The 72,089-nt window shown below is 38.8% G+C and overlaps 1 protein-coding gene across 1 annotated transcript; it reads left to right on the plus strand.

The window, feature by feature from the left end:
* The first annotated feature begins 463 nt into the window (after positions 1 to 463).
* On the plus strand, positions 464 to 42,706 carry LOC100370847 (vesicular inhibitory amino acid transporter). Its single transcript, XM_002733825.4, has 4 exons — positions 464 to 594; positions 30,644 to 31,008; positions 38,584 to 38,738; positions 41,256 to 42,706. The coding sequence occupies exons 2-4, from the start codon at positions 30,783 to 30,785 to the stop codon at positions 42,330 to 42,332; spliced, it is 1,458 nt and encodes a 485-aa protein (XP_002733871.2). The 5' UTR covers positions 464 to 594; positions 30,644 to 30,782; the 3' UTR covers positions 42,333 to 42,706.
* Positions 42,707 to 72,089: the final 29,383 nt, after the last annotated feature.

The following is a 72,089-nucleotide window of genomic DNA, read 5'->3' on the forward strand; positions in this document are numbered from 1 at the left end:
GCTTATATCAATTTAGCATTATCCAAGCGACGTCAGTGAGCCGACATGTGGTTTCACGCGGCTTGCCGGTTTGAAATCAATTAAATAATCGCAGACAGACTACAGTACATTTTCTACATTCATGTTGTTGCAATATATTGGGAGTTATTTTCAATTTGCTGGAAATATCAGCCAAATGTTTGATTCGGTTATACATAATAAGTTCAATGATAAACCTTGTTAGCGGTTGTCAGTTCTAGACAGGCTTCAGGTCATGATTGTCTGTAACAAGATCACAAAAAATAAATACAATTATGTTCGGACATGAACTAGGCAGTTGTTGGTTGGGTGAGGGACATTCACGTTTTTTTACGATTGAAAATAAATTACGCATCTCGCGTGCAGAAACCGATTGAGCGTGGGTCACGTGAGTGGCGATGACTGCAACTGCGTCAACTCTAGCATGATCTGCGCATAGTGTGTGCAGAAAGAGTGACGAACACTTGAAGACTGTCAGCGACTATCTTTCCCAGTGTTCTGGTAACACTCATACTACTGCTGACAACATTGCTACAAACAACGTTAGTACAACCAAGTCGCGGGACAATATAATCAGTAAGTCAATTTAATTCTTTCTGTAGGTTTCCAGCTTCAAATTTGTTTTCGAATAGCTCGAATTGGCCTAAAATATGAATGTTTTCATTTTTAAAATGTTTATAGACTCGATTATTGTATGCAAACTTGCGTCAACGTGAAGGGAATCTCTCATACCGATAACAGCCTGAAATTCTTTCGAACAGTTTAGTCATACATTCACCGTGATGCTTCGTGGCACTTATGAACGGCGTTTTCTAGTTAGTATGGATTCTACTATTTTGAGACATGACGGCTCTAATTGAACACTAAGTATAAGAAAACCCGACAATACGAAAAGTGACAATAATCAAGTTTGATTTAATTTCTGGATTTGACATATTCTGATCACCACGGGACTGATCTCTCAACGTCATTGATAAGTTCATTGCATTCGTACTTAAGCCTGAATTGTAAGTCGTATGTCAAATTACCATCAAAATTCAATGATAAATCCGTTTAAGACCCCCTGGCTTAGAAAAATCAACCGACTGGTTCGTTACATTGCATTTAACCGGTAAACGGTTTATCGACTTCGTGATCAAATTTGCGCTGATTCATAGCATCGCCAAAAGTTTGTGTCATATTCTTAAATTCAATTTCGAGTGAGATATAACCAGTAACATCACTACAAGGTATAGTTACTAATAAATCCGCGTGACTTCCAATGAGTCAGGCACGGACTAGTAATTATTGGGTTGCTTCAGGACACCAGTTGATCATGAATTTCTCAAACATGTCAAATGTAATATAATGATTACAGATCACATAAACATAACGACTGTTTTTTTTTAAATCATTATTCGCAAAGTGCAATGTCAGCAATAATTTATCATCGTAACCCCTAGCAGACCTCACTTAGACTTCACTGCATATTCGGCTCTAAAAGGCAGGCTTTCTGACAGACACGACCGGCGTCAATGTTCAGGCTATACCTCAAATTGTTGTAAATGACAGCTACTTCATATGACGAGACAGGAACTAAACTCCCCGTATCCACTTTCAGTCGTGTCATTGCTTGGCGTTTCATTTTACTAAGTACTTAAATCTATTTTAAAATGCTCAAAACATAGTAAAACAAAAGTTGCAAAGAAGCGTATCTAGAGTAGCCGCCTTTATTTACCGTGTCCGCGTGAATACTGATTATATGTTTTAATAGTCGTGGCAGCATCATTATTAGCCGGTTTTGTTTGCATATTATCTTATCAATATTCAAGTACTTTCCAACCGGAAAAAAGAAAAGAAAATTAACATGATGAGGTCATTCCACACATTGTAACCGTACATCAAATAGCAAAGTGGTACACGTGCACATCTCATGTGTATATACATAACTAGAACACTGAGTTCAGTCTACGATAATTAAAACAGTTTCAGCGACGAGGTAGTCTTGTGAAATGTTGTGGTTCCATCGAATACACGTATGTAATTCCTATCTTTGTCAACTATTAATGTTACTCTCAAGTAAGCGGTCAACATAACGTCGACTCAGATCATATAGGTCGTCTTTAACTCGAAAGGTCACTGTATTAACCGAATATCAATCGACATTGGAAATGCAGCCCTACCTTATTTTGTTAGTTAGGCTTTTTTTGCTGAACTGTAATATTGAATATGTTTTAAAGAGACAGTTTACGTATTATTGATTCTGTATACATGACTCATACTATAGTATGAAATAACTACAACGAGCTCGTTACCATGGATACTGTGTGAATTAATATGCATAGACAAACATCCTCATGAAACGGATTTAGTAACAACAAACATGCGCGGGTTTAACCTTTCGATCGCTACACGCGGCAGTTACGCTCACTCGACTCGCATAAGTTCACATAGTCACGACGTTCCATTCTTTCTTACAAAAAAACAACAAAGCATTGCAATGCATATATACATCTCCTAGCCGATGGAAAATTTGACAACGACATCTCCTTTACTGTATGTGAAAATCTGTTGGAAATGGATTGTTTATGTGTAAACATTTCAATGGAATGCATTTGGAAGATAATTGTTTTCGCGTGTCGACCTTGTACAGGTTCATTAGGGGATGCAATTCGAATATTGTCTTGTGTACGCTGTGAGGGTGACACAGTTCATTAAATTGATATTGGCAAAATTTGAAAAATTCATGTTATTTTATGTAAATGTGTCGTCGTACTTGGGCAACTAATAAGTAGGCTTCTTGTTTTTATTGTTCTAAAGATCATCAATAGAACCTAACGACACACTCGTCTTGTGAACCCATTTCCCTATTATTAACACACTCTTTAAATACGGACAATCATTTGGGAATGATATGGTTGGAGAGTCACCCCAACTCCACGATAATCATACTCACTTCTGTCAAAGTGACAACCTCGTAAGCGAGAATGCAGTTCTATTACCCTCATAACGGCGCGCGTCGCACATGATTGAATTTGGTGTAATGGTACCTGATGTTTTCTCACATATAGAAGTCGTAACGTTGACATGTAAAGACAGTTACCTAACAAACATATATGAACACCCACCTGCCGCTGAATCGCCGCCGGGGAAGTTCCATTCCTCGTTATATTGTAGAATGCCCTTCGAAGCCTCCCCCCAACTGGTCTTGGCTGGAAATGAACACCATATCTTGGTAAAGGGATTTTAACGAGGATTGACTTAATCCACTAGATTCCATAGCTGTGCCCAATATTGCCAAGCTAATTGAAGAATTGACTCAAACGTAAAGCATTTGCTGGGATGCAGAGACACTGTTCACAAGCAAGCAGTCTTAAATTTAAATGAACACACACATGTATAATATCTGTAAAAATGTATAATATCGTAAGAGAAAATTATTACCAAACTTTAACCCCCTCCAAAAAAGTTGGATTTATCACCGCCATTCTTAAAACAGCCTCGAATTGATGACCAGGGCTTTTAACCGACATACTTCATTTCAACGGTAGATTTATGTAGCACTAACAAGGAGCTATCAAGTCCTTTTATCTGGGGATATACGGACCTGGTCATCGCATGCGGTCTACAGCATACATAACTGAATCATTCTGAGATGAGACGATAAATCATCCAGAAAATGGCCATCCGGACCAAGAGGAAATTACCTTACGTCCTTTAACCGCCGGCCGTCCTACAAATAATAATGTATTCACTGTCATAATTATTGTGTAATTTTTAGTGATTCAGTTTTGCATTTTAAACCAACCCAACCGATTAATTAATATTTCTTAGATTCTCCATTAAAGTTAAGCCAACAATGGCCCTCTAATGTATTCGCATTCAACACGTTAGATATTTCGTGTTCATGCGATGCATTCGCTTAACGATATGTTACAAGTTGACATTACCGATTAATTTGCGTTCTTGGCAAATCTATTTTGTCCGCTTAATCAGCATTCGCGGCAGGTTTTGCCGTTATACGGAAAACATCGCAATATTTGGCAGCGTTCGTAATGCTATACGACAGACGAATGTTTATAAGGTGCTTTGTGAAGGTCAACGAGTTTGCCGGCGTTACGGGCTACTGCCTTTCCACTAAATTGCGTGGCGAATTACAACGTAACACGCATGTTCATGAATGATTATGAGCTGTGACGTCATTCTAAAGTCGATTACCCGTGGTTACTGGAAGTTATATAAGCTGTTGCGGCGTAAATATGCATCGTCTATGTTTCAGTGATGTTCTCAAGTTATCTGATTGCTCGTGGCATAACGGCAATGTCGGATATACTTAGATTCGCCAGGGAGCGATACTTAAATGAATTTACAGCCGAAATAGCATCATGTCTAGCGTCCCCTAGGTTTTGCGATCAATCAAATAATTCACCTTACTCGTGTACGTAATCAATACCTTCGGATGGGAAGCATGTGGAAATAAAGCCAAAAAGTAGAAAAAATGAAAAGGTCAGCGCATCGCCAGTCTAACGCTGCATAGTCAGACGTTTGTGAAATAACACCACGTACATGGCGTGGTGTACTGAGTAATGTGTCAATTGCATGTCGTCATTATTATTACGCGTCAAACATCGTAATAGTGACTTGTTTATATAACGTAGACTTTATCTGGGATATTCGTCTTCCTAATGGCACTACTTTCATTCATACTGACGCATCTTGCATAACTTAATGATTTTAAAGTACGTTACATCTTTCTACCACAGGACTTAACACGCAATTTAAAGGTTGTCTTCCCTACTATGTAGTGGGTATACGAATCGGGGACGCCATGTCAACATCATATGGTGGCGTATTATGTTTTTAACATCTACCATTAATTAGCAGATTAAACAAGTTTTATGAACTGTCAGCAAGACCAACAACGATACTTACGCACACTATATCTGAAAACGCTCAAATTCATCGTGAAAAATATCAAAATCGGATTTGTATTTCATTTAACGCGCGTGACAAGACGCATCTGTCGAGCTTGTGTTTTATAAAGAAACGTGTCCGCGTCTTGTATTCTCCCTGTGTAGGTTGGCTTTAATGATGTCATAAATAGTTGATTGAAGAATCACATGTCATCAGCTGTGTTATCAATTGTTAACAACGAATAATCAATGATGAGATATTTATATCCATTTGAAAGAGGTTTACACACCTCAGACGCAAAATGGGCGCCGAGATCTCGTTAAGAGCGAGAGTCACGTGACTTGTCTCAAATAGTGTTCTATTCCGCCTCGTCATCGCATCCACTGTGTCCTATGACCCATTCAACTATGGTATTTGGAATATAGGTAAAGCAGGATTATCAGCGGAGCATAAAAACAAACAAAACAAAGTCTCGTGGCTTTCTCAACGAGATCTCGGCGGCCATTTACGCGCAGGTTTCGTTCACATGAGCGTCGCTTTATTATATGAGCCATTACATGTACTCATTGATTCATACGATGTCAAAGGAATGTGTCATAGGATCATATAAAATAACAGATTGTCTATTAGTAATAAGAATGAGACAGAGGTATGTCAGACGTTTGCTTTCATATCGTAGGATTGTCTGAAGCACTGCGTTGCGTGCTTTCTAGACAATGAGTCAAACTGACGAATAGTTTTTTTTTGTAATCCCTAATCCTAATGCTTTTTAATCCACCCAAATCCCCTCACATCGTCATACAATGAACGGAAACCACTGTGAAAGAAGCACATTGCAACATTTAACCATCTCTTTGTAAAGTGAATACTCGTCTTGTAAACCGTAAAACGTCGTTCCGGCTGCGACCGCTGTTTATTGACGTGTCGAAAAGACGTGCGGAGCTCGAAATGATGGACTTGATATGAATGCGGCGGAAATTAGTATAGCTCACCCAAGTACGCATGAATGATTACCTACAATGGGGAAAGGGCTTGAACATTTCACAGACACTGCTAAAATCCCCAAATACCATGTTCCACTTGAGATACTCCTTCCTCCTAACAGTACGCTTTGATTGAATAAAATGAGTTAGGCATTCGATGGAGTTAAAAGTCTCCTTAACATGCCACTGTGTAGGTATCTAAAATGCTCTCGTAAAAAAAGATTTTGTTTAAAAAATCAATATACTTGAAAGTAAAATTTCGTTATTTATCGAAGTTTGAAAGCGTCATATGACTGCCGACATCGAAAGATTGTCAGAACCAGATTGAGCATATCCCTCAATGGAAAGTGCCAATCATTAACAGTTTTATTTTCATTAGCTGTTTTTTTATTTCGTTTATTTTCGTCGTGGCTGCGTAAGAGAGGCTTTGATAGGCTGAAAGCCATGAATAATTTATGAAATAACCAATCAATGAACTCGTACTGAACCCGACGATGTTGATAGTCGAAATAAATGTTTGGCTGAAAGTTTGATCGCGAATTCCAAGCCATATAATATCATATAGCGGACGCCACCTACCCAACTGTAAATGATCTGACAAGAATGAGTTATTTCAAACGTTTCTTAGCGACAAAAGTATCATTGAGGAAAGTGAGTCGAAATTAGCCTTTTTTCCCTACAGATTAGTCCAATCAACATGATAAGATAGCAAAGAGAGCCAACCACAGCGTGAATTCCATGGCAACAGCGCGTGAACCGATCCTTGGTTTGTCTGCTGCCCTGAATAACGGCGTTGTGAAATAAGACGGAAACGTGTTCGATGCAATGGTTGCGGCACGGCATGACTCGCAAATTGGGATATTGGCATTCTTAATGCTGAGGGCCTTTTTTGTATTTATTGTACGCTAGTTGTCCCCGAATACTTGTATTGTTGAGAGTCGTCGGCATCTTTTTAAAAATTGTTTTCGTGTCGGCGTCTTTTGCATTCGCTTCAAATACTGTTATTTCTATTTTTGGGACTCGTGGAATCAGCTGTATCTTGTACGCCGGAGAGAAGAATGTAAATGTTGTATCACGTATGGAGTAAACGTATTACTATTGGTTGGCAGCGTTGACCCGATATCTTCCCGTCTCAACCCTCAAATTCCGTCTCTGAGTGGGCGTCTCCATTTTACAAAAAAAACTTCTTATCCTAGATCTGGTGCTTCTGTTTGATTCAACAATGATATATGTATTTACGAAGGCGTATAATGCATTATAACCATGGTAATTTGTCTCGGTTATGTTGGATAGTATAACATATGAGTGTGCTAATTACCATGATACTATTGTATCGATGTTTTAAGTGATTATTGATGATTACAGTTATTGTAATGGGTTGTTCTCTATCGGATTTTGTAACATTAAGCGGGTGTTTTACGTATTAAATTCGATGGCGGATGTGTATAAAAGCAAATTGTTATTTATAACTTTCATCTTGAGTTGCTCTATAACAATTATTTAGAGTGCCACGTACCGTGGTTTAATAAATAAATGATACGAATTCTGCATGATAGAAAACTTACGTGCATCAGATTCACAATATCATATCAACTACGATACAACTATTTATTAATACACTTGACATTGGCAGCACTCGTAAAACCAGCACATTAAATAGTACATACTTGTTGTGTTAACTTGGTGTCATTGGCAGTATCTCTGTACTATCTGTTACAATTCGTGATATATATATTACCTTATATGGTAGTATCACATAATATTTTCTTCTGCACAAAAATCATTGAATTTATTACAAATAAAGAAAATACTAATACTGCTTCATTTTAAACGTTAAGTAACTCAATCGGCTGATATATATATACATATATACATATTGCTTTGAATTGAACACGGCAACACACAGGAAACTGCACTTTGTTTTCTACCAAACGAAAATGAATGAGTTGTGATTGATGTGACACAGTGTAGACATTTGTCTATTTGTGTATAAGTCGGTACAATATTCACATAAATATAGCAATTCAGTTCTAGTTAACAGTTTGTAAATGTACCAACAAACATCAGTTTATTGAATATAGCAAGATGACCATTTTGGCTTGCTTCAATAACTTTATATAATGCATATATCAGCAGACTTGCGATAAAATGAGATTCACAATATTATTGTCATCAAACCTTTTACAATATACTGATTTACGTCCCATGAGAATATTTTTTTTTATTAATTTAAATTATATATTCCTTTCTTTGGGTTGACTTCAAACCAGTCATCTGCGCATTTTGTTATGAAAGTAGAACATATCACTGGCAAATATTATATACTAAAATCACATTTAGATAGTACACTTCCCCTTAGGTATCGTCACATTAAACAAATCCACTGTGACCGTGCTTCCACGTAAGTTATTTATAATAACAATTCCTTGTACTTTTTTCATAATGATTGCCAAAAATAGCGGTGGCCGGCCAGACAGTTTGTCACGCTATTTCATTCGTCTGCCCAGACCTACTGCTTAAGTCAGAATTAACTTCACCCACCTCTTCATGAAACACATCCAATATTACAATAATCTGACGTAAGATTTATCGGTAAATGTCGATTCTTTATATTCAGATCTAAATATTATCTTTTCTAGTTTCTATTACTAAGACAAATAACATAGTGACAAGGAGGGATTTCCTTGCCAATTTAAAATATCCAGTGCCATACCCAATAATCATAACTGTCCTTTCTATATTACAATATAATGCTTTGATCCATATATTGAACAGTTTGGGACAAATATAAAGGATCTTAAGCTCTTAAGTCCATGCCTAATAAAATTGCCGGAGTATTATAATTTAATGTATAGTGGCAAATTTCATCCCTCACTGGCAACCGAATATAATTTGCAAAAGAGCGTATTGATTGTCTTCCGACAATAATTAAGGTATTTCTTTCACAATCTGTTTGCCAGTAACTTTGGGGCCATCTTTGTGTCTTCATTCATTATGGCAATTGCTATACAGTTTTTTAATAGCCACTGATCTCGTTTTGTGGTTTCCCAATCATAATAACCGTAGTTGTGTGCTTGAAAACTCGCCTCGTATCAAACCTAAGTTTAGCGAGCCCAATACAATCCACGACCAACCAAGGGCTATATAATATTCTTTTAGTTAGGCAATAGTTTTCCGGGTTTGTTTTATCTGTGAGATTATTTATCTAAGACATTGACGATTATATTAGCTGACATTGGTCTCTCACATACTTGGGTTTCGATTTGAGTTAAATGGGATAGGTGTGTTGTACAAATATTGGCACATTGGTATCTAGCGACTAATAAATTCTTCTGAAATAATTCGATGGTCGCCAGTAACTGTACTATCCTATTGTCCAGGTTTGAAGATGCTCATAGTCTATTCTATAACATACGCATCTGTTAACCTAAGACATTGAGGCAGTCCATTATGAATTGTTATACATATATACACCATATTGAACCAATTAAATTTAACCAGATATTTATTACTAGAGAAAGTGACAAACTGAATCCTGTAATTATTAGAATTGTGAATTTGGATACGGAATGATTTGTACTTTGTGCATAAACATGAAACCAAAAGACACGTGAACAAAATGGTCTTCATCAGAAGATACCTGAAAAAGCATGGAACTGTCCGACGATACCCAAAGAAATACGGACTTCATCAATGATATCTGCTTAACATGGGCTATATCAGAAGCTATCTAAATAAACTCCATCAGAAAATACATTAAGACACATAGAAACCAGCACATGTGTTACTTTAAAATATGAAACGAACAGATGAACTTGACGGCTACTAAAATAAGGCAACCACCTGATGATACTTGAAAAGACATAGACTCCATCGGTAGATGCCTGAAAAAACATGGGAACCATCAAAAGACCTCTGAAAATGAATGAGGAAACTTGGAAACCACAAGAAGGTTTCTGAAGAACCAAAGAGACCATCGAACGACGAATGAAGAAACATCAGAGGAAATCATCACGTAGTGTGTGAATATACATCTTCTCGCCCGGAAAAGCATAAACCAGGTTTCCTGTCCAGGCTAGTAAAACAAATACACCGACACAAATTATTCAGATACCATGACTTAGATTTCAGTTCAAAATGTTTCCACAGTGACTCATGAATTTGTTGAGTATTCTTGATGTAAAAGTTACATGATTGGATAGCTGCGTGATGTAGAGATTGTTTTGCAAATCTCTAAAATAAAAAATTGTGTTTTTGAATAATAATACGACACATAATATCATTGTTTGGCATATTCAAAGTTACCATGTCAGTGCACAAAGTCACTCGAATAATTGCATATCAAATATGTTACATAAAAAACAAAAAAACATAACAACAATGATTTAGCTAATTAGAAACAGTTTAAATCATGTGTGCTATTCTGATGTGATATAAATCAAAACAAAGTGATTGCCACATGTAGTATATTGTAATGATCTCTAACTAAGTATATTACACACGACATAGTTCATTTGATTACTCTAACGACGTCATGTCTCCGCCAAATTGTCTTTTAATCTTCGCTTACACGCTTTTCTTTTCCCCCCTTCTTATTGAATTATTTTCATTGGTTGTGCATTTCGCCTAATTTGGAACTTGGATGGTCGATCTTGGGAAAACGATTCCTTCAATGACGGCTTGGTCCTGTCATGCATAAACCTGAATGAATTATAAGTACTATGATGTAACCTTCGATGAGAAAAGAAATTGCATTGGTACAGAATATACTGAAATTAATATTTAAATGACCATACATGTCTTATTAACCATGATGGATATTAACGTTTTTAGAATGCTCATTGAGCAGTTATTAATAATGAATATTAATTGATATTAATGTGACAATTAAATCGTACAATGACCTACTAGATTTCAGCTGAAAAAAGACAAACACTATTTAAAAAATGTTGACAGTACACAGTCATAAAACTGTGTAAACATATAACATTTTGTTATCTAAGGTTGATGGTCAGACTACATAATACATACCGTACTCAGTCTCTATTACCAGTGCGCAATTAAACGAACAAATTGAATTATAAAAGTATCCCCAGGAAAAATATGAACCTCCAATAATCTCATTATAAAATAACACATGACATACGTCAATTAATAGAAGGCTACGAGTATTATGACGATGCTCACATGCTATGATAATCTAAAATGATTCACATCCTATTATAAGTGTATTCCATTCAATAAATTCAGACGGTCTTAAACCTAGTAACACAAAATCTTTGGTTTAAAAAAAAGCTGTTTAGCAAATATCGGGTGTCAGCACGATTACCATTAGTCGTGGTGAAAGTATATAGATATATTTGTATATTTCAATAAACTGCATATGCGGACAAACAGTTTTACATTTGAGATCGTCACAAATCAGATCCAGCGAATTCGCCATGGGTGCTTTCAGCGAGAGTTCCTATCTGGCAGTAATCTGGAAATGAGAAGGCATTGCACTTGTTATCGATTACACTATCGGAAAGAATATTAAAAACCGAATATAAATCGGCAACACATTCGTGTTTTAAATGCGTGAAAAGGGTTAAATGGCACTACGAGATTAGGCGAGTTCATTCATATTATTCGGTTACTATAGAAACAACATGCACGTGACACAACTATAATATATACTCACCTTTTGCACACATACTTTTGTTAATTGTCATTTCATCTCGCTTCTAGATATAGATTACATTCGCAACCTTCCAATTACCTCGCTGGTTTATTTATTATTAGTGTTTGAGCTGACTGGTTACTGTATGGACATACGTATAAAACAAACTATTTAGTAAGTGAACCTGACAATTGATAAATACTGAGAAAGAAATGTGTTTAGCAAGTGCACAGTTTAGTATAGCATTAAACGACGAGCGGACTCTCACGGGACTTTGTTTCAACTGCCTTAAGCAATGGGGCGAACAACATGATAGCGAGCTAGGCTGAATGGCAACGTGACTCGCAAGTGGAATCAGTTTGATCAATACGAATGATCCATGTTGTTTTTATTCTGAATGAATGATAACCAATATGTGCAAAGGGCGTCGCGACGTTCTGGTGATGCCCCTTCTAAAGATGTAGTACATGTCAATTCGAAATAATATAATTGTTGTATTCTAAATCAATATTTAAAGCGGGAAGTTCGTCACCTGCGCACGCGTGGGAATTAAGACCCAAGCAACGATAACAACACACGCCAAAAACGCAAAGGGTTAGGGTTAGACGCTTGTTGTAAACAGTGACACGCTATGGCCATCTGACGCATGCGCAGGTGACGACTCCCTCGCTTTAATATAATGCGTTTTTCGAAATGTAAATATAAAGTTATGCATGCAAGTGTGACTAATGTTGTGGCGATGACAAAACCAAACTTTAAAATTGAAAATGACATTTCTAGGAGCAAATGCAGAGCTTGTTTCCGGCTGAACGGTTGGATGTCTGAAAGTATATTAGTAATAGGGATTAGCGTGTGTCACGATGATTTGATTTGTGCCAGAAGCCGTAATTGTGTTTTTTTTGGGGGGGGAAGGGGGTAAAACAAAAACGCAATAGTTTCAGTCACATGTCACGTATGAACTGCAATTGAATACGACCTAATAATTAGTTTTACATTTTTAGTGAGTTTATGCTGAGCATGTAACAACAGTCATTTCTTTGTCTTCCCTTTTGAAATTGTTGCTGTCGAACTATTCCGCCTTGGTCACTTTCTTTCTCTTTGAACCCATTCATTTTTAACTCTTCCCACTCACATCATTTACTTTTAAACTCTTTCAAATATATTTCTTTCGAACTCTTTCTATTCTTATCCATTTCAGTAAAATACTTTCGAATCCATTCTATCCACGGTTGTGTACTTTTCAACTATTTCCATACGAACTATTTAAAATTATTTACACGTAAAACCAGTGCATGCAAATTGACGAGAGCAGTCATGTACGTTCATGCCACCACATTCAATTTCAGTTAAGTTCAACACATGTCAGTTGCAAAATTACCTTTCAAATGATATGATATGAATGAGATATAATGATTTTCCTGAGTCGTGACAAAGCATATTACATGGAATTGCCCGTTATCTAAAACCGCTTCGGTATAGATCACTGTCACCCTGTGTTTCGATATATAGTGCATATTTGTTAATGCTCACGGTTATAATAATATAATAAGCACATACTCAGAATAGTGCAAATCTTGAACAGTAGACATAATGCGAAAAGGACATATTTATGATTTTTTCTCTCATTCTTAAATTTCGGAATCCTATTGTTCTTTGTTTTCTCACAGATGCATAATACACGTTGAACATAAGTCACGGTTTAAATTAAAAAATAAATTAAAATTACAATCAGTCCGGAAATTAATTTAGCGGGTGATAATCCTGATAACTAGTTGATAACTAATAAGTTTTGATACATACTTCTAGCTGTGCATCTCAAGTTGAAGTAAGTTGTTGGTGAATACTTCAGTTTTTGTGTATTTTTCGAAACACAACATGTTGGTGTCTGGTGTCCGCGAAACTAGTTGATACTTAAAATCAATAAACACTATCCCAAACAATATTATCATTAAATGAAATCTGGGAAAATTGTAAAAAATCTCTTTTTTTGTAGAATGCTGAGGAATATATTAGTCTTTATACATTATGAACACACATGTTTTTCGGCTCTACACTATGTAAGTTTCTAACGTAATAGTGGCGTTTTATTTGTTTTATTTGTACATGTGACAATAAATAGATATATTGAAAATGGGTAGCAAAACGTGCATGACGAACAACGGAATACTGACTTTTTTCAAGTAATGGATCGACTTTACTTGATGTCGGGCTTATTGCAGGTGCTGAAATGAGTGTCGTGTAAAACCACGCGAGAATATGGAAAAAAAGCAGATAACATTCTCTGCGCATGACCAACACCTCACATAGTCATTCCCTCAGCTAACTTGGCTGCTCACACATAAGAATATTTGTAATGCCATGAAGGTGATTAGATAAAATTCAATATTCGAAAATGGTTGCACGGAGTTGTGTGTGTGTGTGTGCCCATTATAAAATCATAGGAATACTAATCAATGGCGGTGGAAACAATTAACGACCTAATATTGTCAATAGTGGCTACACCTGAGCTCTATTTGAGGTTACACCGTAGTCATGGTATCCCCGTATCGTCAATATCTTATATCAGAATCCCTCTTGCGAGGGATCGACGCTGTCAACTCTTGAAAGGCCTCCTATATCTGAAGTGATCACGTTTTAGATGTGATGTAGATGGGAACAAAAACAGATCACTGAAAATGATTTCAAAGGGAAATCCATGAAGCTGTACTTTACGATGTTTCGTTTTATTCCATTTATTCGTAAGGACCCTTGCCTATAAATACTGCCTGTACCACTTTCACTTAATGTTGTTGTGTTGTGAACGAACAATAAAAAAACACACACACGAATACATATGTTTTTTTTTCATAATTATCGATCGCGATTCAGTAGTCTTTTCTCACATGGTACGGACTGTGGCATTTTTCTGTGCGCGAATACTTAAATCTTGTACCAAATGATGTGCTATGCGGCATTATGTGTTTACGATATTGCAAGGCGTTAGCCAAAATGTATAGTATAATCATTATGAAAACCACCAAACATCCGAATAAAAAATAACACATTTAAATTCAAGTTACAAAAAGTAATTTTTTTATATATGTATATAAAATCACATAGTATTATTAAAAATAAATCGCATGTGAACGCTGTGTAACTGAGAGGTCATCATCTACCCAAATGTATTGAATACGCGTGCCTGGAAAAGAATTCAATTATCCGTTACATTTAGCGGCAACGTCCGATCAAACCTATCAATGCATCTATCAGTTTTCTTCACTATTCTGTGTAACCATCAAATCAGAATCTCCGCTGTGACTGGAAATCTCGCATTTGGTTCACGCCGAGTTCAGTTTTCTTTTCTATAATCTTTTAGAAGTTTCTGAGAAAACCCTATTCCGTAATTTCCTTCTTGATTACATTAACTAGACACGACGATGACTATACTTCATGAACACCATGTATTAGCATTCAACGACATGACCGTGGTATTCAATCGCAATATAAATAAGTTATATTTATTTAGTTCAGTTGCATTGTTTGCTTCCATTCAACATCATATCTTGTCCCACCTAATGCGAAAACAAAAACGAAACAAACAAAAACAAAACGTTATACACGTGTTCAATTATCAGGGAGATCCGAGTGAACTGAAGAGTATGCGTCTTCTTTCAACCGTATGCCGATGCGATACCGACAGTGAAAACAAAATTGGGCTCGTCGGACATTTTGTTCGGGAAACAAAAATTGGAAATGCAAAATAGTACAAATGTTGCATTTTTTACTATGGTGGAATTTGATCTTCATATCCCGGAATTTCGATCGGTGAAGTGGGATAAAACAGTTTTATAATATTATTTATATGAGTCCTCATATAATTGTATGATTTAGTGAGTTTATGATAGTTTTCTTCCATAATGCATTTAGCATATGCGCGGTAGTTGTGTTATGTTTTGTCGTCTTGTATATCAAAGCACTGTGACGTATATCAATGCATTCCGTCGTGGCACGTGACAAAACAAAACTGAAAGGTCGTTAATCCGTACAGTTTGATATAATAACCATACCATTATAATGTTTTATGAATGCCAGCTTAAATTCTAGTGTAAACTAGTTTTTTTGGTTCATGATTATATTACTCCATCTTAACCTATTCTGAAATTAGACATATCCTGTGTGCTTTCGTGTGGAGTATTTATATGTTGAAGAAACTTGTGGTGGCGCCGATTTTCCCTTGTTCCATTTTATTACCTTACTATGATTCGTGCGTGTCTTTAATGAAACATTCCCTAGCGTCGCAAAACTGCGTGGCTGCAAATACAATTTTCACTTGTGATGCGACACACTCATGTTTCTTTTAAAGGGAGTTCCATGATGTCCTTACTAATTACGCGCGATCATCACCACGTAACACCAAATCACAGCTATTGACGTTCTGACATTCTCCTGTCTAATTCGCAAACCCATAGCGGTATGGGATTCAACCAAATAGCAATGGAACATCAATGCCGAGGGGAGTCCGTTACGGTTGGCGTCGGACAACTCGTGCCAATTATAGAAAAATAGCCGGACAGATTCAAACCAATTAGCGCCTGCAATGCTTCCACAGTCCATGCGAACACAAACCTGTCGCCCAACCAGCTCTGAATGCTAACTTGTTCACGCGGAAGGTGTTCAGCACCATCGGTCATGAAATAATCGTCGCATACATTTTGATGAAGGGTCGTTCTAGCTACAAGTAGTATTCTCTTTCTGAGGTTATCTTAATGTCTCCACATATTAAGAAATAAAATAATAGCTTTACTGTTAACATGCCAGTAATTTAAAGCACAGGAAAAAACTGATATAAACCTTTTTTCATAAGTGAGATTATTATTAAAGTTATTACAATTGTGCACGCTCGCACGTTTTAATTATCAATTAATATAATACAGCCGTAAACTTAATTACTTTCTATCTACCTAAAACTATGGTGACGTAAAGAAAATCGTATGTAGTATGTCTAAATCATATAGATCTAGGTCATGTTAAGATTATTTTTAGGGGATTTTGAGAAGATTTAAATATGATTTTCAGAACTAATTGATTTCCACAAGCAATTAATTGTCCAATATAGAAACTATCATATCATTAAAAGAAGAACAGCATATTTTTGCGATATATGAACATATAGATGTATTTGTAATTGGGTCACGCAACTATGATACTGTCCGTTGTCAGTATCCCACTGCTCTCAATATATATTTTGAACTTGCCCTCTGAAATTGACATTACTTATTTGTACACGAGTCTGTGATAATCCAAATACATAAACTGTGTCTTCTTATCAAAACGCCTATAGTTAAATACCGGCTGATGCCACATTGAAACCGTTCGCATCACAGAAATTGTGGGAATATGTAAATTATATGGATACATCCCCGTCTTTTCACGGTGACTAAATATGAATGTATTAAAGTGTCTGGAAACAGTAGTCGTCTTCTAAAATGTTGGAATATTTGGCGCTTAGACTAATAGGATGGAACCGTACAGCTTGGATAATCATTCATCCATTCCGCGGTGATGAGGGTTTGCCACGGCGGATACTATTCCATATCACTTTAGTCAACTCAAAGTAGCTCTTACCTTCTATTACAGAGTAATGCAATTCAGCAAACCTAAGGGCATCAACACATTTCCAACTGTTTTAAGCCGGGGTTAGATTTAATACACGGCAAGGAGAATATGATTTCCTGGCAATGTACATAGATTTTTTATGCTTGACATACTGTATACCATGCATTTATGTTACTTTCATTTTGATTAAAAAGAAACCATAGGCTGGGGTGAAAATACAAATGGTAATTAAATACTGTAATATTCGTCCTCGAAATAAAAGATGTTCATTTCCTATTTAGATGTTCGTTCTTCCGTTGCCACAGTGATACACATTAACTTTGCTTCGATTGAGACTGTAATTTTTTAATGTAATATCAAAAAAATGATTACTTTAAAAAAATACAGGTTCACTGCGTTCAATTTGTCAACTATGGATTCGGGAAAGATGCATTTGAAATGCCATTTACATGAAAATAATTGTGAAATTTACGAACATCGCTACACAATGGGGTAGGTTCCAGAATGTACTCAGAAATAAATATTAGTGTCAATATATAGTGTTACGCCGTTTATCTTCCCTGCACACTGTGACATGTTATGGTCGAAATAATGGAATCCATGTTTCTTTTGTCAAAGTTGGTCTATCATAGCTTGATTTAATTCTGGAACTATACGCCATATAATCAATATTGATGATGGTACTGTAACGGTTTCTAGGCTTTCAACACCGAGCGCTGAAAAGTCGTAAAATTGATCGCGTCCGTTCTTCGCTCCAGGCGTTTGATGGGGGGAAATATAGAAAGCATTTTTATTACTTGCATGCCACTACATCGTCTTCAACAATTTGGAGTTATACCGATCTATATGTGTACTTAGAATTAGACATGCACGAATGAGTAGTTCGCATACGCATTACGTCATTATCACTCACTACGACACTCATAGTTTTGCATTCTGTATATATTTTTGATATTACATAAATAGTTGCTCTGTATCTCTAAACGATAAAACAGACACTGATATGGAAACTGTGTAAAACTTAAATTATTAAGTTAGTGTAGACGTATTAATCTGCAAAAATCTACTTGCGACCAATTAATAAAACCACGTGTTATCTTCAGGCCGTATCGAACGCACATAACACAAAGAAACTTGTTGCTACTTAAGCAATAATTCATTTCATGCACAAAAATCTCATACGCCAAGTTCAGCCAACTGCGATAAACAACGGAGCGAAAATTCAAAGAGGATTAATTGGAGTAACAGTATTTTATGATTAGCTAGAAAGATAATTGTACACGAAAAGTCGGGTATATTTGACAATTTACAGTTTAGTCTTATATGAAAAGTAGGTGACTCGGGTTAAAGTTATATGAACAGTAAGTTATGATTGGCTAAAAGATAAGAGTCATTTGAAAAGTGTGTTATGATTGGCTGGAAGGTTTATTTCAGATTTGCTAAGCCAATGAAAATCGAAGTCATCAGCGGACATATATCAATTTGTAAACGATTACAACACAATATTACCATCTGCATACATTTAATATTGTTAATGTTGAATGGCAAATCATCCATGGATCGCAGTAACTGAGGGATGTAACCTTTGTAACACTCTTATGGAATATACGTCCCTTATGTATATTCCATTACAGGGGAAACATCTTATCAGAAGATCTATATACGGATCACGTGCGAATGTCACGTGTCACGTTATAAGATGGCGAACTTTGTCTTCTCAATAAATAATTCTAACTGACAGCACATGGCGTTGATATCCAATACAGACTGAAGTTAGCATGACCTTTAACCTTGCTGTAATGATATTATTACCAATGATTCGACTGACAGATGGTGCTTAATTGCATAAGATGGCATCAAACTAAGCGTAAAAAGAAGCCGCTCATGACCAGACAGTTTTTACTTAAGTCTGAAAATGAAGCAAATGCATTATAATCTGGTCACTTAAGAATTGATTACTATAAAATAATGAATGAATTAGAGACGAGTGAATAATTTCTACAGACTAAATGCTTGATGTAAAATGACGAATAACCTAGTTTCATTTTTGAAAGTTCCTACCTCGGGTAATGTTCACTAAGTGTTTTGTTATGTTAGTATGCGGTTACCTTCTCTGATGACACACTTCCCTTCACTCATTTCACTAGAGTGCTCTAACATTAGAAACCCCTCCAAACCTATACTATCACTTCATCAAGGTAAAACTACTGGATAAAAATATAGTGTGTGTGCGTGCGCGAGTGGAAAACACTATAACCATACCAATGGTGTTTAGTAAAAAAAGGCAACTATTGTGATTGGCTGACAATTATCCAATTAATCAATTTTATCCAGAAATATCGAATAGGTAAGAGTATACTACCAGTAGCTCATACATAGAAGCTGTTGATTGGAATGGTAATATGGAATTGAATACATTGCATGTTTACAATGCATAGTTCCATCAATATAAAACTAAGGTGTCCTATGTAACAGGGCGGGACGGGGGAGGGTGTTACCCAATTCAATTCATTTTACATGATGTTGAATTTCAGATAATCAATGAAGACACGAAACGCATTTCGTAAAGTGCAAACAAGGACACGTCATAGAAAATCGTTTAAATGCTACTTAGATAACACATATGACTTGAATCAATTGTACAATACGTGGGAAAGAAGCAGGTGATGAGAAACATGAATTCGTAGGAATACAAACAAAATAAAACATGTATATCAACAAATCGTTACGAAAACCGGAATTAAACGATATTAAAAAAAACGGAATAGCTGCAATATACAGAGGTAATTAATTATACAAATAACTGTTTTGCATTTAAATTACGGGTGACAGAATTCCCCCCAGGAGGATACTTCTCATGCATTTGATGGCTGGTAAATTCCACTTTCTTGATCCCGTTAAAGTATGAATGACTTCATTGATGTATCCGATACGATATCTGCATTGACGATTCGTTTTTAAGCCAATATGCGCGTCGTAACCTAATTCTCACGGAATATCTCCTATAATTGTAAAAATAGCAACAGGTTATCCACTTCCATGACAAATTCCTGAAAAAACATAACAGGTATATATTGGAGATAAAGTGTTTCCTGTTTGATACGCTGAGCTAAGTCATCAATAACACCGTGCATGTGAGAGAAATGATAAAATCAGCATTCCTTGCCTATCATAGCATCTGCCGAAGCGTGACATTTAAAACACTGCTTATTACCAGTACACGTACATATGAATGGTCACAGTTGACCAACCCTCGGGCATCGTGGGATATAACTAGATAACCCAAACAAGCAATGTAACCCCAAACACAACATTCTGATGAGTTCCCCCCGAGGACAATACACGATTTATGCGTAAAGATAGAAGCTTGTTAGGATTTGACAATAATAACATTGCTTCTATACACTCATGGCCCAGTATCATCTGAACGGTTATATTCGGCTCCGGTTCAATTGGCGATACCATCACTATAATTATTCTATTGCATATCACTTCAAATGCTGTATTTGTTTATATTTTGTTTGTACCATTTCCGGCATCTTACAAATCTTAGAATTAAGACAGGATATTAACAAATACTAGAAAATATTTGGTTCTGGAGAGGCGAAAGAAAAGCAGGTGGGCACCATAGTGAGATTTCTTCCGGGAACCCATCAAACTGACATGTGGACCTCTGGAAGAATGTAGCATGTCCTCACACCTAGTGTCATCGAGAGTGCACACTCTGGTAGATTCGCTACGTGAGTCAGTCAGAGTACTCAACTGCCCAACTATGAGTTAGGCAATACTCCTGCTTTGAAATCAACGACACCATTCTTATGACAGTGATACTAGGATAATAAACACCTGCACCTGGGCAGGGACCTTCGATTGAGAGGATAAGTGTCTGAAGCTCTTATCGATTGATCTGGTAGGCTTTCTGCATATTGAACAAGGGGTCAGCACTGTGGTTGTCTGGTATGGAGGATGCATCAACATGTTCACTGCCTATTAATGTGTGCTGTTGCTCTGGCATTTGTCGGATCTAATCTCCACTGAATGTAACAGATCTGTAGCAGTAAATATGTGATGCAGGTCATGTATAATTCTACTGGCCTATGCAAAGCAAAGAAAGTTAGTAGGTAACCAGTCGAGTGCCATAGTCAACCGCATTATTGTCTTATATTGCTCCATACATTGCTCAGTGCACCGCCGCAGGAATAACTGTAGGATTGGTCAGGAGCAATTTAATCGCAACAGTTGTCGATCACATTGCCACATCCATGTAAATTACTCCTCCCCCATAAAAAGATGTTCTCCTGTGCTGGAATCAGACTGGTCGTCACTTCATTGACAATGAATCACAACTAAGCAATAAACGTGGTTTCGTCACATGTTGAATATTATGTTTCAAAATGGACAGTGCATGTGTGTACAGAATGTACGAACATTGTACGTATTTCCTACAAATACAATTTAACTAAACAGATAGAAAATACAAAACAATGCTCAAACAACAATCAGTGTGTGCACTACCACGCTGAATTACGATTCATACTGAATTCTTGTTCAATATTCAAGTATTTTTTAACCGTCAGGTTAATATGTTTTGGAAATCATAATTTCTTTTTTTGTCACTACATCTCATAGTATGTTGCGATATGATCATAATATATAAACAAACAGTACATATATATGTTACATATGAAATATAGAAGAATTATTTGAAATAAACTTACTAATACAAACAACACGAGAACCCAGGACAACACCTCGAATACATAAGTCAGGTGTGTCAAAATAAAGGACGATATCCAGAACCACCATTTTATAACTTATATTGATATTCTTAAATATGTACCTTAAAGTTACAGAAATATCTCAGAGTAACGGCCGCGACTCATCAGTGATGTGTAAGTCTGCTAGTAGGTTGTTCTTATATGGGTCCCTGCCGGTAAAAGTGTTGTCTTAGCAAGAAATATAAAACTATCTCAGTATTTTGTGTCACTCTCGAATAATCTACCTTCAGAATGTATTGCTTTGCTATATCATACTGATTCAATTAACATCAGTATTACATGCCTATCGCAATTACCAGGCTCCGCTGACAATTATGTTGTCATTTTATACAGATACAAATTATATTACGATTCTTTCTGCTGAATCGAAATCGCCTCCTTTCACAATAATGCAATTTTAGAGTATAACGTTGCTGATAAAAAACGAGTTAACCACGTCGCTTAATAGATTTTGTCTCTAATACAGATTCAATTCACGTCCAAATACGAATGATGTCATGTTTCTTTGTCTTATCTTGTTCATTACGGCTCACGCAATATTGTGAATGTACGTACAAATGTCATCTGTCATTTCGCCATGTTGCGCAGAAGCTTACGCACATTATAAGTATTACATTGTCTATTACGATATAGCAGGTGTTTCGATATTTAATATTCCCATCAAGTAATGATCTGTGTATGGCTTATCGAACACTTTTCAATGTTATTTTTATCTTTTCTTGAAAATCGCAATTTCAATAAGGAACACAAAGTAAATTATTCGACGTTTCATGAATAAAATAGCGGTTATGGTGGCGACGGTTAGTAGTTTTATTATTGTGGCATGTACCAATTGAATGCCTTTTGATGGGATATCCAGCATAACGTAAATCGATAAACGCTTATGTACGGCACATTTGTAACATGACACTATCTATGACTTGACGGGAAATTGTAACAATACAAGACTTTCACATTTTGAAGCGTTCTGCATTGTGCATGGAACTTCTTTGTTCGATTCGGAAGTGAAAATTAATAATACTTACAGTGTACACGAAATACTGGTTATAAAGTTATTGCCCTCGAGGAATTTAGCGGTGAGCTTCTTTGCGAAGGTAGTAAATCATATACACATAACTAGCTTAAGATCAAATATCTGATATTGTTCTGCAATGACATAAAATGTACGGGCAAGTAGAATTTCGCTCAGCGTTGGCCTAGTTGCCTGAACATCGATATAAGGCGATATAAACAACGTAGTGATTACGTACACAAATACACTATTAGTATATATCGAATACTAAAAAAACAAATGTGGATTGTCGCAGTGCTGAACTTCCGTTCTTCTGAGACTCAATAAACAACGTTGCAGTCTATAATAAAACAACCCAAGTTATTATATGAAGTTAAACATTGCATGGCAACGTAAGAGGTAATACCTGACAACGTTGTCGTCTTAAAAAATAGGCTGTCATAATACGAATCAAATATTTTTTTGTGGAGGAAATGTGACAACATACCAATTGTAATTATTCATAGTGTCATAACCGATTGTGGCGGCATCTGTGAAACGTACATATGTTAATACACCGATAAATTTAAAGTTATAATTACTATCTCACTTTACCGTCAATTATAGTTTCCTGGCAGTTTAATAGCCGGATAAGTAGGTGTACGCACTTACAATAAAGTTTTAAAATAGAATTAACGGAATATTTAAAAGATTATCAAAGATAAAAAAAATATGTACATGATTGTCATCAAAATGCGGCTATAGTGTCATGATGTAGAAATGAATTACATTCATGAACGTTTATGGGATATTCCCTGAAAAAAATGTGTTAATATATATTGTTATTGCTACTTGTGTTTCGCATAACTTCCCTTTAGTACTCAAGCTTTTTGCTAATTTATGGGGATATTATTAGTTAGTATGTGACGAACACACTCCAATACATATCAGGTGTTTTTTTAAAGCAGCCTAGAAACCTAGTTTCATTGTATATAATAATAGTACATAGTGAATGATATTATTTGTTTAAAGATTAGACTCACTGTAAAATATATGATCTAGATTTTCCAGTTAAGCTAGCACGACTCTCAATACACTGTGAAGTTTGGCGTTCGAACGCTTGATTAAAACTTTATAACACGTGCCATCAGTTTAATTTTCGGCTTATAGAGCTCAATGTAGCGAACACAGTGAGCAATTATAGCGCTTCACTGCGCATGTCACCGACTGTATCTGTATACCGCACCACATCAAAGAGCGGCGCATATGCTGAATCAATAGCATCCCTGCTTTGATTTTGTCACCGCGACACGCTTAAGTAATCTCATGCCATACTTGATTTTCCAACTCTTCTATACATGTTATTATACCAGTATACTGAAAAAAATGCTTTTTTCATTCTGGAAGGTAATTCGCCAAACTTTCAATATAGCAGGTTCAAAAATACATTTTCGAATATGAAGTTTATATAAGAATACACTACTAGAGGTCAGATTGCCTACGCAATCGGTAATTGAAAGGTATTGAAACAAAACTCGATATCGTGGAGGTTGGGTCACATTACATTCAAGACGAGTAATATTTGCTGTCGATCACATTTCATAAAAGCAGTTACATAATATATAGTTATAATATAAAGTTATAATATGTATTTCATTAAAGTTGGAATACCAGTAGAATTGTTGAGCATAATAAAGAGGATTCCGCGACTTTGACACTAATCAGTGATATAAATATGTCTTGCGGTAACACTTTTATAACTTTCTCTCATTTTTTTCTATTTATACATGATGAATGTACTTTTATTCAAAATATATAAACTGTTTATATGTTAACCAAATGGCAGAAAATATCAACTAAACCCATGACTGTACTGGCGTTTGACAACTCATATCAACTCACTAGAAAGGAAATCACCATGTGAATACCAAGACCCCGTGAAGTGTCATAAACCATACTTTATAACTATACATGAGTACCTGAGTCTGAACATTTCTAGTATTATTTAGCTATCGGACCTGTACCGTGTTTTGGCGTTTACAGTTCGTGCCTACACAATACTTAAGCACCTTTCACATGGAATATAATTTTCGTACAACAACACAATACATTGTTGATTTAATCCACCAGTATTCCACTTTAATCCTCTTATTATGCATTGGAAACAAGATAACACGTCGATCCACTGCGGATTACTATCGGAACACCGGAAGACTTTTTGATCGTAATGGATTTCTGCCACGCTGATAAAATCGCCTTGCGTTACAAAATGTATATTTCGCATCCTATTCAAACTCGGGACTTTCTTCGCTTTCTGTCGCAATCAATTTTAACTTTTTTTAATCAACTTCATCTCTTCATACACGGAAATGATGTTCCATACTTACAAAAGACATTAATACAACTTGTTTGATTGTGTCCGGCATATAGTTTCCGCGACATCAACACTTAAGCTGTTGGTGAGTCAGTAAAATATCAAATATCTAAGTTGTCTCAGTCACAGTGTACATAACGCATGACAACAAAGCTGTGTCGATCCTTCTACTTATTTTCTTCTATAATTTACTGCTTGAATATAATTATTGTTTTCCTTTCAATTTACCGGCAATTTGCTTCTCCGAGTCGAAAGTAAACATTCCCACATGAGGTCTGTTTATCAAGGATATTTAACTAACGCACGAATATGCAATGACTTGTATACTAAAAATGTACTTATCTTCATTAAATGATTCCATTATTAGGGTAACAATTAATTTAATGAGCTGTCTTATATAACGTATCGGCGCTTTGAGATTTATTACCACAAGAATGAATATGTCTATTCATTATTCAATGTCTCAATTGTATATGACGTCATACACCCGTATCGAGAAGGATATCTTGAGTGCAATTGCGATTTGAGTTCGCTATCATCATTTATTCTGCCTTCGATGTACGATAGTGACGATTAATGAATTTAACCATTCGATTTCGATATGATATGCAGGAATTGGCGAACTCAGTAAGGCGTTATTTCTATATATAGTGTTTGATTAGCGAGCTGGGCTCGTTCTCATTTGTGATAACGTTGTTTCTCTTCATTGGAAACTTCTCCCTATTCCACGCATCCCCGATCTACTCAAAGAAAAAACAAACAAGCTAACAAGTCATTTGGATATGTGTATTTACTGCTCCGAGAAAATCACAGATCTGCAAAATGTTGATTTTGATAAAAAGCAATTTTCGGGATCAGTTTGAGGTTAATCACGTGTTTTTTGCTTCGATAGAACACAATCCTATTCGTGATTATACATATTAAATTTTCATGAATCAATTGCCACTAGAATAAGTTATGGTCTGTTATGTGAATAACGACATCTCTTCTGTATTCTCAGAGGAGAAATGATTGTAACTTAGCTGCAAAAATCCAATGTCGAACAGCGAATTATGAAAAATACACTACTATGTGAAAATTTAAAGTGTATTGTCGGTTTTCGTATTCTCTCGGTGTTATTAAATTATCTCAGCTTAATATTTCAGGTTTGACCTAACTCATGAACTAAGCTACACAGAACATAGAGTATTAATATTTAATTCACCACGTTAATGTTATTGATATTGACTAGTATCGTTTAGACGCGAGATGCTTCATTAGTTATTTTATAAATGACATTTTCGTCTAAGGCAATTAGTTTCAGCAAAACAAAACCGTTTTTTTGCTAGCCGCTTAGGTCGTTCAATCCGTTATGATATCAGGTGAAATGATATGAAATGTTTAAAAAACTTTGTTACATTTATGTGCTTATGTGTTTAGAGAATTTGTGTGACAATTATGTCTAATTTGTTTAGATATGTTTACATGTCATCACTGGCGTGTAATACACATTATAAATAAAAAAACACAATGAAAATAAAATAATGAAGAAGGTTTTTCAAATGCACATTTCGGCAATAGGCATCGTTCTTATTTTCATGAACTTATTGAAACTATCAAATTTTATATGCGCTACTACTAACATTTAACGACATGTTTTATGACCACAAAGAGTGAAGTATGTGCTCATCAATATGTCCTCGAAGTTAATATTGTTTTTATTTAATCAGATACCTAATTAATAAACATGATGTATACCACTACACACAATGCTGATACTAGTTATTCGCCATGCAATCCACTAGTAAAAAATTATAACTCTTTGGTGATTCTGGTTTCTATAATTTAATGAATGTGTGTTATTCAAGGGGAGATCACTAATATATACACAGTGATTTGTCATTGTTTACAAATGTACGGTCATTCCATCTGAATTCCAAATAAATAGTTTATATAATTATAATTTATTCAATATCCCTTTTAAAACATGCAATTGAAGCCTAATCACACAGAGCATCTATAATATGCATGGAACTGTGTATTTGGGTAACTATTTGTTATCACTGAGGGCGGGCATGTTGTCAGAACATACACATGTCCACTGTAATGTAATAAATGACTAAACACATTTACATAAGAGACTGGAGGAACCTATTACATCTTTTTTGAATAACCCAAAGGCCTTGGCTCGGTTGATTGTTCCATAATTACTTTGGTTATTTAATTGCAATGTATAGCAATATAAAATAGATTCTCCGCGATATAGAATCCCGTGGGGTGTAGGGGTGTTGCCTCAGATTGTTGTCAGTATATTGAATCAAATTCCTTATCACATATTTGGCTGTGTGTATTGTAGAAGATGGTGGTTAATGTGGGTTCCAATGGATGCAAATGATACAATAAATGTCCGTTCAGTCGTTTATTATTTTGCAATAAAAATCAGTCGCTGATCTACAACGTTTGATATGTGAGATTTTCTACATGAGATTTCAATAATATAAACACGCATGATTGTTTTGGGATGTGATTGTGTTTTTGATGAGGATCTTTCAAAAATTATTGTTTATGTGCTGGTGATTTAATGCGATTATTCATTGTATAATTGAATATTGGATTGTCTTGTACTGCAATAATATTGTATAAAATTGAATTGTATTGTAATTTAAAATCTCAAACAGAACATTATGAATTAATTATTTTGAAAGACAAAAATAGACATGTCTAAGAATACACTGTTCATGTTATTTTGTGTATTCCCCCTAAAAAGGAACATGGAATTTATAGGGCTACACTTGGAAAAAAGATGATGTACATAATTCCAGTCGGAATTAATGGTGAACCTCGTTATATTCGCCAGTTATATGATTAGCTGTGAATGTCATTAGACCAATTATGCTAATAATACTCCCGGTAATAACCAACTGTTAACACTGTTAATAATAATAATTTGATAACCCGTGATTACGCTAACGCGGGTCTTGGTGAATCTAGGGTTTAAAGGCTACCGAATGAAACGTCGACGTCTGTCTTTCTAACCAAAGTTTTATGAAGTACATATGTGCTATGTATCGGGCTGTGAAACGTTTAGTCCATATACCCGTGACTTGAAAGTTACAATTATAGCAGTTATGACGACAGCGCACTAAAACATATCTCTCACACAATGCATCCGTGGAGTGTTGAGCATGCGTATACTAAATAATAAACGACTTCGACCAGTTGCGCGATGATGCACAACAATGAATTAGAATGAAAACCGAAAATGCTATGTTATCAACTATTATATTATTATTAATTATTACATTATCTACAAAGTCATAAATATCATGGAAGCAAGTCTTCAGAACAGTTTATTTAGGGGGGGGGGATTACCCTCATACACACGGTCGCTAAATATGATATATACTATGGTGTATGGTGTAGAACTAGAAAGCGCAATTCGTACAGGGAAACAAATTTCGCCTGTGAATTCAAACGGAATTACGATTACACACATTTCGACAAAAAACGACCTTAGACGTCACGTGAAAGACAACGCAACGCCATAAAACGACGTATATGTCAGCGGGTACGATTTCCGTTCCGTGTATGTTTCATCTCCTTGAACCTACTAAGAGCGGAGTCAGAATCCCGTTCCCTTTTTCTTCGTTAGGAAACTAGTTTATTACACACCACTTTAAAAAAAATAACTCGATTTCTTTCACTCTTGTATCTGATTGATTTTCATTCCAGTGTAGTAGTTCGGACATGCCTATTTAATTCGTTCACGTGCGTTAAAAATATCAAGATTTTATTCATAGCTGTCTATTTAACCACGTAGAGCGAATGAAAGAAACATTAGCAGTGGGTACTGCTGCGTGAAGCGTAATGACATTTTCTGTGTTAGAGCGAACGCCGTATTAAGTAGTGTCTTCAGAAAAAAAACTCACTGGTCCGTAATAGGCAGATAAAAATTAATTCGATCAATGTCAACCCAGAAACGTGTATCTTTGACAGAATTAGATATTGAAGTTGCAAGTTATCGCTATATACGTGAGCAACTCGGTTTAACTCGATTTTCCCGTCATCATTGTGATGCGAGATTTTTTTCTCATTTCTATACATATTTCCATATTGTTTTGGTTATTTTGGATCAAATGGACCTGATTGGCTACAGGTCGTGATCATCATTTTCGAAAAAAGAAATCTCGAAACAATTATGTAACTTTGATTTGTGAACGGTGATACAATTTGACATCGGTGTTTAAAGGGTTAATTGGACAGAGTGTTTCAAATAATGGTCACGTACTTGTGGTATTGATTTTAACGAATGTGTAGGTGGTTCTACAGAATGATTCTTTACATTATGTCACATGTCATTTACACTCAATATGTTGATCGTACTCTAATGTGCTAATTATATCGCAATGGAGGGATTCGTTTTAGTTTCGTGTGTTATGACATCAAGTTCGAGTCGCCGAATTTACGGACACTAAAAGGACAATGGCACATTTTACAACTTGAATCTGGTAAACGTTTCTTCCGTCAGCATGATTTTATATCGATTACAGTAGTCAGAAATTCTGTAGATATATTCCAACATATCGGTTTTTGTGTTTTGACTTAAAAAACAAAAACAAAAAACTGCCGTATGAATGGCTTTGAGCGGGATTGTTATATTTCTCAACAGTCTAGGGAGTCAAATTCATAGCTAAGACTCATTATGCTAGGGTTATATCTCAATGAAGATGCTATGCTTTTACAAGTGGTACCACATAGCCAAGAAGCCGTGCAAACATTTAGATATAGATTTCAGCCCGATACGAACAGATGAAGACAGTATGGGTTTAATTATTTAAGCTATGCCGTGAGTATTGTGTTTAAATATATACATATACATACATTGACTAAATCTGTGATTGTTACACTCGTGTGACGTCATAGAACAAAGTTTACCCTAGTGTGTGTCTAATTAGCGGTAATCAATGTATCTTTCGCATAAAACATAATGAATCAATGAGCTACATGTCTGGATACAACGTAAGTGTAATTGAAGAAGTTCAATAGCGATAATTAATAATCATTCATAAAATATGTGAACATGTCAGAGAGTAAAGTAACAAATGACGTTAGCGTTAATACATTTAATGTGAATGTGACAAATGTAATAATCGAGTTAGGACATTCAAGACAATTTATTTGATTGAACTAATACGATCCTAAAAAGGCCATATATGTCTTAAAATGTGCCCCTAAGATGCTATAAAAAGTGATGGTTCTATTTATGTTTAAATTGGCCCTTGAAGACGTTTCGGGCCATCAGATTGCTCGACGCTGTCTCCAAGGTATCAGTGGTTGTTACACAGTGTGTATCTGCTTTGCTTCACTAATCAGGTCCCAGTGGTGTACCAACTCCTGCTGGATAAAAGAATTAGCCGTGTTTTCTGAGACGTCTATTGATAAGTTTGCATTTCACCCTTATGAGTCGGACCGAATTGGCTGAGTGATAACAGCAGACCGTGCCTAACATAACATGGATAAGGTACGCTATTACAGTTACTTTTTCAAGACGATGTTTTTCGGTTGGAACGGGTGCAACGGGTGCAACGGGTGCAACGGGTGCAACGGTGACGCAGACCTCTACGAAAACAGAGAAGACATAGAGCTGTGTCCCAAGGAGTCAAACGGTGACGTGTTCGGCAAAGAATCGAAAGGATCTCTACCGGGAAGTTTGGATAAATTGAATGAATACGAAAAAGGTAAGCCCAGATACTAATGTAAGATTCGTATTCGGAAACGTGGGAAGTTCCATTATATTTAAAACAAATATATCACAATCTAAATCAGTCAATGCATCTATTATCCCGATTTCTATCAATAATGGCAGATCATATCAGTATTTTCTCGTTACGTGGGAGGGATCATACGCATCATGACCGTGCACATTGAATATTTATGTTACTCTCAATTATCATCAACAGTGACCTTGATGCTCGAACTAGAAAGTCTTGTATATAGATGTCACGATAACACAAATACGTTGTTGAAAACAAAATCGGTTTAGTGTCAAAGCAATACGTATACTCGTCTTCTCGACGTATGCTTTTAAGGGCACTGACTCATAATCTGAAACGATAAAATAAACAGTATATGCTCCGTGGTCTGCCAGAAGATGTAGTATCGTCTATATTTTTCTAGTTGTTTCAAACCTGTTGGTAGCGGGGGATATCAACAGTCACTTACTTCTGACTGGCACTACGAAAACTATAAAATTAATCATGTCCAATCAAAAAATACACGATTGCAAACTTTTCATTAACACTCTGAAGTGAGTATTAGCTTCTGAGATAGAATTGTTTTGTGTGTTTCTCAGTAAATGATCCCACCCAGTGCAATTCAAACAATACGAGTTTTTAACCTTTACGATGAATAAAACATTCATTTTATGAGCCTAAATGACAGCTATTAAATAACAAGTTAATAGAAACGAAATGTGACACGACGCCGGGTGTACCGTATACTATTGTGTACCTTGTCTTCCAAAACGTAAACAGTCTCAGATGATGGTAATGAACATATGTTTCCATTAACGGACATATATCCACGTATCTGACGTCGCTTTTGCCGCATATCATTGATTTGTTCTCATTAGCACTTCAGTCATCGACCCGTGAGACTTTCTTTTCCAGTGTTTTTTTCCTCAAATAAATTGGTCAACGATTTCGATCTCTGTGGGTATTTCGTTGTTCGTGCTTTTGACCAAATTGTTTCAATTTCCATAGAATAATTCTTGACATTGTTTGTTTCAATGATTATAGGAAAACGCGATAAGATAGAAGAGTGTCACATAATAACCTGGGAAAGGCGTGCATAGCATATGTTTCAGAGAATCAATAATAGCCATGTTCATGACACGCATACGTCTATAACGGAGTATTTCGTGTGTTGTATATAATAAAAAAACGGCAAATGAAGCATGAATTGTAAAAGTACGAGTAGCATTTCCACAATCGCAAATTCAGAAAACTAAGATTTTCCGGCCTACTCGTGGAGAGTCAAATTTCCCCCACCAAGATCGGAACAACTTATTGGATTAAAGATAGGGCGGTACGTCACGCTTAATGAGATTATTGCCAAGGCAATATTGTCGGCATGCATAATTTACCCATGATTACCCTGTGGTTGGTACTTCCGGTTCTAGAGAGTATACCTTACTATAAGCAACAATTATAATTTAATAATACATATGGACTACATTATTATAGAAAGTATTTCTTTCCGCATTGTTGAACGTAATACATTCGTACGTGTCACACGATGCACAAGTGCTTAGCACGCGGTGAAACGAGGTATGCTGTCCAAATGTGTTCCAACGTCAAGTCCATCTCCGCGAAGCATATGCAGAATCATTGTCGGTAATTTGAAGTATATCTGTTGTTTGTGGGTATCTTCAATGTCAAGAGTCATGGAAAGAATTAAAATGAAAAGTCTTACAAAGCCTCTTATGGAGAACAAAAGCGTCACCTCATCATTTCTTCGCACGACGGATGAAAGACGATACTTTGATTAAATGTCACTGAAAACTAATGACACGAGGCATCGTAGTACTACTTTTGAATCAAGTGGATCACGTTCAATATACATGAGCATCACACAGACACACGTCAAAATATGTGCACCTGAAACGTCATTGTGAACACTAGTAACGGGTATTCTTTCTATCTACACATCTTGTTTCCTGGGAAAACAGAAACAAAAATCTTTTGCTTCAACTTTTTTAAGACAGAGGCAATACCAGTGGTCAATAGTCGGGATTCAATAAATTTCACCAAGTAATAATAGCGCTACGATCACTTTAAGAAGTGCGGTAGTAGGAAGCGTGGGTCAATGTCGATATGTTTTTTTCGAATTTTCTCAGAAATTCATTTAAAAGTTGCAATCATAATTACCACATTGCACGCGGAGAATAAATCGAATAATGCAACGACAAACCACTTCAATGCTTTATATAACACATCATATTAATATAATTCAACAGATCGATGAGTAGAAAAAATATCACATTTTGTATTAATTGAATTTGAAAATTAAAATATATACCCCGACCGCTTCTCCCCAGCATACAAATGTAGCATTCAATACATTGATTCCCAGTTCACCAATTGTTATATATACTATGTTTTAGAATGATCGAACTCCCTTTTTTTCGAAAATAATACATTTGTCGACCTCGAATCTATTCATCTCGTAGCTGCTCTCTAACGTATGACTGTTTGGGATGCCAGCTGCTATCTACGATGCATTTACTAGAACAGGATTCTAATACAAGGACTCAAGACAAGACGGATTAAAAATATTAATTCAATAAGAAAAACATTTCATATCCGATTAAATGCACTTTAAAAAAAAAGAAATGTAAGGAGAAAAAATGTAATCGTATCAGTCAGAAACAATAAGACGCCAATATGACGTCATCGAGAGAGCGGGTCTCTTAAAGCTTTCGTATACACAAAATAAATATCTCTCAGCTCTGCGCATGCTTTGCAGTAGCCACTGTGTATTATATACGAGAAGGCGTCTAGCGCGATCTGTGTATTCACACGCCACAGGCTACACCCACACATTGGTAACATGTGACAACTTATAAGCGGTTTTTTCATAACTATGTCCTTCATATATAAGTGCATTTACCATGTTTCCTCTTTTTAGGGTCTGCTGGCTGGTTGATAGCTATCATAATATTCACGATCATTTTTTACATATGTATGTGTCTTATCCTGTATCACACCCACAACATCGTTCATATAACATTTTCTAATCGGCGCTGGGGCGTTCTAAAGAGCGGTTAGTTATTAGAACGTTGGCTACCTGACGTCTATCTTCCTTTAATTATATATAAGCGCTGTGAAAATAACTAAGCCGGGAGGCAAAAACCGCGGCCGCGGTCATGTGAAACGTACTACACTTCACGATATAAGAACACCGACTACATGTAAAGAGTTAAGCTTGATTTATGTTCAGATTTAAGCTACTGGCTTATATTAAGACTTGAAGCGGAATCGGTCATGGGTGAAATAGATGTATTTGCGTGATGTGAAAACGCAAGATTTATAATATTGCATCTGGTAGCTTGCAGCTTTAGTAAGAGATGAAATATCCACCAACGCACGCGTACACTGCGAAGTCAATAATAACACTCAAACACGTACGATCCATTGCAAATTACAAGGGGGTGCTTATCGGTCATGGTGAGCGTACGGAAATGGGATACAAATAAACTATATATTTTAATCTAAAACTGAATAAAAACAGTATTCTTGATCTTTCGATATAGATAACATAGTTTTAGATCGACGACTTGTACAATAAGTTAATTTTGATTTCAGAAGACTTTGAGTTCATCCTTCTCACGTATGGGAGTATGTTATAACTGATATCATTTTCTGAATTGCATCATTTCATTTCGGTTTATAATCATTTGATATCATAGCACTGTGCAACTGAATAGGTCATAAATATATAACGTACCTCAAGACGTGCAGAAAACATTTTCAATCGACAAAATATTCTCCAAACCTTGCTGAAATTTTTATGGATGTCAGGGCGCGCCATGTCAATCTGAATTCCAGGCATCTTTTGCCTTAACACGTGTTTCGATAGGTCACACACAGTAATGCGTGCCATATTTATAAGCTCCGTAAGATATAACCATTAACGCGAATAAAACTATGTATATTACCCACCAGGGGTGCAGCACTAATATTATTTATATATTTACATCTGATTATGCAAATGTGATAACACAGATTCATTTTGTCTTGCCAAAAATGGCACAATCAGTAACAGCCAAGCGATGTCTTAGATAAAGATCAGCGGTGTTCTTTTAACGCTATTTTCACTAGAACTGTAATTATTACGACGTAATCGCTTGGGTGTTGATAATATAATACTTATACCGTGTGTAGCATACCATGTGATTAAAATAATTCACCTGTTTACTTTATTTCGGCTAAATATATATATATTAGTTTAACGAACTATTATGTATGTACAACGTAAAAAGGTATATCCGTCTACGCGTGTTTTAGCCAACAAAATCGTCCAGTCGTTCTGTATATGAAATATACACTACCTGAACAAATGTAAATGACATCGGCGCCATGCATGTAATTACATTAGCGTTATCACAACTACGTTGATACTATAAGCTGACTTGGTATATACTAAGAAAAAAAACAATTGCATTAAAAATAATAATATCAATATAACTTGAGCTGCAGGTCACTAACTGGTTTTAGCAGGAAATTACTGCCACGTGACACTGGCGTGGAATACGATTAAAATGAGAGCTATTTGTCGACTTACCAAAATATGTATAGCACCAGAGATTCAATATAATTATCGACTTTTTGAAAAACTATTTTTTTTTCAAATTAACCGATTCAGAAGATTTTTATGATACTTGCTTTTATAATCCGCACACAATCGGTGTTTATTTCAAGTTAATTCACGTTTAAATTCTGTGGATGTAGCTGAATCTATCTTTCGGTGGCGATGGCCCCAGGACATGAACACATTAAATGTATGAATGATATTTCATCGTTACGTGAAGAGTATTCAGATAAGGGATTCTGAAGAAAAAAAGTCGCATTGAAATTGTTTTCATGTACATTAAACCCTTATAGTACACTTGTGTCGTTTGTTGACTCTAGGAGAATGTTGTTTTGTTTTCCTTGTTTTAAAAGTATTGAAATAAACCCTAGATTCTCCAGGAGGGTCTATGAATAAACTCAACAATGCAGTTTTCCCAGCGCTTTGCATAATTTGCAAGGTTATATTCATATGATGAGAAGTGTAATTTGTTTTTTTAAAGCGATGACGCAATGTCAATATTAATCACTGTATGTTAGACATAATACTTTATACCAGATTAATAAATTTCTGTATGTCAGGTGAATGCAGGTAAAGGAGTATGCAAATTAGACGTTCGCTCCACTTTTTTCAGTTGATCAGGTGAACAGCTCATAGAATGTATGTAATGTGAAAATATGACACAGCCTTAACATGTAAAATGGAACTTTAAAACCAAATCAAATTGAAACTTTCTGACGAGCTGAAGAACGCTGAATATCTTTGAGACTCGTGTGTTTTTTTTCTGACAAGACTCGTAGTCTGTCTGTATGTCTGCATATGAAAACTAAAATACATTTGTTTTTGCTCAAAGTGGCCAAATTGTGCATATAAACTACAGTAACGTACATTATAGTGAGGTACATTCAAATTCAATCTCAGTAAGACTGTGGATTAATGGTTCATTTGTAATCACGCACGCTTTGCGTTGTTTTTTTGTGAAAATAAAATGCACAAAATCGCCAGCAATCACTTCATAGTATTGTGAATTGTCATATCGTCTGAGAAGTACCGTCCCGCGTTCAATGAAAGTAAGATTTAAACCTGTTTTATTTATTCATACCGGAATTCTCAAGTAAACTGCCGGAACCCTATAGGGAATCATTTCCGTAACGGATATAGCAAATGATGTGGAACGATACGACTGAAACTCGGTTAGGTTTGTGTATATTATGATGAGTGATTTCAGTTGAAGTCTTTTTAGTAAATTTTAATTAGTGTCGTGTTCGTGTGCATTTCAGAAAGAGGAAGGTTTAACATAGCAATTTATTAATAGAAAAGCGCAGCTTAAAATTTAAAACGCTGAGGCAAAAAATCGCTAAGGCCTCTTCATCTCTGTCTTTATTTTTCGGTCTTCAAACACCTTCCCGGTATGCTGATTGAACAAGGAAGCGGCATTCATTTTGATTAGATATGAACACTAAGCTCCTCGGCTCCATCGTACAACACGCCCAGCTGTGTTTGCTCTGCTTCCACCGGAAGCACACGAAAAAACGAAATGATTACTAAAAAAGTCATACGAAGCAGTATACGCTCTGTCACCCTATGATATCTTTATTAAATCCATAAAATAAATTTCAAGCCAAAATTAATTCTCAAAACTTCGATCAAGTCTTTATTTGTCACTCGAAATGATATTTTATTTGTTGTACGTAACAACATAGACCCTTTTGTTGAGGATATATGGTAACATGTGCGTCCATGTACTGCTCGATTACTCGTGTCGAATCCCCGGCTATAATTGTACATGACTAATTTGCATAATTATCCAAAGCTATATATATTACACCAGAAACACCTTTAACCTTTACCTGACGAAACCATCACGAAAGTGAACATTTTGCGAAGTGCGACACATATGTGAACTGCACCGCTTGTGAACACTCATTGTTATCAACAAATCAAACAAGTTAGTCTGTGGAACGTTGAATTGAGTGTGAATTATGTATATATTTAATTTCCACTGTGAGATTTACGAAAACCAGAGCTTGGCCTTTTTTTCGCATATTAAATAAAATTCTGGGAAAATTTAGAAACGTGTTTGGCGTACGTGCAGTTCAGTGTCGTGTAGTGTCGTGTAGTGTCGTGTAGTGTAGTGTAGTGTAGTGTAGTGTAGTGTAGTGTAGTGTAGTGTAGTGTAGTGTAGTGTAGTGTAGTGCAGTGCATCGATATAACTCAACGCACACACAACAAAAGAGAGCACTATGAGTAAAAACATAAAAAAATACCCATTGTTTTCTCGATGCCTTTTTTCATTGATGCATAATAGTAGTACAAACTAATAATCCATTAGAAGGGGACTTTTCACCAGAAAGGTCATAAAAAGAAGGTAATGGCGTGATGACATTAGAGTTTCACCGCTAGGATAATGAGTGAATTAGGAAAGTAATTTAACAGTAATAATGTATAATTATACATAACATATGTATTATACTCCATTACACGTCATTAATGCGAATTTCAATATGCATCGGAAGGTTGCAATATCCTGCAAAATGTCAATTTTAATACCAATAAACATGATATGCATATAAAGTATCTGTTTTTGCCTAGATACGTGGCCTTTATTGCCTGGCTACCATCCCACTCAGCTGGGGACAAACGTTATTGTTTCCGTCCATTTATATTTAATAGCGCCAAATTAAAGGCTCACTTGCGCTGATACGCAGATATGTATACAGATAAGATACATCCTATTACGTGAATTTGAATAGATACACACATTTACATGTCGTGGATGTAAACTTGAAATCTCAAATGAAAATGATTCACATTGAAGCACACATCATCCAACCGCAGAACAAAGTACACTTATAAGTGCATAGATTGACTGCCCACTTTCAGACTTTTTATGTTCCGAGAATCTGCACTCAAGTACACTTGACTGACGCTTTAAACGTTCTCTTATTTTTTGTATCTTACAGTCGGCTCGTCGTCAGCATGGCAAGCAGGTTGGAATGTCGGCAACTGTATGCAAGGACTTGGCATACTCAGTCTGCCGTACACCGTCAAACAAAGCGGCATCGCGTCCATTCTTACCATCGCGGGTGTATTGCTGCTAGGGAACTACACAAGCAAGGTATATTTGAACATAATCGCTAGTGATTACAACCGGAGTTGTGAATTTTACCTTCGCCTACGGGTCTTGATATATAGTTGCGAATCAGTGATCCTTGCCTACACGATTTTGGCGCCAATCATTCGTGTCTACTGACGTCATACTAAGAGAAAAATAATACACGTACAGTAAAACCATTTATTTTCACTGGCATTCAATTTCACTATTTTGATATTTAGAGAATTTTCACTGGGTTTTAAGTTCAAGAACTTGCCAGGGAAACAATGAGTTATATCGTATGATCAGTAAAAAAAGCGAAATTAAAAACCAGTAAACAATTAACGCGTAGTATAGGTCCGCTTTGATGTTTGAATGAATCGAGTGCGATTAAAAATCAAATCAAATTTATTTTAATATAAAATGGCCATTACCAAGTTCTAAGCGATATGGTATTCTAATATACATGATAAAAGTAATATTGTTGTCAGATTTAAATAGATCAAATAAATTGGGTATTCATACTTCTAGCCTCAGGTATCTGAAAGTGAAACATTTACTATAATCACAATCGATACTAAATCAATCTGTTTCGAGATATATGTAATGTATTATGACAATTTAGCCTATTTATATGGCGTTATTTGAGTCTGGTCGTAATAGAGATCAATCGTTATTTCTATAATCCGGTAGAAGCTTTACATTATCCAGGTTTTAGGATATCTACAATCGAAGTACAATTCAACACCTGAACACTCCTTGATGACTTGACAGCGTTTTTAAGTTAGTTCTGAGTCTAATGAGAAATCCAAGCAAGGCATTTCAGTATCCTGAAACCTGGAAATTGTAATATATTCTATCTGCAAACTTGCCGCCGAGACGTCATTGGGATCAGGATACTGGTTTCTACCCTCTGTGTACCATTCTCGGTCATCACTGCGCATGCGTCCACTATCCAAATACTACGGTTACATAGATCAGCAGAACATCGGACGTGATGAAATAGAATGAAACACTATTTGGCGGGGTGTTGTGGGGCGGAGGGGCTCTCAACGAGATCTCAGCGTTTATTTAAAAAAAAGTATAGGATTTGCATAATTTCATTTGAGTAGATTGGAACGCTAATGACGCATATTACCGGATCTGAATATTACTCCAAGTTGCGAGGAACTTTCCAAATCATATCTACGTTGTGATTATTTATCTTAAGACTACAGTCATGTCAATTGAACACATGTAAGATTAGATTTTAATCGCTGTTTATTGATTGAAAAAATGGGTTTTGAACAATGTCACATAAAGTAAAAAAAAATATGTGGCTCTCAGGGAAAACAATAAGAATTGTCGTTATGTCCATACAACGAACGGTGCAGTTATTGGTGGTGGCAACACATATTTATTTACTTATGAGGGGTCGCTCACGGCGTGCCCCTTTGCATAATTTATTTGGGTGATACATTTCATTCAAACAGTCGATGTTGTTCACGCTGAAGTAGTAAAAGAAGCGACAAACAACACTACAAACTTATTAAATATGTATTTGTTGATGACGTGTTTATCTTGAGATATGCGAGAGAAATGTTTAACAAAAATAATGAATTGTTTTTGAAACTCATTTCAATGTAAAAGATTCAGTCACAATGCTTACCATGTAATTATTGGTTATAGGTTCAAAAACATTTCTAACTAAACATTTCTGGCCAGAAAAGCATGCTTTTGTTAAATACAGTAAATGTGGCCAATAGTTATTTATAAATTGCGCGATCGAAAAGTTAGCTGTATAGATTTTACTTCCTAAACTGTGTATATATCAGAGTTATCTTCACAGCACAGTATATTGTACTAGGAATACAGTTTTAGATATAGCGTCACTGACAAAAAAGTATTTTGGTGTACTGTGTACGTCCATACAACAATTAATTTGTTTATCCTTTTTTGTAACCATTTTCTAAAGTAGGAGCTCAAGACCGCCCACAATCACCAGTTGAGTACAATCGAGAAAATCATTTCATATTCTTCGGTGTCTTTATTTTAAAACCATGAACATTTTCTTGTATTTTTTCACTGTTGGGAAGATGTACATTTTGTTTTTTCAGAACGGCCGCTAAAGTACAAAAACACACGAATAATCTATTATAGCCAAAAAAACCCCCAAAAAACACGCTGTCTAACATACTCACTATCATTTTACTTAGTGTTTTATACAGCAATGCACAGCGACTGGCACGTAATGTGACCTATAATTAAATCTCCGCTCATATAAAAGAAGCAATGAACTGCTTCCTAAATCTAATTTTCGTAAAAATTACCGCCAACATTTGATTCATTTTTACTGCAAATGAGTCGTTTACCACTGCTCTAATCATATGTACTTTTCGGTGAGCTGTTTTTACTGCCCTGGCAATAAATGCTTTTCATGATTCCGTTCGGTTGCCAACGTAATCAAAAGTAATCAATGCCAAAGGACCAATGCTTACTGTGATACGAAGGGTAGGCTAATTCACTTACATCCACATTTCGTTCGTTTTATTTCATTATCAGATCTTGGTCGATTGCCTTTATGAAGAAGAAGATATAGGAGGTGTTGGAGGCGGAACAAGGAAAGTACGCGTGCGCAATTCATATCCTGATATTGCAGTTGCATGCTGGAACAAACTGGGCAGCCATCTTGTAAACGTCATCACGATTGTCGACGTAACGGCAGTTGCCACCCTGTATCTTGAACTGTCGGGGGCGCTTTTAGTAGATACGTTTCCGGTAGCAGGTCTGTCCAAAATATCCTGGATATGTCTGTCGGCCTTCGTCGTCCTGCCGTCAGTATTCTTCAAGAACCTGACCCGTATATCCTACCTGAGTCTGATAGCCGTGTTAGCCATTGGTGGCATGTTGTTTAGTGTGGTGTGGTATAGTTTTGGTGAAAGCATCAAGTGGAAGTTGAACACTGTGCCTCCGTTTGATACGGAGAACTTTGCCATTAGTTTTTCTGTTATTCTCTTCAACTTCGGCACGCAGTTCATCATGCCGGGGGTCGAGGAAAGCATGAGGGAACGTCAGAAGTTTGGACGTATGGTTAACTTCACTTACCTGGCTGTTGCTCTTGTAAACATGGGCTATGCCTTTTTTGCATATTTGACCTTCACCGACAATACGCAAGAGTTTATTACTTATAATCTGCCACTAGGTTTCATTCAAACCACAGTCAGTATATTGTTCATCGTGAAATCGCTTTTATCATACCCGCTGATGTTTTTTCTCATTGTAACATCGATTGAAAGTATGAATTTTAGTTTTCTGCCCCCGTGTTACCCCAATAATACGGACGAAAAACTACATATATGGTCAATGATATTTCGATTTGTTCTTCTTCTGTTTACTTTGCTCTTAGCTGTCAGCATTCCCCACTTCACCCTCCTCATGGGGGTAACAGGTAGTCTTACTAGTCCTTGGCTGGATTTTATATTTCCTTGCATTTTCCATATGCAATTGAAAAAAGGTCGCCTGAGGTTTTACCATATATTTGCAGATATCGCGATCATACTTATAGGTTTAGTTGGAGGAGGCATTGGTTTAGTATACAGTTGTAAAGTGCTTGTACGTATATACACTCAAGATCAATAGGTAAACATTGCACACAAGACCCTGTATGTACATCTCGCATCCTCAGTAAAATACTATTGATAGTAGAGGCACCTGGCCCACGCTGGGGCGAAGGTCACCAGTCATGTAAAACGAATACAGGCCACAACTTGATCAATTGTACTACTAGTATTCTTACTTCAGCATGCGAGTTGTACAAGTATTTCATGTACAGTTGTGTTCTTGTGTTGATACCCATACATATCACAACACTCATAAATACGATTTTATGTTATATTACTATTTTTCAACAACTAGCTTGTTATATTGTTCAGATCAGATGAAATAAATGCGTGTGGCAGTGAGCCAGCTAAATTAGCTTGGTTTCAATCATTGCCACATGGAATGAATGGTAATGAGATGTTTTTTTTTCGTTGTTTTTTTGCGATTTACTTCGATGAAATGCATGGGTTTTAAAATATTGGTATGATCTGGCAGCGACCAATATCATTATATGGCGGACTCATTTATGGTTCTGTTTAGCCAAGTCGATGATAAACCAAAATTATTTTCTTGGGAAGTTTTACCCAGGATACAAGTCGCTCTTATGAATATATTCCCGCGTTAGCGGTATTTGCCAGGGGTAATCAACTCGTTCCGGACAATGATAATCAGAAAGTGTGACGAGTTCAAGGGCGTACATCACTTCAGCTTATCGATTCCTGAGATTACCCCAAACTTAATTTTGATCACAACTCAAAAGAAATCGATAACTGATACTTTAATTATTCTACGAGTTTCCAGTTAGTATATTCATCTGAATCACTACTTACCAATTAGTCCCTCAAAGCTAATTGTATTTGCAAGATTTTCTAATTACTGCGTTGACTGCGTGACACAAACTACCAGTCGATGGTGGCGCAGCCCCCACGGCATCATCATGATGGGTAGATATTTATTAAGTTAATAATTGCGTTTGTGACTTAGGCTTGATATGGTCTCATCCAGCACTGTCTGATGAATGGTCAGACCAAAAAAAGAGTTTGTTTGTTTTTCTCTCCATACCAACCTACCTCATTGTACCCTAGGCAAATTAAGCTGTTGGAATAATTTTAATTTTATTTAAGTCGACAACTTTCTTAATTACAGACGTAATAGACATTTATTAGCATTATAGTCAAAATTGTGATAGTATAGAAAAAAGGAAAATCACCCATCTCTAGGTTTTTGAGCCAATCTATTTTCAGTTCAGAAAACCCATTCGCATTAATATTAATTCAACGAAATTTCCAATATAATTCTGATTACTATTCACCGATTTAATTAAAACACGCGCAGTTCTAGTATCAAGATATATCAATATGAAGACTATTGTAGTCATGGACAATTGACTAGTAAGAAACCGTATTTTGTTGAATTATTGGTCGAAATTAATAATTATAAATACACATACATAATTTATACATATATATGTAACACAATGATTGTATTTGCTGACGCGCTCGAGCCCTGTATTAACCTTGAGTTTATTTAATACCTGAATAAATATTACAATTATATATTATTGGATTATTGTAAATCAGATGAGTTTAGCGATTCGCGATAATAGCGTCTTAAATCATGGTTTCCGATATTCCGTTTGTCTGTAGAGATCTGTAGAAATCTAAAATGATTCTACAATTCTACTGTCTTGCCCTTAATGCATTATTTAACACTGGAACTATGTTTCATAAGATATGCTTGCAGAAATATCGGCCTTAATCGAACATATCATGTTGATGACGCAGGATTTCATATCTCAGTGTTGATATAATTCTCATGTTTCAAAGATTATGCAGAACAAATGGATGATTTTAAGTAGAAAATTGCGCAACTTGAAAGATATGGAGAATGCGTGCGGCAAACTTTCGGTCAGCGTCTTATAAATGACGAGTACTATATATACAATTATATTATACCAGTATATTGATGGTGTTAATCCATTGATTTGATTGGTCCAAACACAAAATTTGCATATGCAATCCATGGTATATTGGCTGATAATGCACGGCTAAACCAAGTGGCCCTGGAACATGAATTGACTACAGGTTTAATACGGAAATACATAAAACCGGTATTATTTGATTTTTAGGGAAATATAGTGGTTGAATTTTAGAAGAATATTGAAAAAAATACTGAATTAAAAACATCTGAAAAGTTATATAACTATAATATTGCTTTTAGTAAATGTTGGGATCCAAGTTGTGAGCGTCGGTCGTTGGGTGATTGTCGTTCGCCACACAAACCTAAACCACCGTCCCTTAACACCGTGAGGTGCCTACACGAACGCCAGAACGCTATGTTCTCAGTGTTGTTACTTTGAGATGGAATGCGAACTTCCAACAAAGAAAACATGATCTTTAAGTACAAGATATAATTGAGGGATTTATTGACATAAAAATGCAAAAAACTATGAGTCACAGGCAAAAATGTATGCCACCAATAACAACCGGTGTCCGGTAGCGGCAGCTGACAAAATTGCAGTGCACCCGGGTAATTGCCATCTATTTCAAAAAACACGGGACAACGCAGGATTCGACGACGATATATGGTATTGTAATTCTTCACTATGTGTAAATAAATTACATGAGATGATGAAGGTAATTTCGAAAGCTACAGATTTGTGCCGAGTGTACACCAACCACTGTATTAGCGACGGCGTGCAAAGTCTTTCGGCCGGAGTTGAGATAAGGCATATCATGTACGTGTCACAAAAACGATGCGAAAATCCGATCTTACACCATCAAACTTACCCCAGAACAACGACAAAACTTGTCAGTCATACTGTCACAAAACTTTGGTTATATCAAAGATATCCAGGTCAGATGTTGGAACTGAGGTCGCTGTGCCGGTTGCCGTACATGATACACCGCGTCCCGCCGCGTACCGCTGAACGTCAAATATCCACAGTTACAAGTAGTATGATGAGTCACAAAACCGGTTTATTTCACAACTGTACTTTCAATGGGCAAATTACAGTCCAAATTGTACAAAAACCGGAATGAAAACGTGGAAAATCCGTTGTTTAAATGATCCAAACTGTACACAACCCTGTATTTCAAATCGCGTTGTGCGTCAGTAAAAGGTCAGAAAGGTCATCCTTTGTTATGCTAATTTGTGTGTTTACGCTGCTCTATTCAACGTGGATATGTTTTTTTTCATGTGGAATAAAAATTAGTTTGTATTCAATTTGAACTGTGTTGCGCATGTAATTTTTGTATGCATTCAGTGTACAACTACATACTATTCTTATAAATATTCATGTTCAAGGGCCATAATCATGATCTTTTAGTAGATGAAAGTAAACTCTTTTTTTACAAGTTTTATCGAATTGTCAATATACTGGTATAATATAATAGCAATAACCCCCGCCGAAGTTGGGTATACCACTTGATATTGCACAATTCACTCCATATATGCACTCGCCTGCGGCTCGTGCATATATGTCGTGAATTGTGCAATATCTCGTGGTATACCCGCCTTCGACGGGGGTTATTGCTTAAATATATAATGTTATAATATTTGAATGATTTTCACCGTGCCAGCGTTGCTTGCAAACACACAATTGCACCTAAATACTCCTGTCATCTATTCAATGGTTTCTGTGAATGCAACTTAAAAGACATCCAAGCAACTACAATAAAACTCTAAAAACACAGCGCCCTCACTATACTGCAAAAGAGTGCGACAGTGCCACCAGTGTTGGATTAGCAGTTTGGCTTTTTCCTCGCTCGTGGCGCATTGTTGCTGTTAACCGAAAGGTTCATTCAAGCCCAACCAGAGACGAGTTTTCAATACACACAATTTTATCAGGTATGCATTCCCTATATGAATATAACATAATGCCATTGTTGCAGTCTCTGTGGTGCAATCGGTTAGTTCGTTCGGCTGTTAACCGAAAGCTTGGTGGTTCAAGATATACACAATTTTCCCATTTTTGGATTCGTGATATGAATACAACATTATACCATTGCTGCATTGGTTCAAGCCCACCCAGGGACGAAGTACAAGTTTTTATTACATACAATTTCTCATGTGTGGATTCGCGATATGAATACAACATGACACCATTGTTGCAGTCTCTGTGGCGCAATCGGTTAGCGCGTTCGGCTGTTAACCGAAAGCTTGGTGGTTCAAGATATACACAATTTTCCCATTTTTGGATTCGTGATATGAATACAACATTATACCATTGCTGCATTGGTTCAAGCCCACCCAGGGACGAAGTACAAGTTTTTATTACATACAATTTCTCATGTGTGGATTCGCGATATGAATACAACATGACACCATTGTTGCAGTCTCTGTGGCGCAATCGGTTAGCGCGTTCGGCTGTTAACCGAAAGGTTAGTGTTTCAAGCCCGCCCGGGAACGAATTACAAGTTTTTATTACACAAAATTTCTCATGTGTGAATTCGCGATATGAATGCAACATGACCCCATTGTTGCAGTCTCTGTGGCGCAATCGGTTAGCGCGCTCGACTGTTAACCGAAAGGTTGGTGGTTTAAGCCCACCCGGGAACGAATTACAAGTTCTTATTACACAAAATTTCTCATGCATGGATTTGCAATATGAATACAACATAATACCATTGTTGCCGTCTCTGTGGAGCAATCGGCTGTAAACCGAAAGGTTAGTGGTTCAGCCCACCCAGGGACGAAGTACAAGTTTTTATTACACACAATTTCTCATGTGGGAATTCGTGATATGAACACAACATAACACCATTGTTGCAGTCCGTATGGCGCAATCGGTTAGCGCGTTCGGCTGTTAACCGAAAGGTTGGTGGTTCAGGCCCACCCAGGGACGAACTACAAGTTTTTATTAAACACAAACTCTCATATGTGGATTCCAATATGAATACAACATAACGTCATTGTTGCAGTTACTGTGGTCCAATCGGTTAGAGTGTTCGGCTGTTAACCGAAACGTTGTTGGTTCAAGTCAACACCAGAGACGAAGAACAAGTTTTTATTACAATTTCTCATGTTGGAATTCGCGATATGAATACAACATCACGCCATTGTTGCAGTGTCTGTGGGGCAATCGGTCAGCGCGTTCGGCTGTTAACCGAAAGGTTGGTGGTTCAAGCCCACCCATTATGAATACAGCATATTACCATTGTTATCGTCTCTGTGGAGCAATCGTCTGTTAACCGAAATGTTGGTGGTTCCTTCCACCCAGGGACGAAGTACAAGTTTTTCTTAAACACAATTTCACATGTGTAGATTCGCGATATGAATACAACATAACACCGTTGTTGCAGTCTCTGTGGCGCAATCTGTTAGCTCATTCGGCTGTTAACCGAAAGGTTGGTGGTTCAAACCCACCCAGGGACGAAATACAAGTTTTTATTTCACACATTTTCTCATGAGTGGATTCGCGATATGAATACAACATAACACCAATGTTGCAGTCTCTGTGGCGCAATCGGTTAGTGCGTTCGGCTGTTAACCGAAAGGTTGGTGGTTCAAGCCAACTCAGGGACGAAGTATAAGTTTTTATAACACACAAGTTTCTCATGTATGAATTCGCGATATGAATACAACATAATACCAATGTTGCAGTCTCTGTGGCGCAATTGGTTAGCGCGTTCGGCTGTTAACCGAAAGGTTGGTGGTTCAGCCCACCAAGGGAACGAAGTACAAGTTTTTGTAACACACAAGTTTCTCATGTATGGTTTCGCGATATGAATACAACATAATTCCATTAAATGATTGTTGTCGTCTCTGTGGAGCAATCGGTTGGCGTGTTCGACTGTTAACCGAAAGGTTGGTGGTTCAGCCCACCAAGGGAACGAAGTACAAGTTTTTATAACACACAAGTTTCTCATGTATGAATTCGCGATATGAATACAACATAATACCATTGTTGTCGTCTCTGTGGAGCAATCGGCTGTTAACCGAAAGGTTGGTGGTTCAAGCCCACCCTAGGACGAAGTACAAGTTTTTATTACGCACATTTTCTCGTGTGTGGATTCGCGATATGAATACAACATATCATCAATTTTGCAGTCTCTGTGGCGCAATCGGTTAGTGCGTTTGGCTCTTAACGGAAAGGTTGGTTGTTCAAGCCCACCCGGGACGAAGTAGAAGTTTTTATTACACACATTTTCTCATGTGTGGATTCGCGATTTGAATCCAACATAACACCAATGTTGCAGTCTCTGTGGCACAGTCGGTTAGCGCGTTCTGCTGTTAACCGAAAGGTTGGTGGTTCAAGCCCACCCAGAAACGAAGTACAAGTTTTTATTACACACATTTTCATGTGTGGATTCGCGATATGAAGACAACATAACACCAATGTTGCAGTCTCTGTGGCGTAATCGGTTAGCGCGTTCGGCTGTTAACCGAATGGTTGGTGGTTCAAGCCCACCCAGGAACGAAGTACAAGTATTTATTACACACATTTTCTCATGTGTGATTCGCAATATGAATACAACTGTTACGTAACACCATTGTTGCAGAATCTGTTGCGCAATCGGTTAGCGCGTTCGGCTGTTAACCGAAAGGTTGGTGGTTCAAGCCCACCCGGAAACGAAGTACAAGTTTTTATTACACACATTTTCTCATGTGTGGATTCGCGATATGAATACAACATAACACCGATGTTGCAGTCTCTGTGGCGCAATCGGTTAGCGCGTTCGGCTGTTAACCGAAAGGTTGGTAGGTCAAGCCCACCCGGGACGAAGTACAAGTTTTTAGTACACACATTTTCTCATGTGTGGATTCGAGATATGAATACAACATAACACCAATGTTGCAGTCTCTGTGGCGTAATCGGTTAGCGCGTTCGGCTGTTAACCGAAAGGTTGGTGGTTCAAGCCCACCCAGAAACGAAGTACAAGTTTTTATTACACACATTTTCTCATGTGTGGATTTTCTATATGAATACAACATAACACCATTGTTGCATTTTATGTGGCGCAATCGGTTAGCGCGTTCGGCTGTTAACCGAAAGGTTGGTGGTTCAAGCCCACCCAGGGACGAAGTAGAAGTTTTTATTCCACACATTTTCTCATGTGTGGATTCGCGATATGAATACAACATAACATCAATGTTGCAGTCTCAGTGGCGCAATCGTTTAGCGCGTTCTTCTGTTAACCGAAAGGTTGGTGGTTCAAGCCCACCCAGGGACGAAGGACAAGTTTTTATTTACACACATTTTCTCATGTGTGGATTCGCGATATGAATACAACATAACACCAATGTTGCAGTCTCTGTGGCGCAATCGGTTAACGCGTTCGGCTGTTAACCGAAAGGTTGGTGGTTCAAGCCCACTCGGGACGAAGTACAAGTTTTCATTACACACATTTTCTCATGTGTGGATTCGCGATATGAATACAACATAACACCAATGTTGCAGAATCTGTGGCACAATCGGTTAGCGCGTTCGTCTGTTAACCGAATGGTTGGTGGTTCAAGTCCATCCAGGAACGAAGTACAAGTATTTATTACACACATTTTCTCATGTGTGGATTCGCAATATGAATACAACTGTTACGTAACACCATTGTTGCAGAATCTGTGGCGCAATCGGTTAGCGCGTTCGGCTGTTAACCGAAAGGTTGGTGGTTCAAGCCCACCCGGAAACGAAGTACAAGTTTTTATTACACACATTTTTTCATGTGTGGATTCGCGATATGAATACAACATAACACCAATGTTACAGTCTCTGTGGCGTAATCGGTTAGCGCGTTCGTCTGTTAAACGAAAGGTTGGTGGTTCAAGCCCACCCAGGGACGAAGTACAAGTTTATATTACACACATTTTCTCATGTGTGGATTCGCGATATGAATACAACATAACACCAATGTTGCAGTTTCTGTGGCGTAATCGGTTAGCGCGTTCGGCTGTTAACCGAAAGGTTGGTGGATCAAGCCCACCCAGGGACGAAGTACATGTTTTTCTTACACACATTGTCTCATGTGTGGATTCGCGATATGAATACAACATAACACCGATGTTGCAGTCTCTGTGGCGCAATCGGTTAGCGCGTTCGGCTTTCAACCGAAACGTTGGTGGTTCAAGCCCACCCAGTAGCGAAGTACACGTTTTTATTACACACATTTTCTCATGTGTGGATTCGCGAAATGAATACAACATAACACCTTTGTTGCATTCTCTGTGGCGCAATCGATTAGCGCGTTCGGCTGTTAACCGAAAGGTTGGTGGTTCAAGCCCACCCAGTAGCGAAGTACACGTTTTTATTACACACATTTTCTCATGTGTGGATTCGCGATATGAATACAACATAACACCATTGTTGCATTTTCTGTGGCGCAATCGGTTAGCGCGTTCGGCTGTTAACCGAAAGGTTGGTGGTTCAAGCCCACCCGGGACGAAGTACAAGTTTTCATTACACACATTTTGTCATGTGTGGATTCGCGATATGAATACAACATAACACCCATGTTGCAGCCTCTGTGGCGCAATCAGTTAGCGCGTTTGGCTGTTACCCGAAAGGTTGGTGGTTCAAGCCCGCCCGGGAACGAATTACAAGTTTTTATTACACAAAATTTCTCATGTGTGAATTCGCGATATGAATGCAACATGACCCCATTGTTGCAGCCTCTGTGGCGCAATCAGTTAGCGCGTTCGGCTGTTAACCGAATGGTTGGTGGTTCAAGCCCACCCAGGAACGAAGTACAAGTATTTATTACACACATTTTCTCATGTGTGATTCGCAATATGAATGCAACTGTTACGTAACACCATTGTTGCAGAATCTGTTGCGCAATCGGTTAGCGCGTTTGGCTGTTAACCGAAAGGTTGGTGGTTCAAGCCCACCCGGAAACGAAGTACAAGTTTTTATTACACACATTTTCTCATGTTTGGATTCGCGATATGAATACAACATAACACCGATGTTGCAGTCTCTGTGGCACAATCGGTTAGCGCGTACAGCTGTTAACCGAAAGGTTGGTAGGTCAAGCCCACCCGGGACGAAGTACATGTTTTTAGTACACACATTTTCTCATGTGTGGATTCGAGATATGAATACAACATAACACCAATGTTGCAGTCTCTGTGGCGTAATCGGTTAGCGCGTTCGGCTGTTAACTGAAAGGTTTGTGGTTCAAGCCCACCCAGAAACGAAGTACAAGTTTTTATTACACACATTTTCTCATGTGTGGATTTTCTATATGAATACAACATAACACCAGTGTTGCAGTCTCTGTGGCGTAATCGGTTAGCGCGTTCGTCTGTTAAACGAAAGGTTGGTGGTTCAAGCCCACCCAGTAACGAAGTACACGTTTTTATTACACACATTTTCTCATGTGTGGATTCGCGATATGAATACAACATAACACCATTGTTGCATTTTATGTGGCGCAATCGGTTAGCGCGTTCGGCTGTTAACCGAAAGGTTGGTGGTTCAAGCCCACCCAGGGACGAAGTAGAAGTTTTTATTCCACACATTTTCTCATGTGTGGATTCGCGATATGAATACAACATAACATCAATGTTGCAGTCTCAGTGGCGCAATCATTTAGCGCGTTCTTCTGTTAACCGAAAGGTTGGTGATTCAAACCCACCCTGGGACGAAGGACAAGTTTTTATTTACACACATTTTCTCATGTGTGGATTCGCGATATGAATACAACATAACACCAATGTTGCAGTCTCTGTGGCGCAATCGGTTAGCGCGTTCGGCTGTTAACCGAAAGGTTGGTGGTTCAAGCCCACCCAGGGACGAAGGACAAGTTTTTATTTACACACATTTTCTCATGTGTGGATTCGCGATATGAATACAACAATAACACCAATGTTGCAGTCTCTGTGGCGTAATCGGTTAGCGCGTTCGGCTGTTAACCGAATGGTTGGTGGTTCAAGCCCACCCAGGAACGAAGTACAAGTATTTATTACACACATTTTCTCATGTGTGATTCGCAATATGAATACAACTGTTACGTAACACCATTGTTGCAGAATCTGTTGCGCAATCGGTTAGCGCGTTCGGCTGTTAACCGAAAGGTTGGTGGTTCAAGCCCACCCGGAAACGAAGTACAAGTTTTTATTACACACATTTTCTCATGTGTGGATTCGCGATATGAATACAACATAACACCGATGTTGCAGTCTCTGTGGCGCAATCGGTTAGCGCGTTCGGCTGTTAACCGAAAGGTTGGTAGGTCAAGCCCACCCGGGACGAAGTACAAGTTTTTAGTACACACATTTTCTCATGTGTGGATTCGAGATATGAATACAACATAACACCAATGTTGCAGTCTCTGTGGCGTAATCGGTTAGCGCGTTCGGCTGTTAACCGAAAGGTTGGTGGTTCAAGCCCACCCAGAAACGAAGTACAAGTTTTTATTACACACATTTTCTCATGTGTGGATTTTCTATATGAATACAACATAACACCATTGTTGCATTTTATGTGGCGCAATCGGTTAGCGCGTTCGGCTGTTAACCGAAAGGTTGGTGGTTCAAGCCCACCCAGGGACGAAGTAGAAGTTTTTATTCCACACATTTTCTCATGTGTGGATTCGCGATATGAATACAACATAACATCAATGTTGCAGTCTCAGTGGCGCAATCGTTTAGCGCGTTCTTCTGTTAACCGAAAGGTTGGTGGTTCAAGCCCACCCAGGGACGAAGGACAAGTTTTTATTTACACACATTTTCTCATGTGTGGATTCGCGATATGAATACAACATAACACCAATGTTGCAGTCTCTGTGGCGCAATCGGTTAACGCGTTCGGCTGTTAACCGAAAGGTTGGTGGTTCAAGCCCACTCGGGACGAAGTACAAGTTTTCATTACACACATTTTCTCATGTGTGGATTCGCGATATGAATACAACATAACACCAATGTTGCAGAATCTGTGGCACAATCGGTTAGCGCGTTCGTCTGTTAACCGAATGGTTGGTGGTTCAAGTCCATCCAGGAACGAAGTACAAGTATTTATTACACACATTTTCTCATGTGTGGATTCGCAATATGAATACAACTGTTACGTAACACCATTGTTGCAGAATCTGTGGCGCAATCGGTTAGCGCGTTCGGCTGTTAACCGAAAGGTTGGTGGTTCAAGCCCACCCGGAAACGAAGTACAAGTTTTTATTACACACATTTTTTCATGTGTGGATTCGCGATATGAATACAACATAACACCAATGTTACAGTCTCTGTGGCGTAATCGGTTAGCGCGTTCGTCTGTTAAACGAAAGGTTGGTGGTTCAAGCCCACCCAGGGACGAAGTACAAGTTTATATTACACACATTTTCTCATGTGTGGATTCGCGATATGAATACAACATAACACCAATGTTGCAGTTTCTGTGGCGTAATCGGTTAGCGCGTTCGGCTGTTAACCGAAAGGTTGGTGGATCAAGCCCACCCAGGGACGAAGTACATGTTTTTCTTACACACATTGTCTCATGTGTGGATTCGCGATATGAATACAACATAACACCGATGTTGCAGTCTCTGTGGCGCAATCGGTTAGCGCGTTCGGCTTTCAACCGAAACGTTGGTGGTTCAAGCCCACCCAGTAGCGAAGTACACGTTTTTATTACACACATTTTCTCATGTGTGGATTCGCGAAATGAATACAACATAACACCTTTGTTGCATTCTCTGTGGCGCAATCGATTAGCGCGTTCGGCTGTTAACCGAAAGGTTGGTGGTTCAAGCCCACCCAGTAGCGAAGTACACGTTTTTATTACACACATTTTCTCATGTGTGGATTCGCGATATGAATACAACATAACACCATTGTTGCATTTTCTGTGGCGCAATCGGTTAGCGCGTTCGGCTGTTAACCGAAAGGTTGGTGGTTCAAGCCCACCCGGGACGAAGTACAAGTTTTCATTACACACATTTTGTCATGTGTGGATTCGCGATATGAATACAACATAACACCCATGTTGCAGCCTCTGTGGCGCAATCAGTTAGCGCGTTTGGCTGTTACCCGAAAGGTTGGTGGTTCAAGCCCGCCCGGGAACGAATTACAAGTTTTTATTACACAAAATTTCTCATGTGTGAATTCGCGATATGAATGCAACATGACCCCATTGTTGCAGCCTCTGTGGCGCAATCAGTTAGCGCGTTCGGCTGTTAACCGAATGGTTGGTGGTTCAAGCCCACCCAGGAACGAAGTACAAGTATTTATTACACACATTTTCTCATGTGTGATTCGCAATATGAATGCAACTGTTACGTAACACCATTGTTGCAGAATCTGTTGCGCAATCGGTTAGCGCGTTTGGCTGTTAACCGAAAGGTTGGTGGTTCAAGCCCACCCGGAAACGAAGTACAAGTTTTTATTACACACATTTTCTCATGTTTGGATTCGCGATATGAATACAACATAACACCGATGTTGCAGTCTCTGTGGCACAATCGGTTAGCGCGTACAGCTGTTAACCGAAAGGTTGGTAGGTCAAGCCCACCCGGGACGAAGTACATGTTTTTAGTACACACATTTTCTCATGTGTGGATTCGAGATATGAATACAACATAACACCAATGTTGCAGTCTCTGTGGCGTAATCGGTTAGCGCGTTCGGCTGTTAACTGAAAGGTTTGTGGTTCAAGCCCACCCAGAAACGAAGTACAAGTTTTTATTACACACATTTTCTCATGTGTGGATTTTCTATATGAATACAACATAACACCAGTGTTGCAGTCTCTGTGGCGTAATCGGTTAGCGCGTTCGTCTGTTAAACGAAAGGTTGGTGGTTCAAGCCCACCCAGTAACGAAGTACACGTTTTTATTACACACATTTTCTCATGTGTGGATTCGCGATATGAATACAACATAACACCATTGTTGCATTTTATGTGGCGCAATCGGTTAGCGCGTTCGGCTGTTAACCGAAAGGTTGGTGGTTCAAGCCCACCCAGGGACGAAGTAGAAGTTTTTATTCCACACATTTTCTCATGTGTGGATTCGCGATATGAATACAACATAACATCAATGTTGCAGTCTCAGTGGCGCAATCATTTAGCGCGTTCTTCTGTTAACCGAAAGGTTGGTGATTCAAACCCACCCTGGGACGAAGGACAAGTTTTTATTTACACACATTTTCTCATGTGTGGATTCGCGATATGAATACAACATAACACCAATGTTGCAGTCTCTGTGGCGCAATCGGTTAGCGCGTTCGGCTGTTAACCGAAAGGTTGGTGGTTCAAGCCCACCCAGGGACGAAGGACAAGTTTTTATTTACACACATTTTCTCATGTGTGGATTCGCGATATGAATACAACAATAACACCAATGTTGCAGTCTCTGTGGCGCAATCGGTTAACGCGTTCGGCTGTTAACCGAAAGGTTGGTGGTTCAAGCCCACTCGGGACGAAGTACAAGTTTTCATTACACACATTTTCTCATGTGTGGATTCGCGATATGAATACAACATAACACCAATGTTGCAGAATCTGTGGCACAATCGGTTAGCGCGTTCGTCTGTTAACCGAATGGTTGGTGGTTCAAGCCCATCCAGGAACGAAGTACAAGTATTTATTACACACATTTTCTCATGTGTGGATTCGCAATATGAATACAACTGTTACGTAACACCATTGTTGCAGAATCTGTGGCGCAATCGGTTAGCGCGTTCGGCTGTTAACCGAAAGGTTGGTGGTTCAAGCCCACCCGGAAACGAAGTACAAGTTTTTATTACACACATTTTCTCATGTGTGGATTCGCGAAATGAATACAACATAACACCGATGTTGCAGTCTCTGTGGCGCAATCGGTTAGCGCGTATCGGCTGTTAACTGAAAGGTTGGTGGGTCAAGCCCACCCGGGACGAAGTACAAGTTTTTATTACACACATTTTCTCATGTGTGGATTCGAGATATGAATACAACATAACACCAATGTTGCAGTCTCTGTGTCGCAATCAGTTAGCGCGTTTGGCTGTTAACCGAAAGGTTGGTAGTTCAAGCCCACCCAGAAACGAAGTACAAGTTTTTATTACACACAATTTCTCATGTGGGAATTCGTGATATGAACACAACATAACAGCGATGTTGCAGTCTCTGTGGCGCAATCGGTTAGCGCGTTCGGCTATTAACCGAAAGGTTGGTGGGTCAAGCCCACCAGGTACGAAGTGCCAGTTTTTATTACACACATTTTCTCATGTGTGGATTCGCGATATGAATACAACATAGAAACACCCAGAAACGAAGTACAAGATTTTTTTAAACTCAATTTATTATGTGTGGATTAGCGATATGAGTACAACATAACATCATTGTTGCAGTCTCTGTGGGGCAATCAGTTAGCGCGTTTGCCTGTTAACCGAAAGGTTGGTGGTTCAAGCCCACCCGGCACGAAGTACATGTTTTCATTACACACATTTTCTCATGTGTGGATTCGCGATATGAATACAACATAACATCAATGTTGCAGTCTCTGTGGCGCAATCAGTTAGCGTGTTTGGCTGTTAACCGAAAGGTTGGTGGTTCAAGCCCACCCAGGGACGAAGTGCAAGTATTTATTACACACATTTTCTCATGTGTGGATTCGCGATATGAATACAACATAACACCATTGTTGTATTTTCTGTGGCGCAATAGGTTAGCGCGTTCGTCTGTTAACCGAAAGGTTGGTGATTCAAGCACACCCAGAAACGAAGTACAAGATTTTATTACACACATTTTCTCATGTTTGGATTCGCGATATGAATACAACATAACACCGATGTTGTAGTCTCTGTGGCGCAATCGGTTAGCGCGTTCGGCTGTTAACCGAAAGGTTGGTGGTTCAAGCCCACCCGGCACGAAGTACATGTTTTCATTACACACATTTTCTCATGTGTGGATTCGCGATATGAATACAACATAACATCAGTGTTGCATCCTCTGTGGCGCAATCGGTTAGCGCGGTCGGCTGTTAACCGAAAGGTTGGTGGTTCAAGCCCACCCCGGACGAAGTACAAGTTTTCATTACACACATTTTGTCATGTGTGGATTCGCGATATGAATACAACACAACATATCACCAAGGTTGCAGTCTCTGTTTCGCAATTGGTTAGTGCGTTCGGCTGTTAACCGAAAGGTTGGTGATTCAAGCCCACCCAGGGACGAAGTAGAAGTTTTTATTACACACATTTTCTCATGTGTGTTGATTCGCGATATGAATACAACATAACACCGGCGTTGCAGTCTTTGTGGCGCAATCGGTTTGCGCGTTCGGCTTTCAACCGAAACGTTGGTGGTTCAAGACCACCTGGGAACGAATTGTAAGTTTTTATTACACACATTTTCTCATGTGTGGATTCGAGAAATGAATACAACATAACACCATTGTTGCATTTTCTGTGGCGCAATCGGTTAGCGCGTTCGGCTGTTAACCGAAAGGTTGGTGGTTCAGGCCCACCCAGAAACGAAGTACACGTTTTTATTACACACATTTTCTCATGTTCGGATTCGCGATATGAATACAACATAACACCATTGTTGTATTTTCTGTGGCGCAATAGGTTAGCGCGTTCGGCTGTTAACCGAAAGGCTGGTGGTTCAAGCACACCCAGAAACGAAGTACACGTTTTTATTACACACATTTTCTCATGTTCGGATTCGCGATATGAATACAACATAACACCATTGTTGTATTTTCTGTGGCGCAATAGGTTAGCGCGTTCGGCTGTTAACCGAAAGGTTGGTGGTTCAAGCACACCCAGAAACGAAGTACAAGATTTTATTACACACATTTTCTCATGTCTGGATTCGGGATTTGAATACAACATAATACCAATGTTGCAGAATCTGTGGCGCAATCGGTTTGCGCGTTCGTCTGTTAACCGAATGGTTGGTGGTTCAAGCCCACCCAGGAACGAAGTACAAGTATTTATTACACACATTTTCTCATGTGTGGATTCGCGATATGAATACAACATAATACCAATGTTGCAGAATCTGTGGCGCAATCGGTTAGCGCGTTCGGCTGTTAACCGAAAGGTTGGTGGTTCAAGCCCACCCAGTAACGAAGTACACGTTCTTATTACACACATTTTCTCATGTGTGGTTTCGCGATATGAATACAACATAACACCATTGTTGCATTTTCTGTGGCGCAATCGGTTAGCACGTTCGGCTGTTAACCGAAAGGTTGGTGATTCAAGCCACCCAGGGACGAAGTAGAAGTTTTTATTACACACATTTTCTCATGTGTGGATTCTCGATATGAATACAACATAAAACCATTGTTACATTTTCTGTGGCGCAATAGGTTATCGCGTTCGGCTGTTAACCGAAAAGTTGGTGGTTCAAGCCCACCCGGGACGAAGTACAAGTTTTCATTACACACATTTTGTCATGTGTGGATTCGCGATATGAATACAACATAACAACAATGTTGCAGCCTCTGTGGCGCAATCAGTTAGCCCGTTTGGCTGTTAACCGAAAGGTTGGTGGTTCAAGCCCACCCAGGTACGAAGTGCAAGATTTTATTACACACATTTTCTCATGTGTGGATTCGCGATATGAATACAACATAACAACAATGTTGCAGTTTCTGTGGCGTAATTGGTTAGCGCGTTCGGCTGTTAACCGAAAGGTTGGTGGTTCTAGCCCACCCAGGGACGAAGGACAAGTTTTTATTTACACACATTTTCTCATGTGTGGATTCGCGATATGAATACAACATAACACCAATGTTGCAGTCTCTGTGGCGCAATCGGTTAGCGCGTTCGGCTGTTAACCGAAAGGTTGGTGGTTCAAGCCCACCCAGGGACGAAGGACAAGTTTTTATTTACACACATTTTCTCATGTGTGGATTCGCGATATGAATACAACATAACAGCAATGTTGCAGTCTCTGTGGCGCAATCGATTAGCGCGTTCGGCTGTTAAACGAAAGGCTGGTGGTTCAAGCCCACCCAGGGACGAAGTACAAGATTTTTTTAAACTCAATTTATTATGTGTGGATTAGCGATATGAGTACAACATAACATCATTGTTGCAGTCTCTGTGGGGCAATCAGTTAGCGCGTTTGCCTGTTAACCGAAAGGTTGGTGGTTCAAGCCCACCCGGCACGAAGTACATGTTTTCATTACACACATTTTCTCATGTGTGGATTCGCGATATGAATACAACATAACATCAATGTTGCAGTCTCTGTGGCGCAATCGGTTAGCGCGTTTGGCTGTTAACCGAAAGGTTGGTGGTTCAAGCCCACCCGGCACGAAGTACATGTTTTCATTACACACATTTTCTCATGTGTGGATTCGCGATATGAATACAACATAACACCATTGTTGTATTTTCTGTGGCGCAATAGGTTAGCGCGTTCGTCTGTTAACCGAAAGGTTGGTGGTTCAAGCACACCCAGAAACGAAGTACAAGATTTTATTACACACATTTTCTCATGTGTGAATTCGCGATATGAATACAACATAACACCGATGTTGCAGTCTCTGTGGCGCAATCGGTTAGCGCGTTCGGCTGTTAACCGAAAGGTTGGTGGTTCAAGCCCACCCGGCGCGAAGTACATGTTTTCATTACACACATTTTCTCATGTGTGGATTCGCGATATGAATACAACATAACAACAATGTTGCAGTTTCTGTGGCGTAATCGGTTAGCGCGTTCGGCTGTTAACCGAAATGTTGGTGGTTCAAGCCCACCCAGGGACGAAGTGCAAGTTTTTATTACACACATTTTCTCATGTGTGAATTCGCGATATGAATACAACATAACATCAATGTTGCATTCTCTGTGGCGCAATCGGTTAGCGCGTTCGGCTGTTAACCGAAAGGTTGGTGGTTCAAGCCCACCCAGGTACGAATTGCAAGTTTTCATTACACACATTTTCTCATGTTTGGATTCGCGATATGAATTCAACATAACACCGATGTTGCAGTCTCTGTGGCGCAATCGGTTAGCGCGTTCGGCTGTTAATCGAAAGGTTGGTGGGTCAAGCCCACCCGGGATGAAGTACAAGTTTTTATTACACACATTTTCTCATGTGTGGATTCGCGATATGAATACAACATAACACCGATGTTGCAGTCTCTTTGGCGCAATCGGTTAGCGCGTTCGGCTGTTAACCGAAAGGTTGGTGGTTCAAGCCCACCTGGCACGAAGTACAAGTTTTTATTATTCACATTTTCTCATGTGTGAATTCGCGATATGAATACAACATAACACCAATGTCGCAGTGTCTGTAGCGCCATCGGTTAGCGCGTTCAGCTGTTAACTGTAAGGTTGGTGGTTCAAGCCCACCCAGTAACGAAGTACACGTTCTTATTACACACATTTTCTCATGTGTGGTTTCGCGATATGAATACAACATAACACCATTGTTGCATTTTCTGTGGCGCAATCGGTTAGCACGTTCGGCTGTTAACCGAAAGGTTGGTGGTTCAAGCCAACCCAGGGACGAAGTACAAGATTTTCTTAAACTCAATTTCTCATGTGTGGATTCTCGATATGAATACAACATAAAACCATTGTTACATTTTCTGTGGCGCAATAGGTTATCGCGTTCGGCTGTTAACCGAAAAGTTGGTGGTTCAAGCCCACCCGGGACGAAGTACAAGTTTTCATTACACACATTTTGTCATGTGTGGATTCGCGATATGAATACAACATAACAACAATGTTGCAGCCTCTGTGGCGCAATCAGTTAGCCCGTTTGGCTGTTAACCGAAAGGTTGGTGGTTCAAGCCCACCCAGGTACGAAGTGCAAGATTTTATTACACACATTTTCTCATGTGTGGATTCGCGATATGAATACAACATAACAACAATGTTGCAGTTTCTGTGGCGTAATTGGTTAGCGCGTTCGGCTGTTAACCGAAAGGTTGGTGGTTCTAGCCCACCCAGGGACGAAGGACAAGTTTTTATTTACACACATTTTCTCATGTGTGGATTCGCGATATGAATACAACATAACACCAATGTTGCAGTCTCTGTGACGCAATCGGTTAGCGCGTTCGGCTGTTAACCGAAAGGTTGGTGGTTCAAGCCCACCCAGGGACGAAGGACAAGTTTTTATTTACACACATTTTCTCATGTGTGGATTCGCGATATGAATACAACATAACAGCAATGTTGCAGTCTCTGTGGCGCAATCGATTAGCGCGTTCGGCTGTTAAACGAAAGGCTGGTGGTTCAAGCCCACCCAGGGACGAAGTACAAGATTTTTTTAAACTCAATTTATTATGTGTGGATTAGCGATATGAGTACAACATAACATCATTGTTGCAGTCTCTGTGGGGCAATCAGTTAGCGCGTTTGCCTGTTAACCGAAAGGTTGGTGGTTCAAGCCCACCCGGCACGAAGTACATGTTTTCATTACACACATTTTCTCATGTGTGGATTCGCGATATGAATACAACATAACATCAATGTTGCAGTCTCTGTGGCGCAATCGGTTAGCGCGTTTGGCTGTTAACCGAAAGGTTGGTGGTTCAAGCCCACCCGGCACGAAGTACATGTTTTCATTACACACATTTTCTCATGTGTGGATTCGCGATATGAATACAACATAACACCATTGTTGTATTTTCTGTGGCGCAATAGGTTAGCGCGTTCGTCTGTTAACCGAAAGGTTGGTGGTTCAAGCACACCCAGAAACGAAGTACAAGATTTTATTACACACATTTTCTCATGTTTGGATTCGCGATATGAATACAACATAACACCGATGTTGCAGTCTCTGTGGCGCAATCGGTTAGCGCGTTCGGCTGTTAACCGAAAGGTTGGTGGTTCAAGCCCACCCGGCGCGAAGTACATGTTTTCATTACACACATTTTCTCATGTGTGGATTCGCGATATGAATACAACATAACAACAATGTTGCAGTTTCTGTGGCGTAATCGGTTAGCGCGTTCGGCTGTTAACCGAAATGTTGGTGGTTCAAGCCCACCCAGGGACGAAGTGCAAGTTTTTATTACACACATTTTCTCATGTGTGAATTCGCGATATGAATACAACATAACATCAATGTTGCATTCTCTGTGGCGCAATCGGTTAGCGCGTTCGGCTGTTAACCGAAAGGTTGGTGGTTCAAGCCCACCCAGGTACGAATTGCAAGTTTTCATTACACACATTTTCTCATGTTTGGATTCGCGATATGAATTCAACATAACACCGATGTTGCAGTCTCTGTGGCGCAATCGGTTAGCGCGTTCGGCTGTTAATCGAAAGGTTGGTGGGTCAAGCCCACCCGGGATGAAGTACAAGTTTTTATTACACACATTTTCTCATGTGTGGATTCGCGATATGAATACAACATAACACCGATGTTGCAGTCTCTTTGGCGCAATCGGTTAGCGCGTTCGGCTGTTAACCGAAAGGTTGGTGGTTCAAGCCCACCCGGCACGAAGTACAAGTTTTTATTATTCACATTTTCTCATGTGTGAATTCGCGATATGAATACAACATAACACCAATGTCGCAGTGTCTGTAGCGCCATCGGTTAGCGCGTTCAGCTGTTAACTGTAAGGTTTGTGGTTCAAGCCCAACCAAGGAAGAAGTACAAGTTTTTATTACGCACATTTTCTCATGTGTGTAACCCGATTCCTAATCGAGTACAGATGTGTATATGCAAATGTTGGGTTGTTTTACCCCATGATGCATTGCGCTCTCCGAATCCCTTTTGACTTGTTGGTCGGTCGGTCACCATGTGGAGTGGTTGCCTGTCGCTTTTTGTGAGCCACGGAATTGTCTTGCCAGCAGTCGGTCCTTAAAGCTTGCACTAAGACTGTAATTTAAATTCAGGTATTTAGTAAACCATTACTTTTACCAAAGGTTGTATATATTTGTAATTCGTACATTTATTTTAGTATTTATCGTGTGCAATTTGAACACCTGGCTACCGGCACGTTGGAGCTTGAAAATATGCGTACCGTATTTCTATGCCATACTTTGTAAACTCGTTCTTTTTGTCTTATCTAACAACATATAATGATATCGTTACTCGGTTTTGTAGCGAAATGGATATAATTTATATTTATTGAACTGTATATTTATATCGCTATTTCCACCACGTGTCGTTCCAAATTTGAAACGTGGGAAAAGTCGGTCCTTAAAGCTTGCACTAAGACTGTAATTTAAATTCAGTTGCAGAGTTGTCGGGCTATATTTTTGCGCCGTAAGGGGACGTGCCACGCTGTGAGAAATCGATAGACTCGGAACACGTATAACCAGGATCCCGGAGTTAGCTACAAATAGCCGTGCTGGATAACTACCTTGCTGTCACAATTATTGCCGATATATAGTGAACTGTAGTGATTTGTTAATTGAATTTTATATTATTGTTAAATGTAACTAGTGTGATCAGCACTTAATCTATTCCTACCGGGGTGTGCCTGTGTGCATATTACCGCAAGTCAGGTGCCACTGTGTTGCATATTGTTGTATAATAGTCTATTGCCATTATTGGTTGTTCCATTATCGTGTACACGTTACACAGGTGAGAGTGTACCTGAAGTATTCGGTGGAAAATTGGGTTGATTGGATTTGGCCACTCTAATCTAACCTGCGGGTTACCGACAAGGTGGACCTCGTTTTGTTACAATTAGTTGGTACATTCTCCTTAGGTGACGTACACTCGGCATGGGCGTGACTGACTTTAGAGTTTATAATTTCGTGTTAGTAATCATTAAATAAGTTGTTGTGAATGATAATAAGTGTGGTGACCATCATTTGGTATAGCGTACCTGGGCCCGGTGTTAAAGGCCGGTTACAAAATTGGGGGCTCGTCCGGGAGGCAGTGTTATGTTGATCATATTGTGCTCGACTATGTACACTGCCGTGTTTATTACAATCTGTTTGTCTGCATTATTGCGCCTTACTGGTGCACTTTGCATGGTCACCTCACACTGTATTAGCATTCAGTTTTTCCCTTTTACCTTATTTAAAATTTATTATTGTAAGGACCGACTGTTGCCATTGATCGATCTTTAGCAATTCTTCGATTTTTCAGATTTCAATATGGTGAGCATCATAGATTTCATAGACTGGTGTGGAAGTAAAGGGGTAGATGTTGACCATGCAGTGGTTTTCCAAGGTTTGGCTGGGGCAGAGGAAGAAGGGAGGTCAGTTTCTGACATAATTGTTCACAAGTTTCCCCAATTAAGTGTTGTTGAGGAACGGACAGTGGTGTCCAAAGGTGTGGATACTTTAGTATTGTGTCGAGCAGAATGTAGAGTTTCTTACTTAGAACTGCCTTCTACTTTTACGATGTACAAAGGTTGCAGTTGGGAAACTGTTTTTGTGCAGCCTGATGTTATGAGACCTGGTCTGATTGTGGGAGGGGTGGAACCAGACACTGAGTGTTCCAGAGGTAATGAAGATGACCTTGCTGGTAAACCTAATTTTCGGCAACTTGCCGAGCATTGGAACCTACTGGAAAGGTCACATAAAGTGTGGCGAGATGAAAAGGATGCATTGAATGAGGAACTTGCCAGAGAAAGAATCCATTCCTCATTTCTGGAAGAACAACTTAATGCTGGTCATATATTGAATGACAGCATCCCAAAAAGGATCGGAGAAAATACTGATCGTAAATCTACGCCATCGGCAGGGGCGGGGAATAGTGATGTATCATGGATAGAGTTGATGAACCGAGTGTTGGACACTATTGGTAAACCTAAGACAGAGTCTACATGGTATCGGAAGCTGAAGCTTTTCTCAGGAACTGATCCGACACCCCCTGGGGAGGAAGAATATGAAGCCTGGTCTGAACAAGCCAGACAAATGGTAGAAGATTCGTTATCATCAGAAAAGGAGAAAATGAAACGAATCTCTGAAAGCTTGAAGGGGCCAGCACTTGGTACTATCATAGCATTTAAAAAATCCAAGCCAGATGCCACTGCCCTTGACTACCTATGCGCATTGGAGAAGGCGTTTGGACCGACTGGAGACGGAGAGGATGCATATCAAGCGTTTCTTGGTACATATCAGCGACCAAATTGGACACCAACAACCTACCTTCATCATTTATGGAAATTACTCAATAGGCAGTGTTGAAGAAAGCGGTATCAGCAGAAGATATTAATCGAGTGTTGTTGAAACAGTTCGAAAAGGGGGTCTTGTATAACGATTCTCTTATGGTGAGGTTGAAGTGTAACCCTAAATATAACTTAGACTTTTCCCCTGACTATGTCACGTTAATGTCGTTGGTTAGGGAAGAAGAGGCTGAACAGTTAAAGAGGGAAACTCAGAAATTACATGCTGTGAAGTCATCAAACAGGAATATCTCCCATTCATTGAGTGCCAGTTCCATGGCTAACCACAGTAGTGAATCATCAGTGCTGCAAACTTTGTTGGACAGAATAAATGTACTGGAGCAGAAGTTCAGTGACCAGAGAGAATATGTTTCAGCTAGTCAAGCCACAGTTCCTGTGTTAGACCAACCACCAAGTAAAGAACCCTTGCGAGAGACTAAGAAGTGGAGACCAAAGATAACTCCAGGCTCCTCCTATGCAAGTACCACTACCCATGAACATTCAGCTATTCCAGCAGATGAAATGCCCCAGTCACCTACTGGTCAACCAAACTTTTGTTTCAAGTGTGGTGAATAAGGGCATCCAGCACGCGCATGTCAGAAAAGAAGTAACCCTGAAACTGTCAGCAAGAAGTTTATCAAGTGGTTCTTTGAGTCAAAGGGAAACTGTCAAGGGCGCCACTAATGGGGCGTATTGGTGCCCAATCACAAGAACGTCCCAACATAGTTGAAGAACCTGAATACTCTCCCAAACCAAAACCTGATATAACCAGTAACACTAACTCTAGTGTTTCATCTACCACTAATAATGACGGACTTGAAGGTTTAATTGGGGACATGGTAATAATTGACACTTTTCTTGAAGGCGTGCCCTGTAAAGCACTTTTGGACAGTGGCTCTCAAGTTACTATGTTGTCCAATAGATTTTACAAAGAACACTTAGCTCATTGTGAGCTTCAGCCATTGAACAACCTGGTGGTTTTGGGATCAGCTGATCAAGTGGTTCCATATTATGGTTACATACAGATGGGAGTGTGCTTTCCAGAGGGAGTTACAGGAACAACAAAGACTTTCACGACCTTAGCTTTGATCTGCCCTGACTCCACCCAAAATGAGATGACTCCAGTTATATTTGGGACAAATGCTAACCTTTTCAAGAACATGGCCCAGTACTGCAGACAGATGTTCGGAAAGAATTATTTGAGGGTGTGTAATGTAAGCAATGTTTGTGCCAATGCCTACAAAAAAGCAGAAGCGTTGGAGAAGTGCATGCCTGATGGGAAGATTGGTACCGTTCGTTTGGCTGGAAGGAGTGGTCGTACAATTCAAAGTGGTGAAACTGGACTAGTGAGTGGGCTGGTGCGTAGCAGATTAGGTCTACCTGAGACCCCAGCTTTGGTGGAGGTCCCATGTAACTCAAATTTGCCTAATGGCCTGATCATAAAGAACAGTGTTGTTACATTCTTGCCTGGGCGATATCAGAGAATTAACGTCATGGTTCATAATTGTACTAACCATAGTGTCTCGCTTCCGCCACACTCCATAATTGCAGACTTATACCTACCTGATTGGGTGAAGACTTTGTCACCCGATGACCTGCGTGCTAGCTTCAGCACCTCAACAACCAAGAAAAATGTGAGACGTACAATGTGTTGCAGCAATAATGTAACTGTCTCGACTACACATAAAGAATCCCAGTCTGATGCAGAAGTTACTGTAGACTTTGGAGATTCCCCTCTTACCCCTGATGACAGGTCACGTATCCTAAAGAAGCTTAATCAACGTGCCAGTGTTTTCTCGAAGCATGATTGGGATATAGGTCGCACTTCGGCAGTAGAACACCGAATACCTTTGAATGACACTACACCCTTTAGGGAACGTTCTCGGAGGTTAGCCCCAGCCGACTTTATGGACACTAAGCGCCATTTACAAGAACTTCTTGATGCTGGGATAATCAAAGATTCTAAAAGCCCATATGCTTCTCCTATTGTAATAGTACGCAAGAAGTCCGGTCAGGTGTGACTCTGTATCGATTATCGCACGCTGAATCGACGTACCATTCCAGATCAGTACACTGTCCCAAAGATACAGGAAGCTCTGGACTCATTGAATGGATGTGTTTGGTTTCATGTGTTAGATTTAAAATCTGGTTATTATCAAATTCCCATGTGTGAAGAAGACAAAGAGAAAACTGCTTTTATTTGCCCTCTTGGTTTCTTTCAGTTTGAATCAATGCCCCAGGGTGTCTCAGGTGCCCCTGCAACCTTCCAGAGGTTAATGGAGAAGTGTATGAGTGATATGCATCTCCTTGATGTGCTTGTTTACCTGGATGATCTGATCGTATTTGGCAGAACATTGACTGAAGCAGAAGATAGGCTAATGAAAGTTTTAGATAGATTGGTGGAATATGGTCTAAAACTGTCACCAGGGAAGTGCCAACTATTCAAAAAATCTGTCAAGTATGTTGGACATGTAGTAAGTGAAGAGGGTGTGAAACCTGATCCAGACAAGATCGAGGCTTTGGTCACATGGCCCACCCCTACTAATATCAAGCAACTAAAGTCATTCTTGGGTTTCTGTGGGTACTACAGGCGATTTGTAGAAGGTTATTCCAGAATTGTTAAACCTTTGAATGATCTAACAGCTGGCTACCTTCCTCCCAAATTAAGACAGAAACATCGAACCAAGTCTAACCCAACCATCGCCTACAAGTCAGCGACAGAGCTTTTTGGTGACAGGTGGACGACCCAATGTCAACGAGCCATGGAAACTATCATTGACAGATTGACTAAGACTCCGGTATTGGCGTTTGCAGATCTTACCTTGCCGTTTGTTGTGCATGTGGATGCCAGTTTGGACGGACTCGGAGGTGTACTCTATCAAGACCAAGCAGGTAATTTGCGACCTGTTGCATATGCTAGCCGTGGACTAACCAAGAGTGAAAAAGCATACCCTGTACACAAGTTAGAGTTTCTGGCACTAAAATGGTGTATCACAGACAAATTTAGGGACTATTTGTATGGTGCTAAGTTCAAGGTACTCACAGATAATAATCCAGTAACCTATATTTTGACCACTGCCAAACTTGATGCTACTGGGCATCGCTGGCTGTCTGCGTTAGCTGCATATGACTTTACCCTGCAGTACAGAAGAGGCCCCACAAATATCGATGCTGATGGAATGTCAAGACGTCCCAGAGGCCCCCCCATTGATGACCCACACTTTCTTACCACTGAGCAGAAAATCCAACGTCTGAAGTCACGGCTCCAAGGGCAGGGAGAAGAGACTGAAGAAGTTCTACCTGGTGCAGTGATTGGTGCGATTGCTATGAGTCATGGCATACAATGGAGTAATCAATCTGTGGATGCCCAGCCTCATAATGTATTGTGTAACACTACATCTGCCTACAAAGATCTGCTCAACTGCTCAAACGCTACACCAGCCTTAATTGAAACGATATCGATGTCCCCAGACTCAATCCCACCACAGTACTGTTCGCCTAGACAGCCTGGCTCAGATTTGTCACATGCCTCAGTGGTAATTGACTGGTATGAAGCCCAGAGAGAGGACAAAAACATAGATATAATTATACGACACCTGGAAGATGGAAGAAAACCCAAGAATATCAAGCAAGAACCCAAAGAAGTGAAACTCTTATTAAAAGAATGGGGAAAATTGCGCTTGAAGAACAGAGTTCTGTACAGACATATCCAGGATCCAAGCAGGAAACAAATTGATCAATTGGTTCTACCTGCTGTTCACCGGGAACGGGCACTCAAGTCATTGCATGATGATTTGGGGCACATGGGCATTGAAAGAACCTTAGACCTTGTACGGGCAAGATTTTATTGGCCCAAACTAAAGGAAATGGTGGAAGCCAAGATCCGAAGCTGTGATCGATGTGTGAAGCGCAAAACACTGCCACAGAAGGCAGCGCCATTGGTCAACTTCTCAACCAGTAGACCGATGGAGCTGGTTTGCATTGATTTCCTGTCGGTGGAACCAGATCGTAGTAACCATCACAGTATTCTGGTAATAACTGACCACTTCACACGCTATGCTCAGGCCTACCCCACTAAAGACCAAGAAGCTAAGACAGTAGCAAAGGTTTTGTGGGAAAAGTACTTTGTGCATTATGGATTGCCAAATAGAATACACTCAGACCAAGGAAGAAACTTTGAAAGCCGGTTGATAAAAGAGGTATTACAGATAGCAGGCATACGTAAATCTAGAACTACCCCATATCACCCTCAAGGGGACCCACAACCTGAACGGTTCAATCGTACATTACTCAACTTACTTGGTACTCTAGAGGAAAAGCAGAAACCCTATTGGAGCCAGCATATCAGCTTCCTTGTGCATGCTTACAATTGCACCAAAAATGATGCCACTAACTTCTCCCCATACTACCTAATGTTTGGGAGAGAGGCTAGACTCCCACTCGACCTTTGTTTTGGTTTAGAGGACACCTGGAACTCCAGTTCAGACTACTTGCAATATACCGAAGAGCTGAAGAGTAGATTACAAGATGCTTACAAACTTGCTAAACGAGAGGCAGACAAATTAGCAACTAACAACAAAAGGCGATACGATGGCAAAGTCAGAGTATGCGACCTACAAGCTGGTGATCAGATCTTAGTCCGTAATTGTGGGCTGAAGGGTAAACACAAATTGTCAGATAGATGGAGACCAGAGTTGCACATTGTGACCAAGAGAGTGGGTGATCGTACTCCAGTATACGTGGTCCGACCAATAGAAGGAGATGGACCAGAAAGGACAGTTCACAGAAATATGCTACTACCTGTGGGTTATCTATCTGGACCAGCAATCAAATCAGACCCTTCGCCCATATCTCGCCCTATAACCAGGCAGTACACTAGAGAGAAGAAAAGTATTGACATTGTCAGCTGCAGTAGTGAATCCGATGAAGACTATTATGAACAACATATTCCAATCACCACAGAGATGAACTGTAAGCATTCAGAGATGGGAAAACAGAGCACGAATAGGCCCTGTTATCAACCAAATGACTCCACCATAGTTACGAATGTGCAAGAACTTGACTCCCGTACTATCAGTCATCCAATGTCACAGCTGGATGGTGATAAACATGCATCACAGCCAAAATCGCAGACAAACACTAATCTGGAAAGCACACCATTGGACTATCCACCTAATGACTCACTAAAGACTACTCCACTGGAAACTGTTCCAGGCTTCGCTAACGCCCTATTAACGGAACCAGAAATAGGATTGGATACAGATATTGTATCTAATAGTGTCGATCCAGATAAGCATGGTCTAAGTATTGAAGGATCTCCCACGATGTCTCCAGCTAATAGAGTTAGACCTCAGAGGATGAATGCTGGCATTCCAGCAGAAAGACTAACTTTTGATAGACTAGGGTCACCAAGTTCCAGGATTGTTTATGATAATTTCCACTTTATTCCATGGTTCCATCCCAACAGACTTGCTTCTTCAGCTTGGGATGTTCTGGGCAGTTGCATTCAATGAGGAAATGTAATTGTTATTAATCTTATTATTTTAATGGTGAAGCATGGTTGTTACTATATCTGAAGTTACTGTAGGTCGAGACGCCCTGGTGAGTTGGAGGGGGGAGATGTAACCCGATTCCTAATCGAGTACAGATGTGTATATGCAAATGTTGGGTTGTTTTACCCCATGATGCATTGCGCTCTCCGAATCCCTTTTGACTTGTTGGTCGGTCGGTCACCATGTGGAGTGGTTGCCTGTCGCTTTTTGTGAGCCACGGAATTGTCTTGCCAGCAGTCGGTCCTTAAAGCTTGCACTAAGACTGTAATTTAAATTCAGGTATTTAGTAAACCATTACTTTTACCAAAGGTTGTATATATTTGTAATTCGTACATTTATTTTAGTATTTATCGTGTGCAATTTGAACACCTGGCTACCGGCACGTCGGAGCTTGAAAATATGCGCACCGTATTTCTATGCCATACTTTGTAAACTCGTTCTTTTTGTCTTATCTAACAACATATAATGATATCGTTACTCGGTTTTGTAGCGAAATGGATATAATTTATATTTATTGAACTGTATATTTATATCGCTATTTCCACCACGTGTCGTTCCAAATTTGAAACGTGGGAAAAGTCGGTCCTTAAAGCTTGCACTAAGACTGTAATTTAAATTCAGTTGCAGAGTTGTCGGGCTATATTTTTGCGCCGTAAGGGGACGTGCCACGTGGGAGAAATCGATAGACTCGGAACACGTATAACCAGGATCCCGGAGTTAGCTACAAATAGCCGTGCTGGATAACTACCTTGCTGTCGCAATTATTGCCGATATATAGTGAACTGTAGTGATTTGTTAATTGAATTTTATATTATTGTTAAATGTAACTAGTGTGATCAGCACTTAATCTATTCCTACCGGGGTGTGCCTGTGTGCATATTACCGCAAGTCAGGTGCCACTGTGTTGCATATTGTTGTATAATAGTCTATTGCCATTATTGGTTGTTCCATTATCGTGTACACGTTACACAGGTGAGAGTGTACCTGAAGTATTCGGTGGAAAATTGGGTTGATTGGATTTGGCCACTCTAATCTAACCTGCGGGTTACCGACAAGGTGGACCTCGTTTTGTTACAATTAGTTGGTACATTCTCCTTAGGTGACGTACACTCGGCATGGGCGTGACTGACTTTAGAGTTTATAATTTCGTGTTAGTAATCATTAAATAAGTTGTTGTGAATGATAATAAGTGTGGTGACCATCATTTGGTATAGCGTACCTGGGCCCGGTGTTAAAGGCCGGTTACATGTACGAATTGCAAGTTTTCATTACACACATTTTCTCAT

Source organism: Saccoglossus kowalevskii, chromosome 6 (genome assembly GCF_978046115.1).
Source record: "Saccoglossus kowalevskii chromosome 6, keSacKowa6.1, whole genome shotgun sequence".
Taxonomy (NCBI): domain Eukaryota; kingdom Metazoa; phylum Hemichordata; class Enteropneusta; family Harrimaniidae; genus Saccoglossus; species Saccoglossus kowalevskii.

Coding starts and splice junctions, on each gene's coding strand:
- LOC100370847 (XM_002733825.4), top strand. CDS start 30,783: ATGGATAAGGTACGCTATTACAGTTACTTTTTCAAGACGATGTTTTTC. Junction 31,009..38,583: donor ATTGAATGAATACGAAAAAG/GTAAGCCCAGAT, acceptor TGTATCTTACAG/TCGGCTCGTCGTCAGCATGG. Junction 38,739..41,255: donor TAGGGAACTACACAAGCAAG/GTATATTTGAAC, acceptor TTTCATTATCAG/ATCTTGGTCGATTGCCTTTA.